At 35.8% G+C, this 58,547-nt stretch overlaps 5 protein-coding genes across 5 annotated transcripts; 4 read left to right on the forward strand and 1 right to left on the reverse strand.

Annotated features, from left to right (window-relative positions):
- Window positions 1-12,691: 12,691 nt before the first annotated feature.
- LOC130999968 (YTH domain-containing protein ECT3-like) lies at window positions 12,692-13,514 on the forward strand. The gene is made up of 2 exons (XM_057925682.1): window positions 12,692-12,892; window positions 13,145-13,514. Exons 1-2 carry the CDS (start codon window positions 12,698-12,700, stop codon window positions 13,256-13,258), a joined length of 309 nt encoding a protein of 102 aa, XP_057781665.1. The 5' UTR covers window positions 12,692-12,697; the 3' UTR covers window positions 13,259-13,514.
- An 8,433-nt stretch (window positions 13,515-21,947) lies between these two features.
- On the reverse strand, window positions 21,948-25,221 carry LOC130999969 (ankyrin repeat-containing protein At5g02620-like). The gene is made up of 4 exons (XM_057925683.1): window positions 24,876-25,221; window positions 24,337-24,747; window positions 23,812-24,221; window positions 21,948-23,078 (listed from the first exon to the last, which is right to left on the reverse strand). Exons 2-4 carry the CDS (start codon window positions 24,671-24,673, stop codon window positions 22,194-22,196), a joined length of 1,632 nt encoding a protein of 543 aa, XP_057781666.1. The 5' UTR covers window positions 24,674-24,747; window positions 24,876-25,221; the 3' UTR covers window positions 21,948-22,193.
- Window positions 25,222-31,139: 5,918 nt separating this feature from the next.
- LOC130999970 (YTH domain-containing protein ECT3-like) lies at window positions 31,140-31,729 on the forward strand. The gene is made up of 2 exons (XM_057925684.1): window positions 31,140-31,355; window positions 31,438-31,729. Exons 1-2 carry the CDS (start codon window positions 31,161-31,163, stop codon window positions 31,537-31,539), a joined length of 297 nt encoding a protein of 98 aa, XP_057781667.1. The 5' UTR covers window positions 31,140-31,160; the 3' UTR covers window positions 31,540-31,729.
- Window positions 31,730-42,549: 10,820 nt separating this feature from the next.
- On the forward strand, window positions 42,550-43,260 carry LOC130999971 (YTH domain-containing protein ECT3-like). Its single transcript, XM_057925685.1, has 2 exons — window positions 42,550-42,742; window positions 43,010-43,260. Exons 1-2 carry the CDS (start codon window positions 42,557-42,559, stop codon window positions 43,121-43,123), a joined length of 300 nt encoding a protein of 99 aa, XP_057781668.1. The 5' UTR covers window positions 42,550-42,556; the 3' UTR covers window positions 43,124-43,260.
- A 9,070-nt stretch (window positions 43,261-52,330) lies between these two features.
- On the forward strand, window positions 52,331-53,153 carry LOC130999973 (YTH domain-containing protein ECT3-like). Its single transcript, XM_057925686.1, has 2 exons — window positions 52,331-52,531; window positions 52,784-53,153. The coding sequence occupies exons 1-2, from the start codon at window positions 52,337-52,339 to the stop codon at window positions 52,895-52,897; spliced, it is 309 nt and encodes a 102-aa protein (XP_057781669.1). The 5' UTR covers window positions 52,331-52,336; the 3' UTR covers window positions 52,898-53,153.
- Window positions 53,154-58,547: the final 5,394 nt, after the last annotated feature.

The following is a 58,547-nucleotide window of genomic DNA, read 5'->3' on the forward strand; positions in this document are numbered from 1 at the left end:
TTTAAATTTCTTTATTTACTTGTATAATTTATCAAAAAAAAAGCGGAACACAAAAATAATGCACCAGTAGGACAATTTAAGTTTCAAGTAAGCCCAAAACTCTTTAAAAGGGTCGAGAATTGTGTTGCAGGTGCATTACTTATTAATTAGTATCCTACTTTTTCAAGTTCGAAAATTTTTGTCCTAATTGCCAAACTAGGTTAAGTTAGTGTCCTAAAAGTTAGATCTAATTCGCTATATCTATAATCTATAGGGTTAATTATAATTTATAGCCTGAACTTTCAATAAATTTTAATTTATAGCCTCAACTTTAATTTATTTTTTGTATAGCCTAAACTTTGATAAATTATTTAATTATAGCCACTATTGCACCAAAATTATATTAGTGGCATATTCTTTATCATAATTACAACTAAAATGATGATTAATTAATTCGAGACTAGAGTCTAATGTATTCTACACGAAAATGGATTTTCAATAGTAGGTAGCACATTGTCATAAGACCATCGGTGCCGTTGGAATTGCGCCAAAAGGTTAGTAAATGATGCCAACTTTTAGAAACGATTACGACTTCACCGGTGGTCCGATGACAATGGGCTATCTATCATTGAAAATTCCATTTAATGTAGAATACATTAGGATCTGATTTCGTAGAAATCGGTCATCGTTTCATATGTAATTTCATAAAGAATAGCTAATGTTATAGTTTTGATGTGATTGTGACTATAATTAAACAATTTTTCAAAGATCAGGCTAATATAAAACATAAATCAAAATTAAGGCTATAAATTGAAACTTGCTGAAAATTGAGGCTATAGACTATAATTAACCATAATCTATAGTATATAAAAAAGACAATTTTCAATTGAAAATCAATTTTAAAATTGAGGGACAAATTTGTGATTATAATAAAATTGAATATTTATTTATAAACTTGTTCGTAGAGGATTAGCTCCACCCACATTCTTGGATACCAAGCAACACTATAAGCCCATATTCTTGAATCCTATATATATATATATTGCCTCTTTCAAACACAAGGAGTTACACGACGCGTTAGGGTTCCATTCAATTCCCTTTCTTCTTCTTCTAAATCTATCAATTTTTGATCGACGATGAAACGGCTTCTTGTGAAACGTAAGCATGTAAAGTCCGGTATGTATTATTTAACCCCTCTTTCTCGGCGAGATTTATCCGAAATCTCTGAAGAAAGTTTCGACCTCCCTTTTTTGGATCCAAACCAACACACTTATTCCAACACCTGCGGCGGTTTGTTGTGTTTCTTCTATCGAACTGGCCATAGTTATCTCTGCAACCCAACAACCAAACAGTTTCAGATCTTTCCTCCCAAGGAAGCCTCTCCATCCCCAAATTATAAGATCTATTATCATGGTGGTTGTGTCGGCTATGATTCTAAATCTGATGATTACAAACTACTAAGAATTTGGGATCGTGATTACTGGCTGTCAAGGTATAGTCACAGGACCCGAATTTTTGAGCTGTATTCTTTAAGAAGTGATTCTTGGAAGGAGATTCCGAGTCCTGCTTTTATGTGCAGTTCTTATATTAATAGAATTATATATGTTAGAGGTAAGTGTTATTGGTTTTCTATGTCCGACTCCAGAGTTATATCGTTCGACTATAGTGAGGAAAGCTTCTCTTACTTGCCTTTACCGCGAAAGGCTCATATCGATGGTTTTAGCCTCGTCAAGTTTGAAGATGAAGATTTGTTAGGTATTGTTTTCTCTAGGCGACGAGGAGCTAGTTTTAACGTCTATCTACGTATGCCTTTGCCTTTGGGGAGTGAACCTGGTTACTATTTTGAGGCTTGGGTTTGGAGAGAAGGGTTGCGTTGCTGGGATGCAGTGTTTAATGTCTCTCTTGGTGGTGCTGTGGATGCAGCAGAGACGATATACGGGCCGTTCTTGTTTCTTCGTGGAATGGCTGGCGATGGCGACACACGGGATGGTGTCCTAGATCATCTAGGAGTTTATGATTGGACTAAGAAAGAGTGCAAGGAACTTGGTATTTATAGTTATAACAATGCAATCGAAGTTTTCTGTTACGTTGAGAGCAGCGTTGCGTTGCCCCGTGGAAAGCCAATCAATGGATCCCCTGTTCTTCCTACTTATGAGAGTGAGTGGCAAGGCATGTTCGGTGAGGACCCTCGTGAGTATGACTCTTCCAATGAAGCCTACGATGCAGATCTCGATGATTTTGCTGCTAATGGGTATGTTTTTTTGTGGATATGTTTGTATTTCTTAAGTAGTTTTACATTAGTTTTGTAATGAAAAAGGAACTTTCTCTTATATAGTTTCTTTTACTAACTAAAACATGTGTGACTGCAGATTCCGCGTCCTTGATGATATAGAGTTGGAGGAGGAGGAGCAGGAGAGGAGATACCATGCCGTTCTTGATTTAAAGACGGAGCCGGAGGAGGAGGAGGACGAGGATGAGGTATTCTTCTTCATGATAGAGTGATTGTTTTATTTCAAGATCCTACGAAATTTGGTTCAAAGACATTAAAAATACGTGCTTCTTTTCTCACAGGTTACGGATATTACATATTATTCTTTCGATCATGCATCAGAATGTGGATGTTGTTCTGAGTTAAACAACTATTACCGTGCTGCAAAGTATTTCGTAATCAAGTCAGATAGTGAGGATGACGTGTGTAAGAGTATTAGGTGTAACGCGTGGTCATGCACTCCCTATGCAAACAAGAAGCTTAATGCTGCATATGAGGATGCCCAGAGAGTTGCTCATGGCTGCCCCATCTTCCTCCTTTTTTTTGTCAGTAACCATTTTTCTCACATTATAATTGTGTTTTTTCATGAGCTTGCTTGAGTATTGACTGAGATGCTTTTCTCCTTGTGAAAACAAGGTTGATGGGAGTGGCCAGTTATGTGGTATGGCAGAAATGACTGGCCCAGTGGATTTTCACAGAGATGTGGATTTCGATTTCCGGCTGCGAGATAAACGGAGTGGAAGCTTTCCGGTGAAGTGGCACATCATAAAGGATTTGGCAAACTTAAAAAATTTTAGGTTCACCATATTGCACACCAATGAGAACATGCCAGGGACTGACAAAAGAGACATACAAAGGGTATATATATATATATATATATATATAATTGTCTGTGAAACTGGTTTCATGGTGAAACCGACTTTCCAATGACACAATTCAACATACAAATGACACTTTACCAAAGTGTCATTTGTATGTTGAATTGTGTCATTGGAAAGTCGGTTTCACCATGAAACCGGTTTTACGAGAGTTTTTGTGATAATTGCTTGTTAGAACAACCAAGTATGCAGCTGCCATTTATGTGGAGAAGATGATCATTTTTTATTTTTCTGTCTCTTTTCAGTTGAGCTACAAGAAAGGTCTGCGGATGCATAACATATTCAAGCGCCGTACGTCAACAACATCCCTACTCGATTTTATGCAGGAAGAGGGAGAAGGCAGGCTTCAGAAACAATGAGATGGTAAATGCTGTGATGATAGTGTCAATTCCAGTCGGAACAACTCCACTGGATACGAGAAGTCGCCCTTATGAGCAGGGACGGATCCAGGATTCATCTTTAGCGGGCTGAATTTATTATCGTGTCATGTTTTTCGTTAAATTACAATTTGTTACCCCTCAAAATAGAGGTGAAACAAAAGAAAGGGAATCCCTTACTAATGGTTCCTTTCCATTGTTAAACCAAACACTCAATAAAAGTCATGGTTATTGTTACCATTCCACTCCTTTATTTGATTCCATTCCCTTTCCATTCCCCCACTTGAACCAAACGAACACTTAGTTCGAAGTAGTCAAATTGCATACATTTTCTTGCAATCAGCATTTAAAACATCGGAATCAGAGAGCAGAGTTATCGACATTGATCTCGAGCCATGGTTGATTCGAGAGCTCTTCCTCCTCAAATTCCTCTTATTCTTGGTCTCAATCCGATGCACAATCACCCAATAAATCATAGTGCCTAACGTGGTGGCTAAAATGGTGGTGCCGATGAGCGCCACCGCGATGGCGAGCCACTTCTCCTGCCGCCCCACGAGGATAAACGCGAGAGCCAAATAAGCGACGGAGATGAGCTCCTCCATGACTAGAGTAAAATTCGAGAACAAAATTGAATACACAGGAGCATAACTTAAACAATGTGTTTTAAAAGCGCCAAACAATTTAGAAATTGATAATTGTGATATAATCAGCATATTGGTTGTTCGATTTGTAAGATTAGATATGATTAGTCTTATAATATCTTATTAGTTTGAATAAATGCGATTCGGTACTTAATCTCGAGACAATAACACATATGATTAGTCACGACTTATAAGTCTTGATAGTCTCAAACCAATACAATCTCGGGTATATATTAGGACAATTCAATCTCGATCAACGAAGCCCCACTTTAAAGTTGTGTTAGAATGCTATTTAGATAATAAGTTAGATTGATTTAAAAACTAGAATAAAAAAAAATGTGGTAATACATAAAGAGGCGGTCTTGCCAGTTGCACTCTCACTTAAATTATGATATATACCCTAACTTGAATCCATATTATGATCTTAACTGTATAAATAACACTATTTTAGATGCGGGTCAACCTGGTTGCACCCAAGTTTTTGTAATACATAAAAGTACCCAACTTTTTCGAGTCAGATGATTTTTTAGGACAATAACTTATGTTGATTTGGAAATTAGGACAAAAACTTTCGGACTTGTAAAAATAGGATACTAATTTTTTTCCAGAGTAAAATATGACAGTAATTAATAAGCATTGTAAAAATAGGACATTTTCTCGGCCGAGAATTGGCTGAGAAATGTCCTGCGGATGCAACACTTATTAATTAGTGTCCTATTTTACTCTAAAAAAATAGTGTCCTATTTTTACAAATTCGAAAATTTTTGTCCTAATTTTCAAATCAACCTAAATTACTGTCCTAAAAAACCCTCGAATTCCAACTTTCTCAAACTATATTATCAAAATACCCACTTTTTGAATTTACTACATCTCATAACCATGTCAATTTTTTATTAGTAATATTTTGTACCAGTATGCATCTTCCCAAATATCTATGTCTGACTCAATTGCCTTTTCTTTTATTAATAAAATACTATGTTTATGCTATGTTTTGTACAAATGAATTGGTGATTCGAGATTGCGCAGATCTGTATGTAATTTTTTTAAATTTGCACATATCAGGATGTAATATGGTTGCACAAAGTTTTTCTTAATTTTGTTTGCGCACATTCTTAATGGATTTTTTTTGCACATAAGATTGTTATTATTTGCGCAAGTTAATTTTATATACGTTAATTTTATTTGGTAGAATTTATGCGTGAATTTAATTTGGAAACTTGGAATTGTAATCTTGAGGAATGATGCTAGTGTTAGGGCATTTTGTTTTTGCGCAATTTAAATTTTAGTTGGAATTTTTTGCGCAATTTAAATATTTGTTGGGTATTCTGTGCAAATTAGATTGGATTTCCACTTAAATTGAATTAATTGAGTAATTTTAAATGTTAATTGCTCTTTTACATTTGAATTATTGGTTGTAATTTTTCGCCACTTGATTTAGTTTTCACAATTTGCGTAATTTTTGCGCAATAATAGTAAATTTTCGAAATAAGTGTTTTTTTGGCGCAATAAATGTAATTATTATAATTACAGGTGCGTGAATTTTATTTTATTGCTTGGATTTTATTTTATTTGGTTAATGTTATTTTATTTCCTTAAATATAGTTGGGTTACTCTTATTTCATTTCCTTAAATATATTGGGTTAATCTTATTTTTTCATTAATTAATAATATAGTAGGTATATAGATTGAAAAAAGTGGGTAGCTTAGATAATCGCCCCCAAAAAATTGTGTGTGTACTGGTCTATCAGTAGGTGGTTAATGCCCAAAGCCTAAGATATTGGGTTTGAGTTCACCGTCATGTGGTCTTTAAATTTCTTTATTTACTTGTATAATTTATCAAAAAAAAGCGGAACACAAAAATAATGCACCAGTAGGACAATTTAAGTTTCAAGTAAGCCCAAAACTCTTTAAAAGGGTCGAGAATTGTGTTGCAGGTGCATTACTTATTAATTAGTATCCTACTTTTCCAAGTTCGAAAATTTTTGTCCTAATTGCCAAACTAGGTTAAGTTAGTGTCCTAAAAGTTAGATCTAATTCACTATATCTATAATCTATAGGGTTAATTATAATTTATAGCCTGAACTTTCAATAAATTTTAATTTATATCCTCAACTTTAATTTATTTTTTGTATAGCCTAAACTTTGATAAATTATTTAATTATAGCCACTATTGCACCAAAATTATATTAGTGGCATATTCTTTATCATAATTACAACTAAAATGATGATTAATTAATTCGAGACTAGAGTCTAATGTATTCTACACGAAAATGGATTTTCAATAGTAGGTAGCACATTGTCATAAGACCATCGGTGCCGTTGGAATCGCGCCAAAAGGTTAGTAAAATGATGCCAACTTTTAGAAACGATTACTACTTCACCGGTGGTCCGATGACAATGGGCTACCTATCATTGAAAATTCCATTTAATGTAGAATACATTAGGATCTGATTTCGTAGAAATCGGCCATCGTTTCATATGTAATTTCATAAAGAATAGCTAATGTTATAGTTTTGATGTGATTGTGACTATAATTAAACAATTTTTCAAAGATCAGGCTAATATAAAACATAAATCAAAATTAAGGCTATAAATTGAAACTTGCTGAAAATTGAGGCTATAGACTATAATTAACCATAATCTATCTATAATATATAAAAAAGACAATTTTCAATTGAAAATCAATTAAAATTAAGGGACAAATTTGTGATTATAATAAAATTGAATATTTATTTATAAACTTGTTCGTAGAGGATTAGCTCCACCCACATTCTTGGATACCAAGCAACACTATAAGCCCATATTCTTGAATCCTATATATATATATTGCCTCTTTCAAACACAAGGAGTTACACGACGCGTTAGGGTTCCATTTAATTCCCTTTCTTCTTCTTCTAAATCTATCAATTTTTGATCGACGATGAAACGGCTTCTTGTGAAACGTAAGCATGGAAAGTCCGGTATGTATTATTTAACCCCTCTTTCTCGGCGAGATTTATCCGAAATCTCTGAAGAAAGTTTCGACCTCCCTTTTTTGGATCCAAACCAACACACTTATTCCAACACCTGCGGCGGTTTGTTGTGTTTCTTCGATCGAACTGGCAATAGTTATCTCTGCAACCCAACAACCAAACAGTTTCAGATCTTTCCTCCCAAGGAAGCCTCTCCATCCCCAAATTATGAGATCTATTATCATGGTGGTTGTGTCGGCTATGATTCTAAATCTGATGATTACAAACTACTAAGAATTTGGGATCGTGATTACTGGCTGTCAAGGTCTAGTCACAGGACCCGAATTTTTGAACTGTATTCTTTAAGAAGTGATTCTTGGAAGGAGATTCCGAGTCCTGCTTTTATGTGCAATTCTTACATTAAGAGAATTATATATGTTAGAGGTAAGTGTTATTGGTTTTCTATGTCCGACTCCAGAGTTATATCGTTCGACTATAGTGAGGAAAGCTTCTCTTACTTGCCGTTACCGCGAAAGGCTCATACCCTGGACGGTTTTAGCCTTGTCAAGTTCGATGATGAAGATTTGTTAGGTATTGTTTTCTCTAGGCGACGAGGAGCTACTTATAACGTCTATCTACGTATGCCTTTGCCTTTGGGGAGTGAACCTGGTTACTATTTTGAGGCTTGGGTTTGGAGAGAAGGGTTGCGTTGCTGGGATGCAGTGTTTAATGTCTCTCTTGGTGGTGCTGTGGATGCAGCAGAGACGATATACGGGCCGTTCTTGTTTCTTCGTGGAATGGCTGGCGATGGCGACACACGGGATGGTGTCCTAGATCATCTGGGAGTTTATGATTGGACTAAGAAAGAGTGCAAGGAACTTGGTATTTATAGTTATAAGAATGCAATCGAAGTTTTCTGTTACGTTGAGAGCAGCGTTGCGCTGCCCCGTGGAAAGCCAATCAATGGATCCCCTGTTCTTCCTACTTATGAGAGTGAGTGGCAAGGCATGTACGGTTCTCCTCATGACTCTCGTGAGTATGACTGCTTGCATGAAGCCTACGATGCAGATCTCGATGATTTTGCTGCTAATGGGTATGTTTTTATGTGGATATATGTTTGTATTTCTTAAGTAGTTTACATTAGTTTTGTAATGAAAAAGGAACCTTCTCTTGTATAGTTTCTTTTACTAACTAAAACATGTGTGACTGCAGATTCCGCGTCCTTGATGATATAGAGTTGGAGGAGGAGGAGCAGGAGAGGAGATACCATGCCGTTCTTGATTTAAAGACGGAGCCGGAGGAGGAGGAGGACGAGGATGAGGTATTCTTGTTCATGATAGAGTGATTGTTTTATTTCAAGATCCTAGGAAATTTGGTTAAAGACATTAAAAATATGTGCTTCTTTTCTCACAGGTTACGGATATTACATATTATTCTTTCGATCATGCATCAGAATGTGGATGTTGTTCTGAGTTAAACAACTATTACCGTGCTGCAAAGTATTTCGTAATCAAGTCAGATAGTGAGGATGACGTGCGTAAGAGTATTAGGTGTAACGCGTGGTCATGCACTCCCTATGCAAACAAGAAGCTTAATGCTGCATACGAGGATGCCCAGAGAGTTGCTGATGGCTGCCCCATCTTCCTCTTCTTTTTTGTCAGTAACCATTTTTATCACATTATAATTGTGTTTCTTCATGAGCTTGCTTGAGTATTGACTGATGCTTTTCTCCTTGTGAAAACAAGGTTGATGGGAGTGGCCAGTTATGTGGTATGGCAGAAATGATTGGCCCAGTGGATTTTCACAGAGATGTGGATTTCGATTTCCGGCTGCGAGATAAACGGAGTGGAAGCTTTCCGGTGAAGTGGCACTTCATAAAGGATTTGGCAAACTTAAAAAATTTTAGGTTCACCATATTGCACAACAATGAGAACATGCCAAGGACTGACAACAGAGACATACAAAGGGTATATATAATTATCTTGTTATTACAACCAAGTCATTTATGTGGAGAAGATGATCATTTTTTATTTTTGCGTCTCTTTTCAGTTAAGCTACAAGAAAGGTCTGCGGATACATAACATATTCAAGCGCCGTACGTCAACAACATCCCTACTCGACTCAACTGGATGCGAGAAGTCTCTCCAATGAGTAGGGGCGGATCCAGGATTCATCTTTAGGGGGCTGAATTTATTATCGTGTCATGTTTTTCATTGAATTTCCGCTGCTTTATACTATATATGTGTATTGTGGAGTGTTGTCGACGCTAACTGTACAACATCGTATTCCAGACGAAGCAACACTTTCAAGAACATTTCTTCCTTTTATCAATAATCTCAAAATAGATGATTAGCTTCACACCTCAACTCTTAAATTTTGATTTTCAATTTTTATTTAATTTTAATGTTGTTTTAATTGAAACTAAAAATTAACCCTACATTGATTGAAAATAAAAATTGCATTACAATAAAATAATGTCCTAAATTACTTTAGTTTAAAAAACAGAAAAAAAAACCTACACTAAAATTAAAATTGCATTACAATAAAATAAAATAAAATAAACTACTGTATTAATTTTTTTTTGCTGCCAGAAATGTTTGAATTTTTAAATAAATACTCCCTCGGTCCGCGATATCGCTTTCACATTTGCCATTTCAGTTGGTCCGCGATATCATTTCTACTTCCATTTATAGTCGTAGGGTCCACATAACACTTTATTATCTTAACCTTAAATTTTCAACTTTATGGTGGAGCCCAAACTCCACTCACTACAATGTTTACTATTATCTACTACTATCCACCATTTTTCTTAAAATTCGCGTCGTCCACAATATGGAAACGATATCGCAGACGGAGGAAGTATTACATAATATGCTAAACTCTATATAGAATTAAAAAAATCCATGAATTGCTAAACTCTACATAGAATTAAGACTAGATTGCTAAACTCTACATAGAATTAAGACAATCCATGGAATTAGCAGAATCCATAGATTGCTAAACTCGACATATAATTGAGATAATCCATAGAATTAGCAGAATCCATAAATTATAAAAAGTCTATCAAAATCTTTTAAATTCTTAATTGAATACTCCCCTTAAATTTATCATTTTTTGATCGACGATGAATAATTATAATATAGTAGGTATATAGTTTGAAAAAAGTGGGTAGTTTAGATAATCGCCCAAAAAAAAAAATTGTGTATGTATTGGCTTAGCGATAGGTGGTTAATAACCAAAGTCTAAGATATTGGGTTTGAGTTCACCGGCTTTAAATTTCTTTATTTACTTGTGTAATTTATAAAAAAAAAGCGGAACGCAAAAATAATGTACCGGCAGGACAATTTAAGATTCAAGTAAGCCCAAAACTCTTTAAAAAGGCTGAGAATTGCGTTGCAGGTGCATTACTTATTAATTACTAGTATCCTACTTTTCCAAGTTCAAAAATTTTTGTCCGGATTGCCAAACTAGCTTATGTTAGTTTCTTAAAAGTTAGTTCTAATTCGCTAAATCTATAATCTATAATATATTGAAAAGACAATTTTCAATTGAAAATCAATTTTAAAATTAAAAGTAAGCGACAACTTTGTGATTATAATAAAACGAATGTTTATTTATAAGCCTGTTCATAGAGGACTAGCTCCACCCACATTCTTGGATACCAAGCAACACTATAAGCCCATATTCTTGAATCCTATATATAATATTGCCTCTTTCAAACACAAGGAGTTACACGACGCGTTAGGGTTCCATTCAATTCCCTTTCTTCTTCTAAATCTATCAATTTTTGATCGACGATGAATAATTCCGACAACGAGAAACGGCTTCTTGTGAAACGTAAGCATGGAAAGTCCGGTATGTATTATTTAACCCCTCTTTCTCCGCGAGATTTATCTGAAATCTCTGAAGAAAGTTTCGACCTCCCTTTTTTGGATCCAAACCAATACACTTATTCCAACACCTGCGGCGGTTTGTTGTGTTTCTTCGATCGAACTGGCAATAGTTATCTCTGCAACCCAACAACCAAACAGTTTCAGATTTTCCCTCCCAAGGAAGCCTCTCCATCCCCAAATTATGAGATCTATTATCATGGTGGTTGTGTCGGCTATGATTCTAAATCTGATGATTACAAAATACTAAGAATTTGGGATTACTGGCTGTCAAGGCCCCTTCACACGACCCGAATTTTTGAGCTGTATTCGTTAAGAAGTGATTCTTGGAAGGAGATTCCGAGTCCTGCTTTTATGTGCGATTCTTGTATTAATAGTATCATACATGTTAGAGGTAAGTGTTATTGGTTTTCTGAGTCCGATTCCAGAGTTATATCGTTCGACTATAGTGAGGAAAGCTTCTCTTACTTGCCTTTACCACGAAAGGCTCATATCTATTTTTCTAGGCTCGTCAAGTTTGAAGATGAAGATTTGTTAGGTATTGTTATCTCTAGGCGACGAGGAGCTAGTTATAAGGTCCCTATAATTTCGTCTTTGCCTTTGGGGAGTGAACCTGGTTACTATTTTGAGGCTTGGGTTTGGAGAGAAGGATGGGATGCAGTGTTTAATGTGTCTCTTGGTGGTGCTGTGGATGGAGCACAGACGATATACGGGCCGTTCTTGTTTCTTCGTGGAAAGGCTGGCGATGGTGAGAGACGGGATGGTGTCCTAAATCGTCTGGTAGTTTATGATTGGATTAAGAAAGAGTGCAAGGAGCTTGGTATTTATAGTTATGACAAAGCTATCGAAGTTTCTTGTTACGTTGAGAGTAGCGTTGCGCTGCCCCGTGGAAAGCCAATCAATGGATCCCCTGTTCTTCCTACTTATGAGGGTGAGAGCCAGGGCATATACGGTTCTCCTTCTGACTCTCGTGAGTATGATTGCTTCCATGAAGCCTACGATGCAGATCTCGATGATTTTGCTGCTAATGGGTATGCTTATTTGTGGATATGTTTGTATTTCCTAAGTAGTTTTACATTAGTTTTGTAATGAAAAAGGAACTTTCTCTTGTATAGTTTCTTTTACTAACTAAAACATGTGTGACTGCAGATTCCGCGTCCTTGATGATATAGAGTTGGAGGAGGAGGAGCAAGACAGGAGATACCATGCCGTTCTTGATTTAAAGACGGAGCCGGAGGAGGAGGAGGACGAGAAGGAGGTATTCTTGTTCATGATAGAGTGATTGTTTTATTTCAAGATCCTAGGAAATTTGGTTCAAAGACATTAAAAATATGTGCTTCTTTTCTCACAGGTTACAGATATTAGATATTATTCCGCCGATCATGCATCAGAATGTGGATGTTGTTATGAGTTAAACAACTATTACCGTGCTGCAAAGTATTTCGTAATCAAGTCAGATAGTGAGGATGATGTGCGTAAGAGTATTAGGTGTAACGCGTGGTCATGCACTCCCTATGCAAACAAGAAGCTTAATGCTGCATATGAGGATGCCCAGACAGTTGCTGATGGCTGCCCCATCTTCCTCCTTTTTTTTGTCAGTAATCATTTTTCTCACATTATAATTGTGTTTTTTCATGAGCTTGCTTGAGTATTGACTGAGATGCTTTTCTCTTTGTGAAAACAAGGTTGATGGGAGTGGCCAGTTATGTGGTATGGCAGAAATGACTGGCCCAGTGAATTTTCACAGAGATGTGGATTTCGATTTCCGGCTGCGAGATAAACGGAGTGGAAGCTTTCCGGTGAAGTGGCACTTCATAAAGGATTTGGCAAACTTAAAAAATTTTAGGTTCACCATATTGCACAACAATGAGAACATGCCAGGGACTGACAAAAGAGACATACAAAGGGTATATATATATATATATATATATAATTGTCTGTGAAATCAGTTTCATGGTGAAAGCGACTTTCCAATGACACAATTCAATATACAAATGACATGTCATTTGTATGTTGAATTGTGTCATTGGAAAGTCGCTTTCACCATAAAACCGGTTTTACAAGAGTTTTTGTGATAATTGTTCGTTAGAACAACCAAGTATGCAGCTGCCATTTATGTGGAGAAGATGTTCATTTTCTATTTTTCTGTCTCTTTTCAGTTGAGCTACAAGAAAGGTCTGCGGATGCATAACATATTCAAGCGCCGTACGTCAACAACATCCCTACTCGATTTTATGCAGGAAGAGGGAGAAGGCAGGCTTCAGAAACAATGAGATGGTAAATGCTGTGATGATGGTGTCAATTCCAGTCGGAACAACTCCACTGGATACGAGAAGTCGCCCTTATGAGCAGGGACGGATCCAGGATTTATCTTTAGCGGGCTGAATTTATTATCGTGTCACGTTTTTCATTAAATTTCCGCTGCTTTATACTATATGTGTATTGTGGAGTGTTGTCGACACATTCTGTACAACATCGTATTCCAGACGAAGCAAAACTTTTAAGAACATTTCTTCCTTCCATCAATAATCTCAATTATTGCATCGATCTCTACGGTTTTCAGCTCCAATTTTCTCGCCCTAAACCTGGATTTTCGTCTCGTTAATCAATTCCAAAAATCCCTAAAATTGCTTATTTAATTTGACGCTAAAACCTGCGTTTTCGAATTTTGAGTATTTTGCTCACCCCTAGTTTACGTTAGTGTCTTAAAAGTTGGATCTAATTCGCTATATAAAATCTTATTAACATTGGGATTTATATTGCAACGATGTGTATTTTGTATGATTACTTTGATTAGAGATTTAGTTCGAAATGGTCAAATTGCATACATTTTCTTGCAATCAGCATTTAAAACATCGGAATCAGAGAGCAGCGTTATCGACATTGATCTCGAGCCATGGCTGATTCGAGAGCTCTTCCTCCTCAAACTCCTCTTTTTCTTGGTCTCAATCCGATGCACAATCACCCAATAAATCATGGTGCCTAACGTGGTGGCTAAAATGGTGGTGCCGATGAGCGCCACCGCGATGGCGAGCCACTTCTCCTGCCGCCCCACGACGATAAGCGCGAGAGCCAAATAAGCGACGGAGATGAGCTCCTCCATGACTAGAGTAAAATTCGATAACAAAATTGAATACACAGGAGCATAACTTAAACAATGTGTTTTAAAAGCGCCAAACAATTTAGAAATTGATAATTGTGATATAATCAGCATATTGGTTGTTCGATTTGTAAGATTAGATATGATTAGTCTTATAATATCTTATTCGTTTGAATAAATGCGATTCTGTACTTAATCTCGAGACAATAACACATATGATTAGTCACGACTTATAAGTCTTGATAGTCTCAAACCAATACAATCTCTGGTAATATTAGGACAATTCAATCTCGATCAAGCCCCACTTTAAAGTTGTGCAGGGCCGGCCCTGACATTTCGGGGGCCCTGGGCGAAGAAGAAAAAAAGGGGCCCCTAATAAATCAAACTTCGAGAAGTTGTAGCAAATTTGAGATAGCCGTGCAACTGTAACATTAACTATAAAGTGCAATAAACTAAAAAATAATGATCAAATAACTATAGAAATAATTTAGATCTTCTAGCATTTTGATAATCAAAATTATCAATAATTTCTTCAAGATCAAGTTTTTCTAATACCTCACGTTCAATGCATAAAACCGCTAATCCATTCAACCTTTCTTGGGACAGTGTAGAACGCAAATATGATTTTATCAATTTTAATTTTGAAAAACTTATTTCTGCTGAAGCTACAGTAACTAGTGTAGTCAACAATATTCTATATGCAATAGAAACATTAGGAAAGCAATCAGAAACTTTAACAAACTCAAGAATTTCACCAAGCGACTTCATTTCAGATGGTAAACACTTTTATAGCACTTGCAATTCAGAATATAAATCTTCAGTATCAATGTTAAATTTATCATTATGTTTCAGGGCATCTTGAAGTTTAAACACAACATTTATGCAATTTATTCTCATCCAATGAAGATAACATCTTATGATTAAATAAAAAGCCAAAATTATCTTAAAAAATTATCAATTGTTCAAAATTATTTTCCCATTTCCATCTCAATTCTTTTAATATAAGCTTTGTTTAGCAATTATGCATAAAAATCAATTTCTTTTCAAAATATTCTCAACCGCCTACATTAGCCTTTCCCCCTCTCTCTAAAATATCTTGTTCTGCACTACAACAAAAAAACGCACAGCACATACCCACCCCTCATTTTTCTCACATTGCTGGCAGAATCGGTTCTTCACAAATAGGTTTAGTAATTTTTTTTACTAGGTATTAACACTACTGGGCCAATATTATGGGGCCCCAAAAAATTGGGGGGCCCAGGGCAATTGCCCCACCAAATACACAGCAGGGCCGGCCCTGAAGTTGTGTTAGAATGCTATTTAGATAATAAGTTAGATTGATTTAAAAACTAGAATAAAAAAAATGTGGTAATACATAAAGAGGCGGTCTTGCCAGTTGCACTCTCACTTAAATTATGATCTATACCCTAACTTGAATCCATATTATGATCTTAACTATATAAATAACACTATTTTAGATGCGGGTCAACCTGGTTGCACCCAAGTTTTTGTAATACATAAAAGTACCCAACTTTTTCGAGTCAGATGATTTTTTAGGACAGTAACTTATGTTGATTTGGAAATTATGACAAAAACTTTCGGACTTGTAAAAATAGGACACTAATTTTTTTCCAGAGTAAAATATGACACTAATTAATAAGCATTGTAAAAATAGGACATTTTCTCGGCCGAGAATTGGCTGAGAAATGTCCTGCGGATGCAACACTTATTAATTAGTGTCCTATTTTACTCTAAAAAAATAGTATCTTATTTTTACAAATTCGAAAGTTTTTGTCCTAATTTTCAAATCAACCTAAATTACTGTCCTAAAAAACCCTCGAATTCCAACTTTCTCAAACTATATTATCAAAATACCCACTTTTTGAATTTACTACATCTCATAACCATGTCAATTTTTTATTAGTAATATTTTGTACCAGTATGCATCTTCCCAAATATCTATGTCTGACTCAATTGCCTTTTCTTTTATTAATAAAATACTATGTTTATGCTATGTTTTGTACAAATGAATTGGTGATTCGAGATTGCGCAGATCTGTATGTAATTTTTTGAAATTTGCACAGATCAGGATGTAATATGGTTGCACAAAGTTTTTCTTAATTTTGTTTGCGCACATTCTTAATGGATTTTTTTTGCGCATAAGATTGTTATTATTTGCGCAAGTTAATTTTATATACGTTAATTTTATTTGGTAGAATTTATGCGTGAATTTAATTTGGAAACTTGGAATTGTAATCTTGAGGAATGATGCTAGTGTTAGGGCATTTTGTTTTTGCGCAATTTGAATTTTAGTTGGAATTTTTTGCGCAATTTAAATATTTGTTGGGTATTCTGTGCAAATTAGATTGGATTTCCACTTAAATTGAATTAATTGAGTAATTTTAAATGTTAATTGCTCTTTTACTTTTGAATTATTGGTTGTAATTTTTCGCCACTTGATTTAGTTTTCACAATTTGCGTAATTTTTGCGCAATAATAGTAAATTTTCGCAATAAGTGTTTTTTTGGCGCAATAAATGTAATTATAATTACAGGTGCGTGAATTTTATTTTATTGCTTGGATTTTATTTTATTTGGTTAATGTTGTTTTATTTCCTTAAATATAGTTGGGTTACTCTTATTTTATTTCCTTAAATATATTGGGTTAATCTTATTTTTTCATTAGTATATAGATTGAAAAAAGTGGGTAGCTTAGATAATCGCCCCAAAAAAATTGTGTGTGTACTGGTCTATCAGTAGGTGGTTAATGCCCAAAGCCTAAGATATTGGGTTTGAGTTCACCGTCATGTGGTCTTTAAATTTCTTTATTTACTTGTATAATTTATCAAAAAAAAAGCGGAACACAAAAATAATGCACCAGTAGGACAATTTAAGTTTCAAGTAAGCCCAAAACTCTTTAAAAGGGTCGAGAATTGTGTTGCAGGTGCATTACTTATTAATTAGTATCCTACTTTTCCAAGTTCGAAAATTTTTGTCCTAATTGCCAAACTAGGTTAAGTTAGTGTCCTAAAAGTTAGATCTAATTCACTATATCTATAATCTATATGGTTAATTATAATTTATAGCCTGAACTTTCAATAAATTTTAATTTATATCCTCAACTTTAATTTATTTTTTGTATAGCCTAAACTTTGATAAATTATTTAATTATAGCCACTATTGCACCAAAATTATATTAGTGGCATATTCTTTATCATAATTACAACTAAAATGATGATTAATTAATTCGAGACTAGAGTCTAATGTATTCTACACGAAAATGGATTTTCAATAGTAGGTAGCACATTGTCATAAGACCATCGGTGCCGTTGGAATCGCGCCAAAAGGTTAGTAAAATGATGCCAACTTTTAGAAACGATTACGACTTCACCGGTGGTCCGATGACAATGGGCTACCTATCATTGAAAATTCCATTTAATGTAGAATACATTAGGATCTGATTTCGTAGAAATCGGTCATCGTTTCATATGTAATTTCATAAAGAATAGCTAATGTTATAGTTTTGATGTGATTGTGACTATAATTAAACAATTTTTCAAAGATCAGGCTAATATAAAACATAAATCAAAATTAAGGCTATAAATTGAAACTTGCTGAAAATTGAGGCTATAGACTATAATTAACCATAATCTATAATATACTCCATCCGTCCCGTTAATAAAGACACATGTCTTTTGGGCACGGAGATTAAGGAGAGGTAGTTTAAGTGGTAAAGTGTTGTGGCCCACTTAGATTAGTGTATTTGATTAAATATGTTTAGTAAATTTCTTTATTTTTATTTTGAGTTTCATATTGATTTATAAATTTATGAATTTCGAATTTTTTAATTAATTTAATTACATTTAATTTTTTTTTCGAAATTAACTGTCTTCTTTTTTTTCACATCGCACATAAAACTCAAAATAAATCTGAAATCCCCAAAATCATACACCCAAATCAGAAATAAATCTACAAATTTGGATCCCCAAATCATACACCCAAATCATCAAGAAACAGAAATTGAAATCGCCATTTTCTAGGTCTACTTCAATTTTCTGAAAAGTAATTTTTCATCTCATCTTTGAAAAGCAATTTTCATTCTCATCCTTGAAAAGAAATCAAAATCGAAACCAGAAAAGGGAAAGGTCTTCATCAGCAATTCAATCGAAATCGAAATCGCCATTTTCCACTTTCAATCGCGGTTGCGGCTTTGCTGCGGTCGCCGTAGACGAGAGAGAGGCGATGAAGCCATGGCTGATTTTCTCTAATGAGGTCGAGAAGGAGAGCGGCGATGATGCGAGAGAAGCTGGAGGTTGAGGACGACAGAATCTAGGGTTTCGGAGGAGGGCGGCGCGGATGGAGGTTGAGGACGGCAGAATCTAGGGTTTCGGAGGAGGGCGGCGCGGATGGAGGTTGAGGACGGCAGAATCTAGGGTTTCGGAGGAGGGCGGCGCAGATGAAGGCTGAGGGCGGCGGTATCTTAGGGTTTCAGAGCGTGAGAGAGGCCGAGAGAGTGAGAATGAAGATAAGGTTTTTTTTTTCTTCTTATTTATACTACTTGAATTAAGGTGTAATTAGTAGTGTTAATTAACCCCTAATTCTTTCCTTATTTGGAGTGTGTCTTTATTATTGGGACATCCCAATAAGGAAAGTGTGTCTTCAATAATGGGACGGAGGGAGTATAAAAAAGACAATTTTCAATTGAAAATCAATTTTAAAATTGAGGGACAAATTTGTGATTATAATAAAATTGAATATTTATTTATAAACTTGTTCGTAGAGGATTAGCTCCACCCACATTCTTGGATACCAAGCAACACTATAAGCCCATATTCTTGAATCCTATATATATATTGCCTCTTTCAAACACAAGGAGTTACACGACGCGTTAGGGTTCCATTCAATTCCCTTTCTTCTTCTAAATCTATCAATTTTTGATCGATGATGAAACGGCTTCTTGTGAAACGTAAGCATGTAAAGTCCGGTATGTATTATTTAACCCCTCTTTCTCGTCGAGATTTATCGGAAATCTCTGAAGAAAGTTTCGACCTCCCTTTTTTGGATCCAAACCAACACACTTATTCCAACACCTGCGGCGGTTTGTTGTGTTTCTTCTATCGAACTGGCAGTAGTTATCTCTGCAACCCAACAACCAAACAGTTTCAGATCTTTCCTCCCAAGGAAGCCTCTCCATCCCCAAATTATGAGATCTATTATCATGGTGGTTGTGTCGGCTATGATTCTAAATCTGATGATTACAAACTACTAAGAATTTGGGATCGTGATTACTGGCTGTCAAGGTCTAGTCACAGGACCCGAATTTTTGAACTGTATTCTTTAAGAAGTGATTCTTGGAAGGAGATTCCGAGTCCTGCTTTTATGTGCAATTCTTATATAGGGAGAATTATATATGTTAGAGGTAAGTGTTATTGGTTTTCTGAGTCCAATTCCAGAGTTATATCGTTCGACTATAGTGAGGAAAGCTTCTCTTACTTCCCTTTACCACGAAAGGCTCATATCAATGGTTCTAGGCTCGTCAAGTTTGAAGATGAAGATTTGTTAGGTATTGTTTTCTCTAGGCGACGAGGAGCTAGTTATAACGTCCATGTAGGTATGCCTTTGCCTTTGGGGAGTGAACCTGGTTACTATTTTGAGGCTTGGGTTTGGAGAGAAGGGTTGCGTTGCTGGGATGCAGTGTTTAATGTCTCTCTTGGTGGTGCTGTGGATGGACCACAGACGATATACGGGCCGTTGTTGTTTCTTCGTGGAAAGGCTGGCGATGGCGAGACACGGGATGGTGTCCTAAATCGTCTGGTAGTTTATGATTGGATTAAGAAAGAGTGCAAGGAGCTTGGTATTTATAGTTATAAGAATGCAATCGAAGTTTTCTGTTACGTTGAGAGCAGCGTTGCGTTGCCCCGTGGAAAGCCAATCAATGGAACCCCTGTTCTTCCTACTTATGAGAGTGAGTGGCAAGGCATGTACGGTTCTCCTTATGACTGATCGTGAGTATGACTCTTCCCATGAAGCCTACGATGGAGATCTCGATGATTTTGCTGCTAATGGGTATGTTTTTTTGTGGATATGGTTTTACATTAGTTTTGTAATGAAAAAGGAACTTTCTCTTGTATAGTTTCTTTTACTAACTAAAACATGTGTGACTGCAGATTCCGCATCCTTGATGATATAGAGTTGGAGGAGGAGGAGCAGGAGAGGAGATACTGTGCCGTTCAGAATTTAAAGACGGATCTGGAGGAGGGTGAGGAGGAGAAGGAGGTATTCTTGTTCAAATTTGTTTTTCTTGTTGATGATAGCTAGAGATTTGGTTCAAAGGTATTAAAAATATGTGCTTTTCTCATAGGTTGCGGCAATTGAATATTATACTCCCAATTGTGGATGTGGTGGATCATGTGCTTCTGAGTTAAGTAACTATTACCATGCAAAGTTTTACGTAATCAAGTCAGATAGTGAGGACGATGTGCGCAAGAGTATTATGTATAACGCGTGGTCATGCACTCCCTATGCAAACAAGAAGCTTAATGCTGCATATGAGGATGCCCAGAGATTTGGTGCTGGACTCCCAAGAGGCTGCCCCATCTTCCTCTTCCTTTTTGTAAGTAACCATTTTCTCACATTATAATTATAGTACTATATGTTTTCATGAGCTTGAGTATGCAACTCCCCTCGTCCCATTACAAATGTCTCATTCTTTTTTTGGCAACATATTTAAACAATTTTCATCAACTCACTTTATCTGCCCAAAGGTAATGAAACATTTGTAATGAGACGGTATCAGAGGGAGTATTTCCCTTTATTCACGTACTGGTATTGACTGATGCTTTCTCTTTGTGAAAACAAGGTTGTTGGGAGTGGCCAGTTCTGTGGTATGGCAGAAATGACCGGCGCAGTGGATTTCCACAGAGATATGGATTTCGGGCTGCGACATAAACGGAGTGGAAGCTTTCCGGTGAAGTGGCACATCATAAAGGATTTGGCAAACTTGAATTTTTTTAAGCTCACCATATTGCACAACAATGACAACAGAGACATACAACGGGTATAATATAATATAATTGTATTTTCTTCATAGTATATCTTTATTATGCAAATCTTGTTAGAACAAACCATTTATGTGGAGAAGATGATCCTTTTTTATTTTTGTGTCTCTTTTCAGATAAGTTGGAAGAGAGGTTTGCGGATGCTCAACCTATTCAAGTGTCGTACGTCGTCAACGACACCCCTACTCGATGTCTTTATGCAGGAAGAGGTATTTTTGTAAATGTTGTGATGAGAGGAGGTTTATGACATGTGAAGGTGGATTTGATTTTGGATGGTTTGTGTTTTTGTTTGAAATGTGATCACTCTGCAATCTCTATAATACTAGAATAATAAAGGATGTTTTTCCCTCTATTTTTCTCTCTTCTTCCATCAATTTTTGTAGTATTAGTCCTATTCATTTTCTCTCTCTTATTCTTTTATAATGTGTGTCCTACTTTTTCAAATTCGAAAAATTTTGTTCTAATTTCCGAACAAGTGTGAGCATTCAGATTTCGGATCGGATTTTTTCGATCAGATCCGAAAACCCGAAACTTTCCTAGAATTCAATTCGATCTGAACCATATTATTCGAAAATTCGAATTCAAAAATCTGAAATGTTTTGAATAAAATCTAATCCGAACCGAAAAATCCGAAATACATATGAACCTAACCAGTTACATAATTACAATTGAATTAAGGTACAAACTATTAATTATAATTAATCAAGACGAGAGTGTATGATTAAAATTTAGAAATATTTAACTATTTAAGAGCTGATCTATAGGAATATATATCATAATATCATATATATTATCAATTCAATCCGAAAATTCGAAATTTATTTAAATGTCAATCCAATCGAATCCGAAAAAAATCCGAACCAAATTTCAAATTTTTGCTTGGTTGGGATCGGATATTCGGATTACGAGTATTTTGCTCACCCCTAGTTTAAGTTAGTGTCTTAAAAGTTGGATCTAATTCGCTATATAAGATCTTATTAACATTGGGATTTATATTGCAACGATGTGTATTTTGTATGATTAGTTTGATTAGAGATTTAGTTTGAAGTGGTCAAATTGCATACATTTTCTTGCAATCAGCGTTTAAAACATCGGAATCAGAGAGCAGCGTTATCGACATTGATCTCGAGCCATGGCTGATTCGAGAGCTCTTCCTCCTCAAACTCCTCTTTTTCTTGGTCTCGATCCGATGCACAATCACCCAATAAATCATGGTGCCTAACGTGGTGGCTAAAATGGTGGTGCCGATGAGCGCCACCGCGATGGCGAGCCACTTCTCCTGCCGCCCCACGACGATAAACGCGAGAGCCAAATACGCGACGGAGATGAGCACGCAGGCGAGCCACATGAGCTTGTTGATGATGGCCATCATCTGCTTCTTGGCCTTGCTCTCGATCACCACCACCGAGGTCTGCACGACCACGACGGCGAGGGAGATGAAGAGGGCGAAGGAGTCGAAGAGGAAGAAGATGAGGAAGGGGAGCTGCGGGGCCACGTTCGCCTCCCCCAGGGAGAGCCCCGGGGCGAGGTTCTGCGGGTCGTCCGCGTACTCCCCCGGGACCGTGAAGATGGCCGCGAAGGCCACCGTGGCGATCAGCACGGCCACCACGGTGGTCGAGTTGATCGCGTTGTTGAGGCCCTCCGCGTGCATCTTGTCCAGCCGCTTCACGATGCCCTGCACGCGCCGCCTCGTCTGGCGCGTGTGCTCCAGCTGGTGGTGCACCTCGTGCTTGATGTCGCTCACCGTCTGCTTCAGCTCCCGCGCCCGCCTCGCCGGCTCGGGCTTCATCGCCCTCACGGTCACCACGCCGTGCTCCTGCAGCACGGCCGCCGCCTCCGCCTGCCCGAGCTTCTCCGCCGTGTCGAGCGCGGTTTCGTTCGACCTGTTCACCAACTTCGTGTTGGTTTCGTTGTGGTCCAGCAGCATCTTCACAATCTACAGCGTTAAACACAAATGTTAAGAAACGAATAGTTTGTAATAAAGTGCAGAGAAATTAATTTTTTTTGAGGATATATTTATCAAGAAAATAAGATAGAAAAATTAAAATATCTGTGGACAAATGACATTTAATATAAATAATGAATTATGCGAGAATATTTGTTATATTTTGATTTTTCATTGGTTTAATAGTGTTTTGTGTCTTCAATTTTAACTGCTTTCCATAAAATGGGCTCAACTTTCATTTTCTTTTAAAATACTCTCAACACAATAAGTATTTTTCATAAAATATCCCGCTATATAAAATGAGTTGAGAAAAAGATCATCTCGTCAAAGTCAGATGTAGAACTTCTTTTGAATTTTTTTCCACCTAAGCATTATAACGACGTCGTTTTGATTCTTAGATAGAAAAAAGTGGAAAATGGTTTCAAATTTGGAAGTTGACATTGATGAGATTTTGGAGATAAAGATGATTTACAGATAAATTGTTTTCACAAGCATCAAAATAACGTTGCTTTGATGCTTTGGTGGAAAAAAAAATTCAAAAAGAGTAGTATGATTCCGGCGAGACATATTATATAATTTTGTACAACAGAATATTTTATGAAAAATGCTAAAACGCTGAAAGTTTAATAACCCTTTTTCATTTTTGAAAGAGGTCTATACAAATAGGACGTCCAAATAAAAAAATATGACCTATTGAATTGAGACGGAAAGAGTAAAGCAATACCTGAGCTCTGCCTTTGCGAGCGGCTATGTGCAAAGCAGTGTTTCCCTTAGTGTCGACCATGTTGATGGTGGAGGGATCGGCGGCGATGAGCTTCTCCACCACCTCAACATTCTGGCCTTTCACGGCCATGTGAAGAGCGGTCTGCCCCTTCTTATCCGTCCGCGTCGTGATCCCCGGCTCCTTGTCGAGCAGGGCGTCCACGACGCGGACGTGCCCGTTCCTCGCCGCAGAATGCAGTGCCGTTTTCCCGTTGCTCTTGGCTATCGCAGCCAGATTGCTCTCCGACTCCAAGAAATACTCCACTATCTCTATGTGCCCTTGCGTCGCCGCCGTGTGCAACGCCGTCGTGTTCGACGAATCCACCGTCATCGACAGCTCCGGGTGCGCCTCCATCAACACCTTCACAACTTCTGCAAACAAAACAGAGCAAAACAGAGCAAAACAGAACAAAACAGAGCAAAACCATGAGTTCCCCAAAAAAGGATTATAAAAAACAAAGGGGTAATATTTCAAAACTATACATACCTAAATCTCCTTGCTTGGCAGCAATGTGGAGAGCATCAAATCCATTCTTGGCTTTGATTCCGGCGTCGGCTAAAGAGTAATGCTTGATCATCTCCCTCACCACCTCCATGTAGCCATACTCGGCGGCCACGAATAAGGGCGTCTCACCAGCTGAGTTGCGCTTCGTTAAAAAATCCCCGAGCTCGTCCTCGCCCCCGGCGCCATCAATGATGCTCCTTATGGCCTCAATCCGCCCGGCTCTAGCCGCGGAATGCAGCGCCGTGTCCTCCCGCTTCCCCGTGAGCTGCTTCACGATCTTCTTCCGCGGCGTGGCCGGAGGCGGCGGCTGCCTCTCCATTCTTACACCTCAATCGCCCAATTCACCAAAACCATCTTTCACTGTTTTTGCCAAAAACATCCCATTTCGTGGCCCTGTCCAACATGGATCGAATTAGCATTTAAAACAAAAAAGAAATCAATCAACAAAATCACATTTCTTTATATACTAAATTGGTGTAATGAAAAAGAAAGGCTAAAAGCATTTTTTTTTTTTTTTTTACCTTGGTTGTGAAGAAAGAGGCACCTTTTTTGCCTTGCCTTCTTTTAAAACCGAAAGGGCCACTAGAAATATGTTTTTGATCAAAAACAAAAACAAAAACAAAAACAAACCCTAGTTGTGTTGGGGAAAGATCAAGATTTGGGGGCTTTTTTTTCTTTTGTTTAAGAAAGAAAAAAATAAATAAAAACAGAAATCTTTGAGGTTAATTAAGGGAATGGGGCCATCAAAGGCACATGTAAGCAACAAAAACTTTGCATAAACATATATATAATTATATTTATAAATATATATGTTTGTATGTGATGCTCTGAATCAGATTCAGAGCTCTTGCGACAAGAAAATGAAGAAGGGTGAATTATAAAAAGAATGGCCATTGTAAAGGTGATGATGCTTCTGTTATTATTTCAATTCTAATTTTATATCATTTCTAATAAGCAATAATAGAATCAATGAATGATCTCTTATATCTGTTGTTGGGATTTTGGTGATGGGAGTAAAAGAATAATAATTCATTCTTTCCCAAGAAAAAAGAAGGGAATGTTGGGAGGAAAGTAAACGGTAATAACAGAAGTGCACGTGTTGGATGTTTTACTAATCAATAAATTTATGTAGACGGAGGTGAGTGAAATGTCCGAAATTCGAATATTTCATCTGAATCAAATTGAAATTTAAAATTCGATTCGGATCTTAACATGTAAAACAGACTATTGATTATAAAGTCTGTAATATGTATGTAGAACAATTAATTTAAATAAAAAAAAATATTAATTTGATTGTGTTATTATCGTAATTCTACTTTTTTCTTTATTATTTATTCATTACTATATAATACTCATTAAATTTAATATTAGACTTTTTTAGTTTATAAAATAATAATATTATTATTATAGCCTACTTCAAATAAAATAATATTTAAAAGAAGATCAATAATGTGACTTGTATATAAGTTGGCATTTCCTTTACCTTTTAAGATATCCACAATCTCTATCATAAATGCACTCATAATATTTCAATTTAGAATAGTGAAATTTTAACACATTACCTCTTAGTTACAAATTCATTGTTTTAACATTAATATTTAGCTAGCTATATAGCCCATAATAGAAGTAAAAATAGTTAGACTTTTTCAATACGAATAAGTATTAGAAGTAAAATTTAATTTACTCACTTTTCAATCCAATTTGGTAAAGTTTTTTTTTTTTTAATCCTACATGTATGTTGATTAATGAACCTATAATTTGTACATAGAGTTTGATGTATTATGTAATAAACAATGTGTTTTAAAAGCGCCAAACAATTTAGAAATTGATAATTGTGATATAATCAGCATATTGGTTGTTCGATTTGTAAGATTAGACATGATTAGTCTTATAATATCTTATTCGTTTGAATAAATGCGATTCGGTGCTTAATCTCGAGACAATAACACATATGATTAGTCACGACTTATAAGTCTTGATAGTCTCAAACCAATACAATCTCGGGTAATATTAGGACAATTCAATCTCGATCAACGAAGCCCCACTTTAAAGTTGTGTTAGAATGCTATTTAGATAATAAGTTAGATTGATTTAAAAACTAGAATAAAAAAAAATGTGGTAATACATAAAGAGGCGGTCTTGCCAGTTGCACTCTCACTTAAATTATGATCTATACCCTAACTTGAATCCATATTATGATCTTAACTGTATAAATAACACTATTTTAGATGCGGGTCAACCTGGTTGCATGCACCCAAGTTTTTGTAATACATAAAAGTACCCAACTTTTTCGAGTCAGATGATTTTTTAGGACAGTAACTTATGTTGATTTGGAAATTAGGACAAAAACTTTCGGACTTGTAAAAATAGGACACTATTTTTTTTCCAGAGTAAAATATGACACTAATTAATAAGCATTGTAAAAATAGGGCATTTTCTCGGCCGAGAATTGGCGGAGAAATGTCCTGCGGATGCAACACTTATTAATTAGTGTCTTATTTTATTCTAAAAAAATAGTATCCTATTTTTACAAATTCGAAAGTTTTTGTCATAATTTTCAAATCAACCTAAATTACTGTCCTAAAAAACCCTCGAATTCCAACTTTCTCAAACTATATTATCAAAATACCCACTTTTTGAATTTACTACATCTCATAACCATGTCAATTTTTTATTAGTAATATTTTGTACCAGTATGCATCTTCCCAAATATCTATGTCTGACTCAATTGCCTTTTCTTTTATTAATAAAATACTATGTTTATGCTATGTTTTGTACAAATGAATTGGTGATTCGAGATTGCGCAGATCTGTATGTAATTTTTTGAAATTTGCACAGATCAGGATGTAATATGGTTGCACAAAGTTTTTCTTAATTTTGTTTGCGCACATTCTTAATGGAATTTTTTTGCGCATAAGATTGTTATTATTTGCGCAAGTTAATTTTATACTCCTTCCGTCCCTGAAATAAGTTCCTCTTTTTTCATTTTGGGACGTCCCCCAAATAAGTTCCTCTTTCTTTCTTTCTTTCTATTTTTGGACAACTACCCCACTACTAATAATACTTTATTTATTTTTACTTTTCACTTTTTCACCACTCCCAATACTAATAATAACACTTTTTCACATTTTCACCACTCTCAATACTAATTATAACATATTTTTTTCCACTATCAATACACTTTACCATTTTCCTTAAAACCCGTGCCGTCCCCAAAGAGGAACTTATTTTGGGGACGGAGGGAGTATACATTAATTTTATTTGGTAGAATTTATGCGTGAATTTAATTTGGAAACTTGGAATTGTAATATTGAGGAATGATGCTAGTGTTAGGGCATTTTGTTTTTGCGCAATTTGAATTTTAGTTGGAATTTTTTGCGCAATTTAAATATTTGTTGGGTATTCTGTGCAAATTAGATTGGATTTCCACTTAAATTGAATTAATTGAGTAATTTTAAATGTTAATTGCTCTTTTACTTTTGAATTATTGGTTGTAATTTTTCGCCACTTGATTTAGTTTTCACAATTTGCGTAATTTTTGCGCAATAATAGTAAATTTTCGCAATAAGTGTTTTTTTGGCGCAATAAATGTAATTATAATTACAGGTGCGTGAATTTTATTTTATTGCTTGGATTTTATTTTATTTGGTTAATGTTATTTTATTTCCTTAAATATAGTTGGGTTACTCTTATTTTATTTCCTTAAATATATTGGGTTAATCTTATTTTTTCATTAATTAATAATATAGTAGGTATATAGATTGAAAAAAGTGGGTAGCTTAGATAATCGCCCCAAAAAAATTGTGTGTGTACTGGTCTATCAGTAGGTAGTTAATGCCCAAAGCCTAAGATATTGGGTTTGAGTTCACCGTCATGTGGTCTTTAAATTTCTTTATTTACTTGTATAATTTATCAAAAAAAAAAAGCGGAACACAAAAATAATGCACCAGTAGGACAATTTAAGTTTCAAGTAAGCCCAAAACTCTTTAAAAGGGTCGAGAATTGTGTTGCAGGTGCATTACTTATTAATTAGTATCCTACTTTTCCAAGTTCGAAAATTTTTGTCCTAATTGCCAAACTAGGTTAAGTTAGTGTCCTAAAAGTTAGATCTAATTCGCTATATCTATAATCTATAGGGTTAATTATAATTTATAGCCTGAACTTTCAATAAATTTTAATTTATAGCCTCAACTTTAATTTATTTTTTGTATAGCCTAAACTTTGATAAATTATTTAATTATAGCCACTATTGCACCAAAATTATATTAGTGGCATATTCTTTATCATAATTACAACTAAAATGATGATTAATTAATTCGAGACTAGAGTCTAATGTATTCTACACGAAAATGGATTTTCAATAGTAGGTAGCACATTGTCATAAGACCATCGGTGCCGTTGGAATCGCGCCAAAAGGTTAGTAAAATGATGCCAACTTTTAGAAACGATTACGACTTCACCGGTGGTCCGATGACAATGGGCTACCTATCATTGAAAATTCCATTTAATGTAGAATACATTAGGATCTGATTTCGTAGAAATCGGTCATCGTTTCATATGTAATTTCATAAAGAATAGCTAATGTTATAGTTTTGATGTGATTGTGACTATAATTAAACAATTTTTCAAAGATCAGGCTAATATAAAACATAAATCAAAATTAAGGCTATAAATTGAAACTTGCTGAAAATTGAGGCTATAGACTATAATTAACCATAATCTATAATATATAAAAAAGACAATTTTCAATTGAAAATCAATTTTAAAATTGAGGGACAAATTTGTGATTATAATAAAATTGAATATTTATTTATAAACTTGTTCGTAGAGGATTAGCTCCACCCACATTCTTGGATACCAAGCAACACTATAAGCCCATATTCTTGAATCCTATATATATATATATTGCCTCTTTCAAACACAAGGAGTTACACGACGCGTTAGGGTTCCATTCAATTCCCTTTCTTCTTCTTCTAAATCTATCAATTTTTGATCGACGATGAAACGGCTTCTTGTGAAACGTAAGCATGTAAAGTCCGGTATGTATTATTTAACCCCTCTTTCTCGGCGAGATTTATCCGAAATCTCTGAAGAAAGTTTCGACCTCCCTTTTTTGGATCCAAACCAACACACTTATTCCAACACCTGCGGCGGTTTGTTGTGTTTCTTCTATCGAACTGGCCATAGTTATCTCTGCAACCCAACAACCAAACAGTTTCAGATCTTTCCTCCCAAGGAAGCCTCTCCATCCCCAAATTATAAGATCTATTATCATGGTGGTTGTGTCGGCTATGATTCTAAATCTGATGATTACAAACTACTAAGAATTTGGGATCGTGATTACTGGCTGTCAAGGTATAGTCACAGGACCCGAATTTTTGAGCTGTATTCTTTAAGAAGTGATTCTTGGAAGGAGATTCCGAGTCCTGCTTTTATGTGCAATTCTTACATTAATAGAATTATATATGTTAGAGGTAAGTGTTATTGGTTTTCTATGTCCGACTCCAGAGTTATATCGTTCGACTATAGTGAGGAAAGCTTCTCTTACTTGCCTTTACCGCGAAAGGCTCATACCCTGGACGGTTTTAGCCTTGTCAAGTTCGATGATGAAGATTTGTTAGGTATTGTTTTCTCTAGGCGACGAGGAGCTAGTTTTAACGTCTATCTACGTATGCCTTTGCCTTTGGGGAGTGAACCTGGTTACTATTTTGAGGCTTGGGTTTGGAGAGAAGGGTTGCGTTGCTGGGATGCAGTGTTTAATGTCTCTCTTGGTGGTGCTGTGGATGCAGCAGAGACGATATACGGGCCGTTCTTGTTTCTTCGTGGAATGGCTGGCGATGGCGACACACGGGATGGTGTCCTAGATCATCTAGGAGTTTATGATTGGACTAAGAAAGAGTGCAAGGAACTTGGTATTTATAGTTATAACAATGCAATCGAAGTTTTCTGTTACGTTGAGAGCAGCGTTGCGTTGCCCCGTGGAAAGCCAATCAATGGATCCCCTGTTCTTCTTACTTATGAGAGTGAGTGGCAAGGCATGTACGGTTCTCCTCATGACTCTCGTGAGTATGACTGCTTGCATGAAGCCTACGATGCAGATCTCGATGATTTTGCTGCTAATGGGTATGTTTTTTTGTGGATATATGTTTGTATTTCTTAAGTGGTTTTACATTAGTTTTGTAATGAAAAAGGAACCTTCTCTTGTATAGTTTCTTTTACTAACTAAAACATGTGTGACTGCAGATTCCGCGTCCTTGATGATATAGAGTTGGAGGAGGAGGAGCAGGAGAGGAGATACCATGCCGTTCTTGATTTAAAGACGGAGCCGGAGGAGGAGGAGGACGAGGATGAGGTATTCTTGTTCATGATAGAGTGATTGTTTTATTTCAAGATCCTACGAAATTTGGTTCAAAGACATTAAAAATATGTGCTTCTTTTCTCACAGGTTACGGATATTACATATTATTCTTTCGATCATGCATCAGAATGTGGATGTTGTTCTGAGTTAAACAACTATTATCGTGCTGCAAAGTATTTCGTAATCAAGTCAGATAGTGAGGATGATGTGCGTAAGAGTATTAGGTGTAACGCGTGGTCATGCACTCCCTATGCAAACAAGAAGCTTAATGCTGCATATGAGGATGCCCAGAGAGTTGCTCATGGCTGCCCCATCTTCCTCTTTTTTTTTGTAAGTAACCATTTTTCTCACATTATAATTGTGTTTTTTCATGAGCTTGCTTGAGTATTAACTGAGATGCTTTTCTCCTTGTGAAAACAAGGTTGATGGGAGTGGCCAGTTATGTGGTATGGCAGAAATGACTGGCCCAGTGGATTTTCACAGAGATGTGGATTTCGATTTCCGGCTGCGAGATAAACGGAGTGGAAGCTTTCCGGTGAAGTGGCACTTCATAAAGGATTTGGCAAACTTAAAAAATTTTAGGTTCACCATATTGCACAACAGTGAGAACATGCCAAGGACTGACAACAGAGACATACAAAGGGTATATATAATTATCTTGTTATTACAACCAAGTCATTTATGTGGAGAAGATGATCATTTTTTATTTTTGTGTCTCTTTTCAGTTAAGCTACAAGAAAGGTCTGCGGATGCATAACATATTCAAGCGCCGTACGTCGACAACATCCCTACTCGACTCAACTGGATGCGAGAAATCTCTCCAATGAGTAGGGGCGGATCCTGGATTCATCTTTAGGGGGCTGAATTTATTATCGTGTCACGTTTTTCATTGAATTTCTGCTGCTTTATACTGTGTAGTGTGGAGTGTTGTCGACGCATTTTGTACAACATCGTATTTCAGACGAAGCAACACTTTCAAGAACATTTCTTCCTTTCCATCAATAATCTCAAAATGGATGATTAGCTTCACACCTCAACTCTTAAATTTTGATTTTCAATTTTTATTTAATTTTAATGTTGTTTTGAATTAAAATAAACATTAAATTTAACAACTTAAATTTAACTGAAACTAAAAATTAACCCTACATTGATTGAAAATAAAAATTGCATTACAATAAAATAATGTCCTAAATTACTTCAATTTAATAAGCATGAAATATACATTTGTTCGCACAAATGTATACTTATATAAATATAGGTATTTACCTTAATTTAATATAAAGTATTATATTTTCTAAACCCTAAATTCTATAAACTAAACCCTAAACCCTGTAAACTAAACCCTAAGCATGAACACTAAACCCTAATAGGAGTATTTACTTTTAATAAGCATAAGATATACATTTGGTCGTACAAATGTATACTTATATTAATATAAATATTTACCTTCATTCAATATAAAACATTATACATATCAATATATATTTATATGAACAAATATATATATTATGTTTATTAAAAGTAACAATTATTATAAACAAATGTAATAATTAGGAGTATGGGTCAAACCCACGCGGGTCAGGGTTCCGGGCCAGGATGGCGGGTTTGGAGCCGAGTCGACCAATCGCACCCAATAATCTGCGTAAAATTGAATGTTCATATATAATCCTGTCCACAGAGGATTAGCTGCACCCACATTCTTGGATACCAAGCAACACTATAAGCCCATATTCTTGAATCCGATATATATATTGCCTCCTTCAAACACCAGGAGATACACGACGCGTTAGGGTTCCATTCAATTCCCTTTCTTCTTCTAAATCTATCAATTTTTTATCACGATGAATAATTCCGACAACCAGAAACGGCTTCTTGTGAAACGTAAGCATGGAAAGTCCGGTATGTATTATTTAACTCCTCTTTCTCCGCGAGATTTATCTGAAATCTCTGAAGAAAGTTTCGACCTCCCTTTTCTGGATCCAAACCAACACACTCTTCACACTCATTCCAACACCTGCGGCGGTTTGTTGTGTTTCTTCGATCGAACTGGCAATAGTTATCTCTGCAACCCAACAACCAAACAGTTTCAGATTTTCCCTCCCAAGGAAGCCTCTCCATCCCCAAAATATAGGATCTATTATCATGGTGGTTGTGTCGGCTATGATTCTAAATCTGATGATTACAAAATACTAAGAATTTGGGATCGTGATTACAGGCTGTCAAGGCCTTGTCACACGACCCGAATTTTTGGGCTGTATTCGTTAAGAAGTGATTCTTGGAAGGAGATTCCGAGTCCTGCTTTTATGTGCAATTCTTATATAGGGAGAATTATATATGTTAGAGGTAAGTGTTATTGGTTTTCTGTGTCCGACTCCAGAGTTGTATCGTTCGACTATAGTGAGGAAAGCTTCTCTTACTTGCCTTTACCACGAAAGGCTCATATCTATGATTATAGGCTCGTCAAGTTTGAAGATGAAGATTTGTTAGGTATTGTTTTCTCTAGGCGACGAGGAGCTAGTTATAAGGCCCCTCAAATTTCGTCTTTGCCTTTGGGGAGTGAACCTGGTTACTATTTTGAGGCTTGGGTTTGGAGAGAAGGATGGGATGCAGTGTTTAATGTGTCTCTTGGTGGTGCTGTGGATGGAGCACAGACGATATACGGGCCGTTGTTGTTTCTTCGTGGAAAGGCTGGCGATGGCGAGACACGGGATGGTGTCCTAAATCGTCTGGTAGTTTATGATTGGATTAAGAAAGAGTGCAAGGAGCTTGGTATTTACAGTTATGACAAAGCTATCGAAGTTTCTTGCTACGTTGAGAGTAGCGTTGCGTTGCCCCGTGGAAAGCCAATCAATGGATCCCCTGTTCTTCCTACTTATGAGAGTGAGTGGCAAGGCATGTGCGGTTCTCCTTATGACTCTCGTGAGTATGACTCTTCCAATGAAGCCTACGATGCAGATCTCGATGATTTTGCTGCTAATGGGTATGTTTTTTTGTGGATATGTTTGTATTTCTTATGTAGTTTTACATTAGTTTTCTAATGAAAAAGGAACCTTCTCTTGTATAGTTTCTTTTACTAACTAAAACATGTGTGACTGCAGATTCCGCGTCCTTGATGATATAGAGTTGGAGGAGGAGGAGCAGGAGAGGAGATACCATGCCGTTCTTAATTTAAAGACGGAGCCGGAGGAGGGTGAGGAGGAGAAGGAGGTATTCTTGTTCAAATTTGTTTTTCTTGTTGATGATAGCTTGAGATTTGGTTCAAAGATATTAAAAATATGTGCTTTTCTCATAGGTTGCGGCAATTACATATTATACTCCCAATTGTGGATGTGGTGGATTTTGTTCTAAGTTAAGCAACTATTACCATGCAAAGTTTTACGTAATCAAGTCAGATAGTGAGGACGATGTGCGCAAGAGTATTAGGTATAACGCGTGGTCATGCACTCCCTATGCAAACAAGAAGCTTAATGCTGCATATGAGGATGCCCAGAGAGTTGCTGATGGCTGCCCCATCTTCCTCTTCTTTTTTGTAAGTAACCATTTTCTCACATTATAATTATAGTACTATATGTTTTCATGAGCTTGAGTATGCAACTCCCCTCGTCCCATTACAAATGTCTCATTCTTTTTTTGGCAACATATTTAAACAATTTTCACCAACTCATTTTATCTGCCCAAAGGTAATGGGACATTTGTAATGGGACGGAATCAGAGGGAGTATTTCCCTTTATTCACGTACTGGTATTGACTGATGCTTTCTCTTTGTGAAAACAAGGTTGTTGGGAGTGGCCAGTTCTGTGGTATGGCAGAAATGACCGGCACAGTGGATTTCCACAGAGATATGGATTTCGGGCTGCGGCATAAACGGAGTGGAAGCTTTCCGGTGAAGTGGCACATCATAAAGGATTTGGCAAACTTGAATTTTTTTAAGCTCACCATATTGCACAACAATGACAACAGAGACATACAAAGGGTATGATATAATATAATTGTCTTTTCTTCATCGTATATCTTTATTATGCAAATCTTGTTAGAACAAACCAATTGTGGATCCTTTTTTATTTTTGTGTCTCTTTTCAGATAAGTTGGAAGAGAGGTCTGCGGATGCTCAACCTATTCAAGCGTCGTACGTCGTCAACGACACCCCTACTCGATGTCTTTATGCAGGAAGAGGTATATAGGTAAATGCTGTGATGAGAGGAGGTTTATGAGATGTGAAGGTGGATTTGATTTTGGATGGTTTGTGTTTTTGTTTGAAATGTTGTTGACAAAGTCCCTTGGTGATCACTCTGAAATCTCTATAATACTAGTATAATAAAGGATGTTTTCCCCTCTATTTTTCTCTCTTCTTCCATCAATTTTTGTAGTATTAGTCCTATTCATTTTCTCTCTCTTATTCTTTTAAAATGTGTGTCCTACTTTTTCAAGTTCGAAAAATTTTGTTTTAGTTTCCGAACAAGTGTGAGCATTCTGATCTCGGATCGGATTTTTTCCATCAGATCCGAAAACCCGAAACTTTCCTAGAATTCAATTCGATCTGAACCATATTATTCGAAAATCCGAATCCGAAAATCTGAAATGTTTTGAATAAAATCTGATCCGAACCGAAAAATCCAAAATGTGAAGAAAAATCCGAAATACATATGAACCTAACTGGTTACATAATTACAATTGAATTAAGGTACAAACTATTAATTATAATTAATCAAGACGAGAGTGTATGATTAAAATTTAGAAATATTTAACTATTTAAGAGCTAATCTCAAGTGTGAGCATTGAGATTTCGGATAGGATTTTACCCGAAACTTTCCTAGAATTCAATTCGATTTGAACCATATTATTCGAAAATCCGAATCCGAAAATCTTAAATGTTTTGAATAAAATCAGATTTGAACTGAAAAATCCAAAATGTGAAGAAAAATTCGAAATACATATGAACCTAACCAATTAAATAATTACAATTGAATTAAGGTCCTAATTAACAACCAATTAATTATAATTAATCAAGATGAGAGTGTATGATTAAAATTTAGAAATATTTAACTATTTAAGAGCTAATCTATATGAATATATATCATAATATCATATATATTATCAATCCGAAAATTCGAAATTTATTTAAGTGTTAATCCAATTGAATCCGAAAAAAATCCGAACCAAATTTCAAATTTTTGTTTGGCTGGGATCGGATATTCGGATTACGAGTATTTTGCTCACCCCTAGTTTAAGTTAGTGTCTTAAAAGTTGGATCTAATTCGCTATATAAGATCTTATTAACATTGGGATTTATATTGCAACGATGTGTATTTTGTATGATTAGTTTGATTAGAGATTTAGTTCGAAGTGGTCAAATTGCATACATTTTCTTGCAATCAGCGTTTAAAACATCGGAATGAGAGAGCAGCGTTATCGACATTGATCTCGAGCCATGGCTGATTCGAGAGCTCTTCCTCCTCAAACTCCTCTTTTTCTTGGTCTCAATCCGATGCACAATCACCCAATAAATCATGGTGCCTAACGTGGTGGCTAAAATGGTGGTGCCGATGAGCGCCACCGCGATGGCGAGCCACTTCTCCTGCCGCCCCACGACGATAAACGCGAGAGCCAAATAAGCGACGGAGATGAGCTCCTCCATGACTAGAGTAAAATTCGAGAACAAAATTGAATACACAGGAGCATAACTTAAACAATGTGTTTTAAAAGCGCCAAACAATTTAGAAATTGATAATTGTGATATAATCAGCATATTGGTTGTTCGATTTGTAAGATTAGACATGATTAGTCTTATAATATCTTATTCGTTTGAATAAATGCGATTCGGTGCTTAATCTCGAGACAATAACACATATGATTAGTCACGACTTATAAGTCTTGATAGTCTCAAACCAATACAATCTCGGGTAATATTAGGACAATTCAATCTCGATCAACGAAGCCCCACTTTAAAGTTGTGTTAGAATGCTATTTAGATAATAAGTTAGATTGATTTAAAAACTATAATAAAAAAAAATGTGGTAATACATATAGAGGCTGTCTTGCCAATTGCACTCTCACTTAAATTATGATATATACCCTAACTTGAATCCATATTATGATCTTAACTGTATAAATAACACTATTTTAGATGCGGGTCAACCTGGTTGCACCCAAGTTTTTGTAATACATAAAAGTACCCAACTTTTTCGAGTCAGATGATTTTTTAGGACAGTAACTTATGTTGATTTGGAAATTAGGACAAAAACTTTCGGACTTGTAAAAATAGGACACTAATTTTTTTCCAGAGTAAAATATGACACTAATTAATAAGCATTGTAAAAATAGGACATTTTCTCGGCCGAGAATTGGCTGAGAAATGTCCTGCGGATGCAACACTTATTAATTAGTGTCCTATTTTACTCTAAAAAAATAGTGTCCTATTTTTACAGATTCGAAAGTTTTTGTCATAATTTTCAAATCAACCTAAATTACTGTCCTAAAAAACCCTCGAATTCCAACTTTCTCAAACTATATTATCAAAATACCCACTTTTTGAATTTACTACGTCTCATAACCATGTCAATTTTTTATTAGTAATATTTTGTACCAGTATGCATCTTCCCAAATATCTATGTCTGACTCAATTGCCTTTTCGTTTATTAATAAAATACATGTTTATGCTATGTTTTGTACAAATGAATTGGTGATTCGAGATTGCGCAGATCTGTATGTAATTTTTTGAAATTTGCACAGATCAGGATGTAATATGGTTGCACAAAGTTTTTCTTAATTTTGTTTGCGCACATTCTTAATGGAATTTTTTTGCGCATAAGATTGTTATTATTTGCGCAAGTTAATTTTATATACGTTAATTTTATTTGGTAGAATTTATGCGTGAATTTAATTTGGAAACTTGGAATTGTAATCTTGAGGAATGATGCTAGTGTTAGGGCATTTTGTTTTTGCGCAATTTGAATTTTAGTTGGAATTTTTTGCGCAATTTGAATTTTAGTTGGAACTTTTTGCGCAATTTAAATATTTGTTGGGTATTCTGTGCAAATTAGATTGGATTTCCACTTAAATTGAATTAATTGAGTAATTTTAAATGTTAATTGCTCTTTTACTTTTGAATTATTGGTTGTAATTTTTCGCCACTTGATTTAGTTTTCACAATTTGCGTAATTTTTGCGCAATAATAGTAAATTTTCGCAATAAGTGTTTTTTTGGCGCAATAAATGTAATTATAATTACAGGTGCGTGAATTTTATTTTATTGCTTGGATTTTATTTTATTTGGTTAATGTTATTTTATTTCCTTAAATATAGTTGGGTTACTCTTATTTTTTCATTAATTAATACTCCCTCCGTCCATGAAAAAGAGTCTCATTTGGGACTCGGCACGGGTTTTAAGAAAGTTGTTAAAATAGGTGTAAGTGGAGAGAGAAGTAAATTTATAGGGGTAGTGTTAATAACAATTTTAAATGCTTAATCCTTTTAACTTCTAAACTTAATTAATTGCTTTATGTTCCTGAAAGTGAAGATTTAATTAAGGTGCACTAAAATTTCAGATTCAAACAAACTCAAATTTAAGAAACAAACTTGAATACACTTAAAATGAAAATTCAATCATGCACTGTAAAACAATGCACTGAATTCAAATTTAAGAAAAAAAAAAGCTAATCAAGTGCAATCCACCTACAAATTTAAAATCCCCTGAATCCAAATCAAAATCCCAACAACAAATTCAACAAATCAATTCCACCTACAAATTTAGGAAATTACAGCAACAAATTCAAACTCTATACAACAAATTCGATTCCAGCAAATTCAACAACTTTCTGGATATTCAAAATAAATTCGAACAAATTCAACAACAAATTGGACAACAAATTCCACCAAAACAAATTCAAGCTCAGGTGGAGCGAGGCGGTGAAATCAGGGTTTCGAGCTCTGAGAGGCGGCGATTTGAGGGTACAACGAGGGGTTGTCGTTGTTACCTGAGAAATAGAGAGAGAGCGAGGAATGAAGGACGACGCAGAGAGAGGCGGTCAGCGGCGGCGATCCTCGCCAGGGAAGAGACTGGGCTCGGCGGCGGCTGTCCGGCTGTGAACGGAGAAGTGACTGGGCTCTGCGGCGGTGGCCTTCCGGTCGTGGCGCTCAGGGGAGCGGTGAGAGAGAGAGAGAGAGAGAGAGAGAGAGAGAGATAGAGATGAAGCTAGGGGATTTAGGGTAGATTCTGGATTTTGGGGATTTAGGGCTGAGTGGTGAGAGAGAGAGATGAAGCCAGGAGAGCGGCGCTCAGGCGCGCCGGAGAGGGAACCGCGGCGGTCGCAGCAGAATCAGCGGATTTACAGAGATTCATCGGAGATGGCAACAGATCCGGTGATTCTTCGGTAGAAGCACCGGATTTACAGAGAGAACTGAGAAATGGCACATCATCCATCGTGTAGGAGTGAGCGACGGTGAGTAATCGGAGGCAGGAGTGGTAATCTCCGGAGAAAAGTGGGCCGAGATAGGAGACGCAAAGAGCGGCGCAACCTTAGGAAATTTCTAGGGTTTTAATGAAATGGAATCAGCAAATATAATTAGGTAGGTGGGAGGATTAATTAATCTGAAAAATGGTTTAATTAAGGAATAATTGTCTCCATAATTGAGGTGTTTAAAAATATTAATGGTGGGGCCATCTATGGCAACTAAAGTAAATAGTGAAGTAAAATAAGGGTAATTTTGTCAAAAAAGTGAAACAGGACTCTTTTTTGTGGACAAAAAAAAGAGGGGAAACAGGACTCTTTTTCGTGGACGGAGGGAGTAATATAGTAGGTATATAGATTGAAAAAAGTGGGTAGCTTAGATAATCGCCCCAAAAAAATTGTGTGTGTACTGGTCTATCAGTAGGTGGTTAATGCCCAAAGCCTAAGATATTGGGTTTGAGTTCACCGTCATGTGGTCTTTAAATTTCTTTATTTACTTGTATAATTTATCAAAAAAAAAGCGGAACACAAAAATAATGCACCAGTAGGACAATTTAAGTTTCAAGTAAGCCCAAAACTCTTTAAAAGGGTCGAGAATTGTGTTGCAGGTGCATTACTTATTAATTAGTATCCTACTTTTTCAAGTTCGAAAATTTTTGTCCTAATTGCCAAACTAGGTTAAGTTAGTGTCCTAAAAGTTAGATCTAATTCGCTATATCTATAATCTATAGGGTTAATTATAATTTATAGCCTGAACTTTCAATAAATTTTAATTTATAGCCTCAACTTTAATTTATTTTTTGTATAGCCTAAACTTTGATAAATTATTTAATTATAGCCACTATTGCACCAAAATTATATTAGTGGCATATTCTTTATCATAATTACAACTAAAATGATGATTAATTAATTCGAGACTAGAGTCTAATGTATTCTACACGAAAATGGATTTTCAATAGTAGGTAGCACATTGTCATAAGACCATCGGTGCCGTTGGAATTGCGCCAAAAGGTTAGTAAATGATGCCAACTTTTAGAAACGATTACGACTTCACCGGTGGTCCGATGACAATGGGCTATCTATCATTGAAAATTCCATTTAATGTAGAATACATTAGGATCTGATTTCGTAGAAATCGGTCATCGTTTCATATGTAATTTCATAAAGAATAGCTAATGTTATAGTTTTGATGTGATTGTGACTATAATTAAACAATTTTTCAAAGATCAGGCTAATATAAAACATAAATCAAAATTAAGGCTATAAATTGAAACTTGCTGAAAATTGAGGCTATAGACTATAATTAACCATAATCTATAGTATATAAAAAAGACAATTTTCAATTGAAAATCAATTTTAAAATTGAGGGACAAATTTGTGATTATAATAAAATTGAATATTTATTTATAAACTTGTTCGTAGAGGATTAGCTCCACCCACATTCTTGGATACCAAGCAACACTATAAGCCCATATTCTTGAATCCTATATATATATATATTGCCTCTTTCAAACACAAGGAGTTACACGACGCGTTAGGGTTCCATTCAATTCCCTTTCTTCTTCTTCTAAATCTATCAATTTTTGATCGACGATGAAACGGCTTCTTGTGAAACGTAAGCATGTAAAGTCCGGTATGTATTATTTAACCCCTCTTTCTCGGCGAGATTTATCCGAAATCTCTGAAGAAAGTTTCGACCTCCCTTTTTTGGATCCAAACCAACACACTTATTCCAACACCTGCGGCGGTTTGTTGTGTTTCTTCTATCGAACTGGCCATAGTTATCTCTGCAACCCAACAACCAAACAGTTTCAGATCTTTCCTCCCAAGGAAGCCTCTCCATCCCCAAATTATAAGATCTATTATCATGGTGGTTGTGTCGGCTATGATTCTAAATCTGATGATTACAAACTACTAAGAATTTGGGATCGTGATTACTGGCTGTCAAGGTATAGTCACAGGACCCGAATTTTTGAGCTGTATTCTTTAAGAAGTGATTCTTGGAAGGAGATTCCGAGTCCTGCTTTTATGTGCAGTTCTTATATTAATAGAATTATATATGTTAGAGGTAAGTGTTATTGGTTTTCTATGTCCGACTCCAGAGTTATATCGTTCGACTATAGTGAGGAAAGCTTCTCTTACTTGCCTTTACCGCGAAAGGCTCATATCGATGGTTTTAGCCTCGTCAAGTTTGAAGATGAAGATTTGTTAGGTATTGTTTTCTCTAGGCGACGAGGAGCTAGTTTTAACGTCTATCTACGTATGCCTTTGCCTTTGGGGAGTGAACCTGGTTACTATTTTGAGGCTTGGGTTTGGAGAGAAGGGTTGCGTTGCTGGGATGCAGTGTTTAATGTCTCTCTTGGTGGTGCTGTGGATGCAGCAGAGACGATATACGGGCCGTTCTTGTTTCTTCGTGGAATGGCTGGCGATGGCGACACACGGGATGGTGTCCTAGATCATCTAGGAGTTTATGATTGGACTAAGAAAGAGTGCAAGGAACTTGGTATTTATAGTTATAACAATGCAATCGAAGTTTTCTGTTACGTTGAGAGCAGCGTTGCGTTGCCCCGTGGAAAGCCAATCAATGGATCCCCTGTTCTTCCTACTTATGAGAGTGAGTGGCAAGGCATGTTCGGTGAGGACCCTCGTGAGTATGACTCTTCCAATGAAGCCTACGATGCAGATCTCGATGATTTTGCTGCTAATGGGTATGTTTTTTTGTGGATATGTTTGTATTTCTTAAGTAGTTTTACATTAGTTTTGTAATGAAAAAGGAACTTTCTCTTATATAGTTTCTTTTACTAACTAAAACATGTGTGACTGCAGATTCCGCGTCCTTGATGATATAGAGTTGGAGGAGGAGGAGCAGGAGAGGAGATACCATGCCGTTCTTGATTTAAAGACGGAGCCGGAGGAGGAGGAGGACGAGGATGAGGTATTCTTCTTCATGATAGAGTGATTGTTTTATTTCAAGATCCTACGAAATTTGGTTCAAAGACATTAAAAATACGTGCTTCTTTTCTCACAGGTTACGGATATTACATATTATTCTTTCGATCATGCATCAGAATGTGGATGTTGTTCTGAGTTAAACAACTATTACCGTGCTGCAAAGTATTTCGTAATCAAGTCAGATAGTGAGGATGACGTGTGTAAGAGTATTAGGTGTAACGCGTGGTCATGCACTCCCTATGCAAACAAGAAGCTTAATGCTGCATATGAGGATGCCCAGAGAGTTGCTCATGGCTGCCCCATCTTCCTCCTTTTTTTTGTCAGTAACCATTTTTCTCACATTATAATTGTGTTTTTTCATGAGCTTGCTTGAGTATTGACTGAGATGCTTTTCTCCTTGTGAAAACAAGGTTGATGGGAGTGGCCAGTTATGTGGTATGGCAGAAATGACTGGCCCAGTGGATTTTCACAGAGATGTGGATTTCGATTTCCGGCTGCGAGATAAACGGAGTGGAAGCTTTCCGGTGAAGTGGCACATCATAAAGGATTTGGCAAACTTAAAAAATTTTAGGTTCACCATATTGCACACCAATGAGAACATGCCAGGGACTGACAAAAGAGACATACAAAGGGTATATATATATATATATATATATATATAATTGTCTGTGAAACTGGTTTCATGGTGAAACCGACTTTCCAATGACACAATTCAACATACAAATGACACTTTACCAAAGTGTCATTTGTATGTTGAATTGTGTCATTGGAAAGTCGGTTTCACCATGAAACCGGTTTTACGAGAGTTTTTGTGATAATTGCTTGTTAGAACAACCAAGTATGCAGCTGCCATTTATGTGGAGAAGATGATCATTTTTTATTTTTCTGTCTCTTTTCAGTTGAGCTACAAGAAAGGTCTGCGGATGCATAACATATTCAAGCGCCGTACGTCAACAACATCCCTACTCGATTTTATGCAGGAAGAGGGAGAAGGCAGGCTTCAGAAACAATGAGATGGTAAATGCTGTGATGATAGTGTCAATTCCAGTCGGAACAACTCCACTGGATACGAGAAGTCGCCCTTATGAGCAGGGACGGATCCAGGATTCATCTTTAGCGGGCTGAATTTATTATCGTGTCATGTTTTTCGTTAAATTACAATTTGTTACCCCTCAAAATAGAGGTGAAACAAAAGAAAGGGAATCCCTTACTAATGGTTCCTTTCCATTGTTAAACCAAACACTCAATAAAAGTCATGGTTATTGTTACCATTCCACTCCTTTATTTGATTCCATTCCCTTTCCATTCCCCCACTTGAACCAAACGAACACTTAGTTCGAAGTAGTCAAATTGCATACATTTTCTTGCAATCAGCATTTAAAACATCGGAATCAGAGAGCAGAGTTATCGACATTGATCTCGAGCCATGGTTGATTCGAGAGCTCTTCCTCCTCAAATTCCTCTTATTCTTGGTCTCAATCCGATGCACAATCACCCAATAAATCATAGTGCCTAACGTGGTGGCTAAAATGGTGGTGCCGATGAGCGCCACCGCGATGGCGAGCCACTTCTCCTGCCGCCCCACGAGGATAAACGCGAGAGCCAAATAAGCGACGGAGATGAGCTCCTCCATGACTAGAGTAAAATTCGAGAACAAAATTGAATACACAGGAGCATAACTTAAACAATGTGTTTTAAAAGCGCCAAACAATTTAGAAATTGATAATTGTGATATAATCAGCATATTGGTTGTTCGATTTGTAAGATTAGATATGATTAGTCTTATAATATCTTATTAGTTTGAATAAATGCGATTCGGTACTTAATCTCGAGACAATAACACATATGATTAGTCACGACTTATAAGTCTTGATAGTCTCAAACCAATACAATCTCGGGTATATATTAGGACAATTCAATCTCGATCAACGAAGCCCCACTTTAAAGTTGTGTTAGAATGCTATTTAGATAATAAGTTAGATTGATTTAAAAACTAGAATAAAAAAAAATGTGGTAATACATAAAGAGGCGGTCTTGCCAGTTGCACTCTCACTTAAATTATGATATATACCCTAACTTGAATCCATATTATGATCTTAACTGTATAAATAACACTATTTTAGATGCGGGTCAACCTGGTTGCACCCAAGTTTTTGTAATACATAAAAGTACCCAACTTTTTCGAGTCAGATGATTTTTTAGGACAATAACTTATGTTGATTTGGAAATTAGGACAAAAACTTTCGGACTTGTAAAAATAGGATACTAATTTTTTTCCAGAGTAAAATATGACAGTAATTAATAAGCATTGTAAAAATAGGACATTTTCTCGGCCGAGAATTGGCTGAGAAATGTCCTGCGGATGCAACACTTATTAATTAGTGTCCTATTTTACTCTAAAAAAATAGTGTCCTATTTTTACAAATTCGAAAATTTTTGTCCTAATTTTCAAATCAACCTAAATTACTGTCCTAAAAAACCCTCGAATTCCAACTTTCTCAAACTATATTATCAAAATACCCACTTTTTGAATTTACTACATCTCATAACCATGTCAATTTTTTATTAGTAATATTTTGTACCAGTATGCATCTTCCCAAATATCTATGTCTGACTCAATTGCCTTTTCTTTTATTAATAAAATACTATGTTTATGCTATGTTTTGTACAAATGAATTGGTGATTCGAGATTGCGCAGATCTGTATGTAATTTTTTTAAATTTGCACATATCAGGATGTAATATGGTTGCACAAAGTTTTTCTTAATTTTGTTTGCGCACATTCTTAATGGATTTTTTTTGCACATAAGATTGTTATTATTTGCGCAAGTTAATTTTATATACGTTAATTTTATTTGGTAGAATTTATGCGTGAATTTAATTTGGAAACTTGGAATTGTAATCTTGAGGAATGATGCTAGTGTTAGGGCATTTTGTTTTTGCGCAATTTAAATTTTAGTTGGAATTTTTTGCGCAATTTAAATATTTGTTGGGTATTCTGTGCAAATTAGATTGGATTTCCACTTAAATTGAATTAATTGAGTAATTTTAAATGTTAATTGCTCTTTTACATTTGAATTATTGGTTGTAATTTTTCGCCACTTGATTTAGTTTTCACAATTTGCGTAATTTTTGCGCAATAATAGTAAATTTTCGAAATAAGTGTTTTTTTGGCGCAATAAATGTAATTATTATAATTACAGGTGCGTGAATTTTATTTTATTGCTTGGATTTTATTTTATTTGGTTAATGTTATTTTATTTCCTTAAATATAGTTGGGTTACTCTTATTTCATTTCCTTAAATATATTGGGTTAATCTTATTTTTTCATTAATTAATAATATAGTAGGTATATAGATTGAAAAAAGTGGGTAGCTTAGATAATCGCCCCCAAAAAATTGTGTGTGTACTGGTCTATCAGTAGGTGGTTAATGCCCAAAGCCTAAGATATTGGGTTTGAGTTCACCGTCATGTGGTCTTTAAATTTCTTTATTTACTTGTATAATTTATCAAAAAAAAGCGGAACACAAAAATAATGCACCAGTAGGACAATTTAAGTTTCAAGTAAGCCCAAAACTCTTTAAAAGGGTCGAGAATTGTGTTGCAGGTGCATTACTTATTAATTAGTATCCTACTTTTCCAAGTTCGAAAATTTTTGTCCTAATTGCCAAACTAGGTTAAGTTAGTGTCCTAAAAGTTAGATCTAATTCACTATATCTATAATCTATAGGGTTAATTATAATTTATAGCCTGAACTTTCAATAAATTTTAATTTATATCCTCAACTTTAATTTATTTTTTGTATAGCCTAAACTTTGATAAATTATTTAATTATAGCCACTATTGCACCAAAATTATATTAGTGGCATATTCTTTATCATAATTACAACTAAAATGATGATTAATTAATTCGAGACTAGAGTCTAATGTATTCTACACGAAAATGGATTTTCAATAGTAGGTAGCACATTGTCATAAGACCATCGGTGCCGTTGGAATCGCGCCAAAAGGTTAGTAAAATGATGCCAACTTTTAGAAACGATTACGACTTCACCGGTGGTCCGATGACAATGGGCTACCTATCATTGAAAATTCCATTTAATGTAGAATACATTAGGATCTGATTTCGTAGAAATCGGCCATCGTTTCATATGTAATTTCATAAAGAATAGCTAATGTTATAGTTTTGATGTGATTGTGACTATAATTAAACAATTTTTCAAAGATCAGGCTAATATAAAACATAAATCAAAATTAAGGCTATAAATTGAAACTTGCTGAAAATTGAGGCTATAGACTATAATTAACCATAATCTATCTATAATATATAAAAAAGACAATTTTCAATTGAAAATCAATTAAAATTAAGGGACAAATTTGTGATTATAATAAAATTGAATATTTATTTATAAACTTGTTCGTAGAGGATTAGCTCCACCCACATTCTTGGATACCAAGCAACACTATAAGCCCATATTCTTGAATCCTATATATATATATTGCCTCTTTCAAACACAAGGAGTTACACGACGCGTTAGGGTTCCATTTAATTCCCTTTCTTCTTCTTCTAAATCTATCAATTTTTGATCGACGATGAAACGGCTTCTTGTGAAACGTAAGCATGGAAAGTCCGGTATGTATTATTTAACCCCTCTTTCTCGGCGAGATTTATCCGAAATCTCTGAAGAAAGTTTCGACCTCCCTTTTTTGGATCCAAACCAACACACTTATTCCAACACCTGCGGCGGTTTGTTGTGTTTCTTCGATCGAACTGGCAATAGTTATCTCTGCAACCCAACAACCAAACAGTTTCAGATCTTTCCTCCCAAGGAAGCCTCTCCATCCCCAAATTATGAGATCTATTATCATGGTGGTTGTGTCGGCTATGATTCTAAATCTGATGATTACAAACTACTAAGAATTTGGGATCGTGATTACTGGCTGTCAAGGTCTAGTCACAGGACCCGAATTTTTGAACTGTATTCTTTAAGAAGTGATTCTTGGAAGGAGATTCCGAGTCCTGCTTTTATGTGCAATTCTTACATTAAGAGAATTATATATGTTAGAGGTAAGTGTTATTGGTTTTCTATGTCCGACTCCAGAGTTATATCGTTCGACTATAGTGAGGAAAGCTTCTCTTACTTGCCGTTACCGCGAAAGGCTCATACCCTGGACGGTTTTAGCCTTGTCAAGTTCGATGATGAAGATTTGTTAGGTATTGTTTTCTCTAGGCGACGAGGAGCTACTTATAACGTCTATCTACGTATGCCTTTGCCTTTGGGGAGTGAACCTGGTTACTATTTTGAGGCTTGGGTTTGGAGAGAAGGGTTGCGTTGCTGGGATGCAGTGTTTAATGTCTCTCTTGGTGGTGCTGTGGATGCAGCAGAGACGATATACGGGCCGTTCTTGTTTCTTCGTGGAATGGCTGGCGATGGCGACACACGGGATGGTGTCCTAGATCATCTGGGAGTTTATGATTGGACTAAGAAAGAGTGCAAGGAACTTGGTATTTATAGTTATAAGAATGCAATCGAAGTTTTCTGTTACGTTGAGAGCAGCGTTGCGCTGCCCCGTGGAAAGCCAATCTATGGATCCCCTGTTCTTCCTACTTATGAGAGTGAGTGGCAAGGCATGTACGGTTCTCCTCATGACTCTCGTGAGTATGACTGCTTGCATGAAGCCTACGATGCAGATCTCGATGATTTTGCTGCTAATGGGTATGTTTTTATGTGGATATATGTTTGTATTTCTTAAGTAGTTTACATTAGTTTTGTAATGAAAAAGGAACCTTCTCTTGTATAGTTTCTTTTACTAACTAAAACATGTGTGACTGCAGATTCCGCGTCCTTGATGATATAGAGTTGGAGGAGGAGGAGCAGGAGAGGAGATACCATGCCGTTCTTGATTTAAAGACGGAGCCGGAGGAGGAGGAGGACGAGGATGAGGTATTCTTGTTCATGATAGAGTGATTGTTTTATTTCAAGATCCTAGGAAATTTGGTTAAAGACATTAAAAATATGTGCTTCTTTTCTCACAGGTTACGGATATTACATATTATTCTTTCGATCATGCATCAGAATGTGGATGTTGTTCTGAGTTAAACAACTATTACCGTGCTGCAAAGTATTTCGTAATCAAGTCAGATAGTGAGGATGACGTGCGTAAGAGTATTAGGTGTAACGCGTGGTCATGCACTCCCTATGCAAACAAGAAGCTTAATGCTGCATACGAGGATGCCCAGAGAGTTGCTGATGGCTGCCCCATCTTCCTCTTCTTTTTTGTCAGTAACCATTTTTATCACATTATAATTGTGTTTCTTCATGAGCTTGCTTGAGTATTGACTGATGCTTTTCTCCTTGTGAAAACAAGGTTGATGGGAGTGGCCAGTTATGTGGTATGGCAGAAATGATTGGCCCAGTGGATTTTCACAGAGATGTGGATTTCGATTTCCGGCTGCGAGATAAACGGAGTGGAAGCTTTCCGGTGAAGTGGCACTTCATAAAGGATTTGGCAAACTTAAAAAATTTTAGGTTCACCATATTGCACAACAATGAGAACATGCCAAGGACTGACAACAGAGACATACAAAGGGTATATATAATTATCTTGTTATTACAACCAAGTCATTTATGTGGAGAAGATGATCATTTTTTATTTTTGCGTCTCTTTTCAGTTAAGCTACAAGAAAGGTCTGCGGATACATAACATATTCAAGCGCCGTACGTCAACAACATCCCTACTCGACTCAACTGGATGCGAGAAGTCTCTCCAATGAGTAGGGGCGGATCCAGGATTCATCTTTAGGGGGCTGAATTTATTATCGTGTCATGTTTTTCATTGAATTTCCGCTGCTTTATACTATATATGTGTATTGTGGAGTGTTGTCGACGCTAACTGTACAACATCGTATTCCAGACGAAGCAACACTTTCAAGAACATTTCTTCCTTTTATCAATAATCTCAAAATAGATGATTAGCTTCACACCTCAACTCTTAAATTTTGATTTTCAATTTTTATTTAATTTTAATGTTGTTTTAATTGAAACTAAAAATTAACCCTACATTGATTGAAAATAAAAATTGCATTACAATAAAATAATGTCCTAAATTACTTTAGTTTAAAAAACAGAAAAAAAAAACCTACACTAAAATTAAAATTGCATTACAATAAAATAAAATAAAATAAACTACTGTATTAATTTTTTTTTGCTGCCAGAAATGTTTGAATTTTTAAATAAATACTCCCTCGGTCCGCGATATCGCTTTCACATTTGCCATTTCAGTTGGTCCGCGATATCATTTCTACTTCCATTTATAGTCGTAGGGTCCACATAACACTTTATTATCTTAACCTTAAATTTTCAACTTTATGGTGGAGCCCAAACTCCACTCACTACAATGTTTACTATTATCTACTACTATCCACCATTTTTCTTAAAATTCGCGTCGTCCACAATATGGAAACGATATCGCAGACGGAGGAAGTATTACATAATATGCTAAACTCTATATAGAATTAAAAAAATCCATGAATTGCTAAACTCTACATAGAATTAAGACTAGATTGCTAAACTCTACATAGAATTAAGACAATCCATGGAATTAGCAGAATCCATAGATTGCTAAACTCGACATATAATTGAGATAATCCATAGAATTAGCAGAATCCATAAATTATAAAAAGTCTATCAAAATCTTTTAAATTCTTAATTGAATACTCCCCTTAAATTTATCATTTTTTGATCGACGATGAATAATTATAATATAGTAGGTATATAGTTTGAAAAAAGTGGGTAGTTTAGATAATCGCCCAAAAAAAAAAATTGTGTATGTATTGGCTTAGCGATAGGTGGTTAATAACCAAAGTCTAAGATATTGGGTTTGAGTTCACCGGCTTTAAATTTCTTTATTTACTTGTGTAATTTATAAAAAAAAAGCGGAACGCAAAAATAATGTACCGGCAGGACAATTTAAGATTCAAGTAAGCCCAAAACTCTTTAAAAAGGCTGAGAATTGCGTTGCAGGTGCATTACTTATTAATTACTAGTATCCTACTTTTCCAAGTTCAAAAATTTTTGTCCGGATTGCCAAACTAGCTTATGTTAGTTTCTTAAAAGTTAGTTCTAATTCGCTAAATCTATAATCTATAATATATTGAAAAGACAATTTTCAATTGAAAATCAATTTTAAAATTAAAAGTAAGCGACAACTTTGTGATTATAATAAAACGAATGTTTATTTATAAGCCTGTTCATAGAGGACTAGCTCCACCCACATTCTTGGATACCAAGCAACACTATAAGCCCATATTCTTGAATCCTATATATAATATTGCCTCTTTCAAACACAAGGAGTTACACGACGCGTTAGGGTTCCATTCAATTCCCTTTCTTCTTCTAAATCTATCAATTTTTGATCGACGATGAATAATTCCGACAACGAGAAACGGCTTCTTGTGAAACGTAAGCATGGAAAGTCCGGTATGTATTATTTAACCCCTCTTTCTCCGCGAGATTTATCTGAAATCTCTGAAGAAAGTTTCGACCTCCCTTTTTTGGATCCAAACCAATACACTTATTCCAACACCTGCGGCGGTTTGTTGTGTTTCTTCGATCGAACTGGCAATAGTTATCTCTGCAACCCAACAACCAAACAGTTTCAGATTTTCCCTCCCAAGGAAGCCTCTCCATCCCCAAATTATGAGATCTATTATCATGGTGGTTGTGTCGGCTATGATTCTAAATCTGATGATTACAAAATACTAAGAATTTGGGATTACTGGCTGTCAAGGCCCCTTCACACGACCCGAATTTTTGAGCTGTATTCGTTAAGAAGTGATTCTTGGAAGGAGATTCCGAGTCCTGCTTTTATGTGCGATTCTTGTATTAATAGTATCATACATGTTAGAGGTAAGTGTTATTGGTTTTCTGAGTCCGATTCCAGAGTTATATCGTTCGACTATAGTGAGGAAAGCTTCTCTTACTTGCCTTTACCACGAAAGGCTCATATCTATTTTTCTAGGCTCGTCAAGTTTGAAGATGAAGATTTGTTAGGTATTGTTATCTCTAGGCGACGAGGAGCTAGTTATAAGGTCCCTATAATTTCGTCTTTGCCTTTGGGGAGTGAACCTGGTTACTATTTTGAGGCTTGGGTTTGGAGAGAAGGATGGGATGCAGTGTTTAATGTGTCTCTTGGTGGTGCTGTGGATGGAGCACAGACGATATACGGGCCGTTCTTGTTTCTTCGTGGAAAGGCTGGCGATGGTGAGAGACGGGATGGTGTCCTAAATCGTCTGGTAGTTTATGATTGGATTAAGAAAGAGTGCAAGGAGCTTGGTATTTATAGTTATGACAAAGCTATCGAAGTTTCTTGTTACGTTGAGAGTAGCGTTGCGCTGCCCCGTGGAAAGCCAATCAATGGATCCCCTGTTCTTCCTACTTATGAGGGTGAGAGCCAGGGCATATACGGTTCTCCTTCTGACTCTCGTGAGTATGATTGCTTCCATGAAGCCTACGATGCAGATCTCGATGATTTTGCTGCTAATGGGTATGCTTATTTGTGGATATGTTTGTATTTCCTAAGTAGTTTTACATTAGTTTTGTAATGAAAAAGGAACTTTCTCTTGTATAGTTTCTTTTACTAACTAAAACATGTGTGACTGCAGATTCCGCGTCCTTGATGATATAGAGTTGGAGGAGGAGGAGCAAGACAGGAGATACCATGCCGTTCTTGATTTAAAGACGGAGCCGGAGGAGGAGGAGGACGAGAAGGAGGTATTCTTGTTCATGATAGAGTGATTGTTTTATTTCAAGATCCTAGGAAATTTGGTTCAAAGACATTAAAAATATGTGCTTCTTTTCTCACAGGTTACAGATATTAGATATTATTCCGCCGATCATGCATCAGAATGTGGATGTTGTTATGAGTTAAACAACTATTACCGTGCTGCAAAGTATTTCGTAATCAAGTCAGATAGTGAGGATGATGTGCGTAAGAGTATTAGGTGTAACGCGTGGTCATGCACTCCCTATGCAAACAAGAAGCTTAATGCTGCATATGAGGATGCCCAGACAGTTGCTGATGGCTGCCCCATCTTCCTCCTTTTTTTTGTCAGTAATCATTTTTCTCACATTATAATTGTGTTTTTTCATGAGCTTGCTTGAGTATTGACTGAGATGCTTTTCTCTTTGTGAAAACAAGGTTGATGGGAGTGGCCAGTTATGTGGTATGGCAGAAATGACTGGCCCAGTGAATTTTCACAGAGATGTGGATTTCGATTTCCGGCTGCGAGATAAACGGAGTGGAAGCTTTCCGGTGAAGTGGCACTTCATAAAGGATTTGGCAAACTTAAAAAATTTTAGGTTCACCATATTGCACAACAATGAGAACATGCCAGGGACTGACAAAAGAGACATACAAAGGGTATATATATATATATATATATATAATTGTCTGTGAAATCAGTTTCATGGTGAAAGCGACTTTCCAATGACACAATTCAATATACAAATGACATGTCATTTGTATGTTGAATTGTGTCATTGGAAAGTCGCTTTCACCATAAAACCGGTTTTACAAGAGTTTTTGTGATAATTGTTCGTTAGAACAACCAAGTATGCAGCTGCCATTTATGTGGAGAAGATGTTCATTTTCTATTTTTCTGTCTCTTTTCAGTTGAGCTACAAGAAAGGTCTGCGGATGCATAACATATTCAAGCGCCGTACGTCAACAACATCCCTACTCGATTTTATGCAGGAAGAGGGAGAAGGCAGGCTTCAGAAACAATGAGATGGTAAATGCTGTGATGATGGTGTCAATTCCAGTCGGAACAACTCCACTGGATACGAGAAGTCGCCCTTATGAGCAGGGACGGATCCAGGATTTATCTTTAGCGGGCTGAATTTATTATCGTGTCACGTTTTTCATTAAATTTCCGCTGCTTTATACTATATGTGTATTGTGGAGTGTTGTCGACACATTCTGTACAACATCGTATTCCAGACGAAGCAAAACTTTTAAGAACATTTCTTCCTTCCATCAATAATCTCAATTATTGCATCGATCTCTACGGTTTTCAGCTCCAATTTTCTCGCCCTAAACCTGGATTTTCGTCTCGTTAATCAATTCCAAAAATCCCTAAAATTGCTTATTTAATTTGACGCTAAAACCTGCGTTTTCGAATTTTGAGTATTTTGCTCACCCCTAGTTTACGTTAGTGTCTTAAAAGTTGGATCTAATTCGCTATATAAAATCTTATTAACATTGGGATTTATATTGCAACGATGTGTATTTTGTATGATTACTTTGATTAGAGATTTAGTTCGAAATGGTCAAATTGCATACATTTTCTTGCAATCAGCATTTAAAACATCGGAATCAGAGAGCAGCGTTATCGACATTGATCTCGAGCCATGGCTGATTCGAGAGCTCTTCCTCCTCAAACTCCTCTTTTTCTTGGTCTCAATCCGATGCACAATCACCCAATAAATCATGGTGCCTAACGTGGTGGCTAAAATGGTGGTGCCGATGAGCGCCACCGCGATGGCGAGCCACTTCTCCTGCCGCCCCACGACGATAAGCGCGAGAGCCAAATAAGCGACGGAGATGAGCTCCTCCATGACTAGAGTAAAATTCGATAACAAAATTGAATACACAGGAGCATAACTTAAACAATGTGTTTTAAAAGCGCCAAACAATTTAGAAATTGATAATTGTGATATAATCAGCATATTGGTTGTTCGATTTGTAAGATTAGATATGATTAGTCTTATAATATCTTATTCGTTTGAATAAATGCGATTCTGTACTTAATCTCGAGACAATAACACATATGATTAGTCACGACTTATAAGTCTTGATAGTCTCAAACCAATACAATCTCTGGTAATATTAGGACAATTCAATCTCGATCAAGCCCCACTTTAAAGTTGTGCAGGGCCGGCCCTGACATTTCGGGGGCCCTGGGCGAAGAAGAAAAAAAGGGGCCCCTAATAAATCAAACTTCGAGAAGTTGTAGCAAATTTGAGATAGCCGTGCAACTGTAACATTAACTATAAAGTGCAATAAACTAAAAAATAATGATCAAATAACTATAGAAATAATTTAGATCTTCTAGCATTTTGATAATCAAAATTATCAATAATTTCTTCAAGATCAAGTTTTTCTAATACCTCACGTTCAATGCATAAAACCGCTAATCCATTCAACCTTTCTTGGGACAGTGTAGAACGCAAATATGATTTTATCAATTTTAATTTTGAAAAACTTATTTCTGCTGAAGCTACAGTAACTAGTGTAGTCAACAATATTCTATATGCAATAGAAACATTAGGAAAGCAATCAGAAACTTTAACAAACTCAAGAATTTCACCAAGCGACTTCATTTCAGATGGTAAACACTTTTATAGCACTTGCAATTCAGAATATAAATCTTCAGTATCAATGTTAAATTTATCATTATGTTTCAGGGCATCTTGAAGTTTAAACACAACATTTATGCAATTTATTCTCATCCAATGAAGATAACATCTTATGATTAAATAAAAAGCCAAAATTATCTTAAAAAATTATCAATTGTTCAAAATTATTTTCCCATTTCCATCTCAATTCTTTTAATATAAGCTTTGTTTAGCAATTATGCATAAAAATCAATTTCTTTTCAAAATATTCTCAACCGCCTACATTAGCCTTTCCCCCTCTCTCTAAAATATCTTGTTCTGCACTACAACAAAAAAACGCACAGCACATACCCACCCCTCATTTTTCTCACATTGCTGGCAGAATCGGTTCTTCACAAATAGGTTTAGTAATTTTTTTTACTAGGTATTAACACTACTGGGCCAATATTATGGGGCCCCAAAAAATTGGGGGGCCCAGGGCAATTGCCCCACCAAATACACAGCAGGGCCGGCCCTGAAGTTGTGTTAGAATGCTATTTAGATAATAAGTTAGATTGATTTAAAAACTAGAATAAAAAAAATGTGGTAATACATAAAGAGGCGGTCTTGCCAGTTGCACTCTCACTTAAATTATGATCTATACCCTAACTTGAATCCATATTATGATCTTAACTATATAAATAACACTATTTTAGATGCGGGTCAACCTGGTTGCACCCAAGTTTTTGTAATACATAAAAGTACCCAACTTTTTCGAGTCAGATGATTTTTTAGGACAGTAACTTATGTTGATTTGGAAATTATGACAAAAACTTTCGGACTTGTAAAAATAGGACACTAATTTTTTTCCAGAGTAAAATATGACACTAATTAATAAGCATTGTAAAAATAGGACATTTTCTCGGCCGAGAATTGGCTGAGAAATGTCCTGCGGATGCAACACTTATTAATTAGTGTCCTATTTTACTCTAAAAAAATAGTATCTTATTTTTACAAATTCGAAAGTTTTTGTCCTAATTTTCAAATCAACCTAAATTACTGTCCTAAAAAACCCTCGAATTCCAACTTTCTCAAACTATATTATCAAAATACCCACTTTTTGAATTTACTACATCTCATAACCATGTCAATTTTTTATTAGTAATATTTTGTACCAGTATGCATCTTCCCAAATATCTATGTCTGACTCAATTGCCTTTTCTTTTATTAATAAAATACTATGTTTATGCTATGTTTTGTACAAATGAATTGGTGATTCGAGATTGCGCAGATCTGTATGTAATTTTTTGAAATTTGCACAGATCAGGATGTAATATGGTTGCACAAAGTTTTTCTTAATTTTGTTTGCGCACATTCTTAATGGATTTTTTTTGCGCATAAGATTGTTATTATTTGCGCAAGTTAATTTTATATACGTTAATTTTATTTGGTAGAATTTATGCGTGAATTTAATTTGGAAACTTGGAATTGTAATCTTGAGGAATGATGCTAGTGTTAGGGCATTTTGTTTTTGCGCAATTTGAATTTTAGTTGGAATTTTTTGCGCAATTTAAATATTTGTTGGGTATTCTGTGCAAATTAGATTGGATTTCCACTTAAATTGAATTAATTGAGTAATTTTAAATGTTAATTGCTCTTTTACTTTTGAATTATTGGTTGTAATTTTTCGCCACTTGATTTAGTTTTCACAATTTGCGTAATTTTTGCGCAATAATAGTAAATTTTCGCAATAAGTGTTTTTTTGGCGCAATAAATGTAATTATAATTACAGGTGCGTGAATTTTATTTTATTGCTTGGATTTTATTTTATTTGGTTAATGTTGTTTTATTTCCTTAAATATAGTTGGGTTACTCTTATTTTATTTCCTTAAATATATTGGGTTAATCTTATTTTTTCATTAGTATATAGATTGAAAAAAGTGGGTAGCTTAGATAATCGCCCCAAAAAAATTGTGTGTGTACTGGTCTATCAGTAGGTGGTTAATGCCCAAAGCCTAAGATATTGGGTTTGAGTTCACCGTCATGTGGTCTTTAAATTTCTTTATTTACTTGTATAATTTATCAAAAAAAAAGCGGAACACAAAAATAATGCACCAGTAGGACAATTTAAGTTTCAAGTAAGCCCAAAACTCTTTAAAAGGGTCGAGAATTGTGTTGCAGGTGCATTACTTATTAATTAGTATCCTACTTTTCCAAGTTCGAAAATTTTTGTCCTAATTGCCAAACTAGGTTAAGTTAGTGTCCTAAAAGTTAGATCTAATTCACTATATCTATAATCTATAGGGTTAATTATAATTTATAGCCTGAACTTTCAATAAATTTTAATTTATATCCTCAACTTTAATTTATTTTTTGTATAGCCTAAACTTTGATAAATTATTTAATTATAGCCACTATTGCACCAAAATTATATTAGTGGCATATTCTTTATCATAATTACAACTAAAATGATGATTAATTAATTCGAGACTAGAGTCTAATGTATTCTACACGAAAATGGATTTTCAATAGTAGGTAGCACATTGTCATAAGACCATCGGTGCCGTTGGAATCGCGCCAAAAGGTTAGTAAAATGATGCCAACTTTTAGAAACGATTACGACTTCACCGGTGGTCCGATGACAATGGGCTACCTATCATTGAAAATTCCATTTAATGTAGAATACATTAGGATCTGATTTCGTAGAAATCGGTCATCGTTTCATATGTAATTTCATAAAGAATAGCTAATGTTATAGTTTTGATGTGATTGTGACTATAATTAAACAATTTTTCAAAGATCAGGCTAATATAAAACATAAATCAAAATTAAGGCTATAAATTGAAACTTGCTGAAAATTGAGGCTATAGACTATAATTAACCATAATCTATAATATACTCCATCCGTCCCGTTAATAAAGACACATGTCTTTTGGGCACGGAGATTAAGGAGAGGTAGTTTAAGTGGTAAAGTGTTGTGGCCCACTTAGATTAGTGTATTTGATTAAATATGTTTAGTAAATTTCTTTATTTTTATTTTGAGTTTCATATTGATTTATAAATTTATGAATTTCGAATTTTTTAATTAATTTAATTACATTTAATTTTTTTTTCGAAATTAACTGTCTTCTTTTTTTTCACATCGCACATAAAACTCAAAATAAATCTGAAATCCCCAAAATCATACACCCAAATCAGAAATAAATCTACAAATTTGGATCCCCAAATCATACACCCAAATCATCAAGAAACAGAAATTGAAATCGCCATTTTCTAGGTCTACTTCAATTTTCTGAAAAGTAATTTTTCATCTCATCTTTGAAAAGCAATTTTCATTCTCATCCTTGAAAAGAAATCAAAATCGAAACCAGAAAAGGGAAAGGTCTTCATCAGCAATTCAATCGAAATCGAAATCGCCATTTTCCACTTTCAATCGCGGTTGCGGCTTTGCTGCGGTCGCCGTAGACGAGAGAGAGGCGATGAAGCCATGGCTGATTTTCTCTAATGAGGTCGAGAAGGAGAGCGGCGATGATGCGAGAGAAGCTGGAGGTTGAGGACGACAGAATCTAGGGTTTCGGAGGAGGGCGGCGCGGATGGAGGTTGAGGACGGCAGAATCTAGGGTTTCGGAGGAGGGCGGCGCGGATGGAGGTTGAGGACGGCAGAATCTAGGGTTTCGGAGGAGGGCGGCGCAGATGAAGGCTGAGGGCGGCGGTATCTTAGGGTTTCAGAGCGTGAGAGAGGCCGAGAGAGTGAGAATGAAGATAAGGTTTTTTTTTTCTTCTTATTTATACTACTTGAATTAAGGTGTAATTAGTAGTGTTAATTAACCCCTAATTCTTTCCTTATTTGGAGTGTGTCTTTATTATTGGGACATCCCAATAAGGAAAGTGTGTCTTCAATAATGGGACGGAGGGAGTATAAAAAAGACAATTTTCAATTGAAAATCAATTTTAAAATTGAGGGACAAATTTGTGATTATAATAAAATTGAATATTTATTTATAAACTTGTTCGTAGAGGATTAGCTCCACCCACATTCTTGGATACCAAGCAACACTATA

This window comes from Salvia miltiorrhiza, chromosome 8, assembly GCF_028751815.1.
Source record: "Salvia miltiorrhiza cultivar Shanhuang (shh) chromosome 8, IMPLAD_Smil_shh, whole genome shotgun sequence".
Taxonomy (NCBI): Eukaryota; Viridiplantae; Streptophyta; class Magnoliopsida; order Lamiales; family Lamiaceae; genus Salvia; species Salvia miltiorrhiza.

What these genes read in the sequence shown, in the direction of transcription:
- LOC130999968 (XM_057925682.1), top strand. Translation starts at nt 12,698, where the DNA reads ATGGCAGAAATGACTGGCCCAGTGAATTTTCACAGAGATGTGGATTTC. An exon ending in ACAAAAGAGACATACAAAGG is followed by an intron (nt 12,893 to 13,144) that starts GTATATATATAT and finishes GTCTCTTTTCAG; the next exon opens with TTGAGCTACAAGAAAGGTCT.
- LOC130999969 (XM_057925683.1), bottom strand. Translation starts at nt 24,673, where the DNA reads ATGGAGAGGCAGCCGCCGCCTCCGGCCACGCCGCGGAAGAAGATCGTG. An exon ending in TGCCAAGCAAGGAGATTTAG is followed by an intron (nt 24,222 to 24,336) that starts GTATGTATAGTT and finishes TTTTGTTTGCAG; the next exon opens with AAGTTGTGAAGGTGTTGATG. An exon ending in CTCGCAAAGGCAGAGCTCAG is followed by an intron (nt 23,079 to 23,811) that starts GTATTGCTTTAC and finishes TTAACGCTGTAG; the next exon opens with ATTGTGAAGATGCTGCTGGA.
- LOC130999970 (XM_057925684.1), top strand. Translation starts at nt 31,161, where the DNA reads ATGGCAGAAATGACTGGCCCAGTGGATTTTCACAGAGATGTGGATTTC. An exon ending in ACAACAGAGACATACAAAGG is followed by an intron (nt 31,356 to 31,437) that starts GTATATATAATT and finishes GTCTCTTTTCAG; the next exon opens with TTAAGCTACAAGAAAGGTCT.
- LOC130999971 (XM_057925685.1), top strand. Translation starts at nt 42,557, where the DNA reads ATGACTGGCCCAGTGGATTTTCACAGAGATGTGGATTTCGATTTCCGG. An exon ending in ACAAAAGAGACATACAAAGG is followed by an intron (nt 42,743 to 43,009) that starts GTATATATATAT and finishes GTCTCTTTTCAG; the next exon opens with TTGAGCTACAAGAAAGGTCT.
- LOC130999973 (XM_057925686.1), top strand. Translation starts at nt 52,337, where the DNA reads ATGGCAGAAATGACTGGCCCAGTGAATTTTCACAGAGATGTGGATTTC. An exon ending in ACAAAAGAGACATACAAAGG is followed by an intron (nt 52,532 to 52,783) that starts GTATATATATAT and finishes GTCTCTTTTCAG; the next exon opens with TTGAGCTACAAGAAAGGTCT.